We start from the raw sequence: 72,089 nt of genomic DNA on the forward strand, positions 1-72,089 counted from the left end.
AGATAGAGGCGGATGATGGAAACAGGGGTTTAAAGCAAGGACTTGGTTCTTGCTGTTGCTCTTGTGCCCTACATGGCCACTTTAGGTTTGTCTGTTATTAGAGGATGGATGATGGGGTGAGGCTCCCCCATCCATCACTCCAATGTCTTTTGCAAAATCTAACTGTCAGGGTCTCAGAACCTTCTATAAGCAGCCTTAGACATGCCTCCCTTGTCCCTTTGTGCTTTGGGACCCGGCGTGGCCTGGGGGAACTATATCTACAGACAGGACAGTGCTGTGATTGATGGTTATACTGCATCAACCAAACTACTAGAGCCAAATCCTACAGCAGGCAGCACAAGTTGCATGTCTCCAGCTGAGCAGCAGCAGCAACAGCAACAGCAACAGCAACAACATGGCGAGTGCAAGAAGGTGGTCAAGGCTGTTTGCCATCTCGGCCTTTGTCTGCCTCCTGGTGGTACACCCTGCTGCCATGGTGAGCGGCCTCAGGAGAGAGGACATGGTCCTCGGCCGTGATCGGGCGCCGACGCCGGCGGAGGCGCCCGCCGCATCGACAGGGAAGCGGTTCTCGACGGCGACGGCCGTCGGCGCGGCGCAGATGAGCAAGTGGAGGGTCCGGCGGGGCTCCGACCCGATACACAACAGGAGCTGACGTGACGCCCTGGAGTCTTGAAGCTGAGAAGGGTGGCGGCAAGCACTTGCCTGAAGCAGTGTCTGCTGCTCAAGCAGGACGCTGAACAAGGCATATGGTGTGTGTCTCTCTTTTTTGTTTAGCGATTAGCGACTGGCGAGAGAGCTAATCTCGCTTGTTGCCAGAGAGGAGGAATACAGTTGAGGAGTCTGCAGGAGATTTGTGGGCAATGAAAGGATGAATGAACAGGGTGTTTAGCTTCTTGGCTTAGCTGTAGCCTGTAGGAGGATAGCAGGCAGGGCAGGTGGATGTAATGTACTAGGTGGTGATTCAGTTGGACTGTGATATAGGAGTAATTTCTCGTCAGATTTTAAGATGTGATGCTGTCTTTGTTTGCATTGGTTCAGAGGTGGATGTACATGTCGCTGAACTCCTGTGAGGAATGTGCAGGCGTAGTTGGTGCATGAGGATACATACATTCAGGAAGACGCTGGTTGCAGGTTGGATTGGAAGGAACGTCTGTATGGCTTTGATTGATGAATTGCAGAGTGCGATTTGCACACTACTCACTCGTACAGCGATGGCACTGGTCCCTCCACTCACTCGGATCGGTCGTACTCACAGCGTCGTGATGGCTGGTGGCGCGCTCTCTGCTGCTTTTGCCCATGACGCAAATAAAACAGTTTGGTTTAGAACAAATTCAGAAATTGATTTAGTTTATTTAGGACAGATACTTGTTTAATGTAGGCCGGTTGCATACTTGCATTGGTCATCAGTTGTCAATGATCACCTCGCGCGGCGGCACAGCGACACGTGGATGTGGTGGAGGCAAGAAAAGCACCGTCTGAGAGCTACTATAGCAGCGGCTACAGAAATTGTAGATTGGCAGCCGGTGAGCATCATCAATGGATTGGACACTCGTCAGACGTCAGCTGCTCAAGAACACGCAAGAGAGCTTTGCTTCAAGGGAGCCGTACTCGTTACGTACATCACGCACGTGGTAGGGGCACGGCACCACGGCCACTGGCAGCGCCACCGCCACCAATCACAGCTACTGCGTACGAAGCGTCTGGACGCATGTGACCGGACGCTTCCTCATCCGCTAATTTTTTTCTCGCTCGGCAAGTGTATCACGCCCCTCGCAGCGTCCACGCGGGTCCGGGCGACTCGCCTCGCATGCGCTACCCGTCCTATATGCCTGGATTCGAGGCCGTTCGGTCCACACCACACGTGGACCTTGCCCCATCGCGCCCCAACCGTCGGCCCCGAGCGCGCCCCGACCGTAGAACACTGGCGTGCTACGCGCCCTGTCTGCCGGCCCCCCGCTCACCGCGTCCTATTCCTCGACGCCCGTGTACGCCACCATCACTGCCCGCGCCCCTTATTCTCCGAACACCATGAAACACGTACAACATGAAACACTTAAATGCAACCTACGTACGAAACAGATGAAACATCTGAAACATACAGTTACAACATATTTGTGAAATATATGCAACATCCAGATAAAACACATGCAACTTGTAACATGAAAACACCTACTGCAACATAAGACCGAAACAACTAAAATATTTGGAACATATAGTTGCAACATATGTGCAAAACATATGTAATATCTAGATCATAACGCTTGCAACATATGTCTAGAATAGATGAAATATTTTGAATAAACCTATAAAACACTTACAACGTGTCTTTGAAACACTTGCAACATCCCTGATCTACATTTACAACGTCCATATAAAACAATGAAACATACCTCTGAAATGTTTAAAACACTTAAAATATGCACTTGCAATATGCGCTTTCATTGCAACGTCTACTTGCCAAGGCGCGCGTTGCGTCGGGCGACCTTCTGGTGGGGAATGGCAGCGTCGGCCGCACCTCGGCAACACCCTAGCAACACCTTGACGCACAGGGGGACGGGGCACAACGCACAGTAGCGGTGGCGCGGTGCACAGCGAGTTGGAGTGGGCGCGGTGGGGAAGGAGTGCGGCGCGACGACAGAGGAGGCGCGGTGTGAGATGGGGTGCGCGGCAGGGAAGACAACAGCAGCGAGTTAGCCGTAGTAGCACGTGATGGGCAAGCACGAGAGCGAAAATATTTCTGAGAAAGACGAGGAGACGGAGCGAGGAAGCAGGCATGTTACACCGGTAGCGCGCAGGTCAAAAAGCGGCGTGCGTCCGTCCGTTCCGTCCGCACCGCAGACACCCGCTCCTAGGCATTACCGATACACTATATTAGCTCCCTTCCCTACCGTATATGTATATATGTACAGTGCTGGGCCCACTGGGGGTAGGGCATGGTGTCGGCCCAATCAATTTTCAGTTCTGGGCGTCTGGATGACAAACCAAACCAATGGGTTACGACCATTCTTCCTTGTACGGTGGGACTGGCTTGTCTAGGAATCAAACCCTAGCGGTTATAATGACATATCGAATACAGATAGTTGTTTTTTCCCCTGATATTTAGAATCAGATATAAATAGTGCCGGATGCCTCGGGGTACTGATAACTATTCCATCTACGTATTAGAAATTCAACTTTGAATATTCAGATTATACCCGGTTTTTAAGTCTTTAAACCAGTTCGGGACAGATAAATATCAAGAAAATATCAATACCGTTTTCATGCTACCTACTGTACTACCTCGCACTCGCCTGTTCGTAGTCGTCGCTCTAATCATTCTTGTCACCCACGTATCTCCGCCTTGCCTCACGCCGGTGTGTCGAGCCGTGCCTCTAGGAGACTCCACCTCGCCTCCGCCGTGCTTACCACCCTTTGGGGCCACTTTCGGCCTCAGCCGTTGCTAGGGCATACCCTGATGTGGGCGAAAAAAGAGGTGGCCAAAAAAATCCCTCGTCGCACTAAATGGACCTAGTGATGAACGCACTGGCAAAAAAGAACCAAGGCTCAATATATGAGGCGCTCAACCTTCATCCACTGCTTGATTGGATCTTGGTCAACAATCCTCATTGATCTTGTGGATATAAGTTGGTCTACACCTGCCTGCTCCTGAAGATACAGGCGGTGCATAAGGAGCCTATGGTATTTACTTTCCTTACCTGGACATCTCGGGGACCGCGTCGGCAAGATTTCGCTCGCTCACATGAGAGAGCTAAATTTTTTTAAAACCAATCAAACAAAAGAACGGTCGATTATATTAAAAATAAGGATAGGCCTAGACTAAGCAGTACAATAGAGCAACAACAACAATAAAAGATGGACAACTGTAAATAACAAAAGCAACAAATAACAACAACGACGACCACACAAAGCCAACACACACTAGCAAGAACAACAGGAAGACACAATTGCACAACCAACTAACACTCTAGAAGCTCCACCCCACCCCACCTCTCACTGAGCGACTCACTTCACCATCATCACCGAAGGACGCTGCCATCGAGTCAACAAACTATCGTCACTGGCTCGCCGGCCCGATCAAGCTCCTTGTCACTTGCGCCGACGCAGCGAGGCAAGGTCAGGCAACACGTGCTAGGAAACTAAGCAGGCCTTGTGTTCCGTGATGCGGATAATAACGAGGTAGAAGAATTATTCCTTTCTCTCTTCCACGTCAGCAAAAATATTGATTAGCTTAGCTATTATATGTAAATGTAAGGAGGAGTAGGGAAGAGAATATAAGACATGGTGCCACAGTAATAATAAAAAAGGTTTTTATAGATAAATAAAAACAACTATGGTATAGTTTGACTTTTATAACTTAATTTTTAGGTAAACACTTGGCTCTATTATTGATCTTGCTCTTATCTAAGAAACTATTTACTCCTCTCTTCTTTAATTGTAGTGTCACATTATATTCTTTTTCCTTAGTTGACACATTAATTAATGAACATGAAAACCATCTAGTTCTTGGTTCGGAGAGCCCTAAGCACCATGAATTATTTGTATATTTTTTTGTTTGACCCGAGTTTAACAACGTAATATCCTGAATTCACAAATTCCATTTAGTTCCGCCTATATATGAACGCTAAAAATGAGGAAACGGATCGAGTTACATTTCATTTTCACTTTCATAGCATCACGATCACCCACTTGCTTATATATTGCTTCATGCAGTGACACAAATCGTCATCGGCGTACGTACCGTACGTCTTGTACGGATGACAAGTAGAACAGCGACTGGTACTACCTAGTACCTATACTAAGCTAAATTTAGTTGGGCAGAAAAGGACTAGATTAATTAGTATAGCTAGTAGTACGACTAGCATAATCAACCACACTCGATTTGTAGTAAAACATTTTGACATTTAGAAACCGAAATTATGCAGGACGGCGTCGAGCAGGAGGCCTTCGTGCGCCAGCTTCTGCTCGCCGCCGGCGTCCTCCAGCAGCCACGACTCGATCGCCGACAGTGGCACCTCCCCTTGCCCGGCCGATGTCGTATTCTCCTCGCGCACGAGCAGCAGCTGGTGGCCGGCAGCCACCGGCGCGGCGCGTTTATTGGAGGCGCTGGAGATGGAGCCAGAACACTCCGTCGTTAGCTCGGACGACGACCCCGACACGCTGTCGGCCGCGCCGGGCGTTGCCGGGGCCGGGATGACGGTGCCACCGACGACGACGCAGCTCCTCCCTCTCCCTGCCGCTGGAGCCGCCGCCCACCCGTCCAGCATCATCCTGTCGACGCTGCCCGCGGTGAGCGCGCACGCCTGAGCCCCTGCTGGCCCGGCGGACGCCGCCGACGGCGCCGAACCCGCGGCGGCCATCCCCGGCGGGCCGGCGGCGGCGTCGACGGAGAGGGCGTCGCTGAGGGCGCGCCTGGCGAGGTCGATGTCGGTCTGCAGCTTGAGCTCCCACTGCCCCTTGGGCGGCGGCAGCGACGAGGCGGCGGCAGTGGAGGCGCGCTGCTGCTGCTGGAGGAGGAGCTTCTTCTTGAGGTGTGTGTTCCAGTAGTTTTTGACGTCGTTGTCGGTGCGGTCGGGCAGGTAGGAGGCGATGGCGGCCCAGCGGTTGCCGAGGAGCGCCTGGAGGTGGACGATGAGCCTGTCCTCCTGGTCGGAGAAGCTGCCCCGGCGGATGCCCGGGCGGAGGTAGTTGGTCCACCGGAGGCGGCAGCTCTTGCTGCACCGCAGCAGCCCTGCATGCACGCAGCAGAGTGAGAACATCGATCAGTCATCAGTGGCTGTGAATTCCCATGCGAGCGTACGACGTCGCGCGAAACGGCCAGTGTGGCAGTGTACCCACCTGTGTTGGCGGGGACTGCGCGCCAGTTGCCGGGGCCGTGCTCCTGGACGTAGGAGACGAGGACGAGGTCCTCCTCGGGCGTCCACGGCCCCTTCTTCACGCCCTCCTTGTCGCAGCACGGCGGCCGCCCCATGGATCGAGATCGATCGGAATCGCCGCCGCGCCGTCTGTCGTCGTCGTCGATGCAATGCCGCCGGCCAACAGCGCCGCCCCCGGTGGATCGATGGTGTAGAGAAAAGGAATCAAGACCAAGGTCCCCAGAGGCGTGTGTGTGTCTATGTGTATTTATATCCACGGCCGGGGATCCAACGTGTACACTGCACTGCACGTCTGCCTGCTGTCTGCACAGAGGCAGCACAGAGTAGCACTGTAGCTAGCAATGTACTCCGTACTACGTACAGTAGGTGTAGCTGAGCTTTCTTTTTTCTTTTATTTAATCGGGGCGCTGGCCGGGCCAGCCAGTCCTCGACACCTTGACGCTACAGTACCACACGCGGCAGTGGCACAGTAAAGTCAAAGGGTGGAGTGATCACTGCATCTGCATGTGGGGATTGACAGTGAATTGATCAAGTCAGAAAAGGAGTCAAAGCTCAGACAAATAGCCACTATGGTATCTTAGATTGATATCCAATCTTAAACTAGGCCCAACCGTCCGGTTGGACTTTTGATCCGTGTCTCGATCGGGGGCGCTCAGCCCAATATGGCTGGAGGATCCCTGTCATATTGCGCAATAAATAGAGGTAGAGCCGACGGCTAAGTCACGAGTTTCACTTAAGCTGAGCTCCCCACCGATACCTAAACCTAAATCCGATCTAGAGGGCGCGTAGCCAGTGACGGGAAGCACCTCTGCTACCAGTCGCGCCACCACCGAACAGCGTCACCGGCGACCACTGCACTACGCCGCCACCCGTCTTCCCTGACCGTCGCTGCCCTAGCGCAGACACCGACTCCATGACAGACGCGAGCGGATCCTCCTCTACTGCGGTGTTAGGTTTGACACGTCCAGCTTCTACCCCTCCCTTTCTCCCATTCTACTTACTGTTACTGCATTAGTAGATGTTCTAGGGTTCATAATTCTATTCAACAAGTACCCAACTAGATCTATGCTCCTAGTGATCCTATCGGTTCAACAATGGTATCAGAGCCAGGTTTAGCTATAGACCTAGCTTATCAGTTTAGATCCGCTCAGATCTGAGAAAAGAACGGAGGGTTCGATCCGTTTTCGGATTGAAACCCTAACCCTAATCGAGAAATAAACCCTAACCTCACAGGGAACAAGAACAGTGAAACCCTAACCCTAACCAAACCCTAATCTTGATCCTAACCCCATCCCCAACCCTAAATCGAATAGATCCGAGAAAAGAAGAAAGGAAAATCAAAGAAAAGAAAAGGGGAAGGGGAAGAGGCCTACCTCGTCGCCGTACCATGCTATCGCCTCGTCGGCGCGTGGGCGGGTGCTCGAGAAATGGGCGCCGCGGCCAGGCCACTCGACGGCGGCGTGTTCACCTGCTGGGGAGCGCGTGCACCGGCGAGAGGGCCGGCGACGGCGCCATCATCGTCTCCGAGACAAAGAAGGAGGAGATGGAGGCCGGGTCAGATATAGGGTTTTGGAGGGGATCAGGGCACCGCCCCCAGACCGCTCGACGGCGGTGTGCTCACCCGCTGGGGAGCGCGCACGCCGACGAGGGGACCGGCGACGGCGCCATCACCGTTTGCTCTTGCTTCTGCTCGGTTGCTGTTGTTGCTGCGCTGGCGAAGAGAAAGGAGAGCGGCGAATAGAGAGAGAGCAACGAATAGAAATGAAGCTAGGGTTACCGGGGAGGCAGCCGTGCGCCGATTTTGATCCTGCGACATCGATGCTCGGCCGTCGGATGAAAATGGACGGCTCAGATTGTTTGGGCCAGAGGCCAGCCCAGGCGGGCGCGCGCAGCCGCGCGGCTTTGCCGGCCTAGGCCTAGGTTACGGCCTGGGTGTGGGCAGCGCGAGCGCAAGCAGAGTGGGCCGGGCCGTTTTGCCGGCTGGGCTGAAGGAACAGTGCAGATTTGAGTCAAATTTTGTTTTTGTTTTTCCAGTAAAAGTTTTATTTCCTAGAAAATGGATAAATGGCTTAAAGAAAATAGAAAAGAGAATTTTCTTGTGGGTAAAATTTATCAAATTGAATTATTTTTCGCTGCGTATTTAAAGTTGTAATTTTCATTATTAAATTCGAACCAACAGGAGAATTTAATTTTGAAAACATGGATATGTTTTTACCTTATTATAATATTGTTATTATTCTAACCAACGTTGATGGGTTGTATCAAAGAGATCCCCACTCTCAAAGGTGATAACTATATGAAGTGGAAGAAAAAGATTGACCTGTTCTTTATCTTGGCTGAGGTGGACTAGGTAGTCACCTCACCGTGTCCCACTGAGCCTGTGGCACCGGTGAGGGAGACAAACGAGGCTGATGCTGCTTGGGCAACAAGAGAGGGATTTTGCATCCAAAAGATGTCCTATGACCTTGAGCATAGGAAGTGGGTCACTGCCAATAAGAAATATATGGCTGTGATAAAGAACACGATTGGGCCTGTAATTGTGGGCTCAATCCCAGAGTGTGACACTGTCACCGAGTACCTCGAAAGAATAAAGAGTCAGTTCACTGGCTCTTCAAAGACATATGCTACCCAACTGATAAAGCAGCTGGTGACAGAGAGGTACTCTGGTAATGGTGGGATAAGAGAGCATATACTAAGGATAAGCAATTTGGCATCCAAGCTAAAACCAATGGATCTGGCTCTCAAAGAAGAGTTCCTTATCCATCTAATTTTTGCTTTCTTGCTAAAAGAGTTTGACATTTTTATTGTCAACTACAATATACAGCTCGAGAAATGGGACATAGAGAGACTCATGGCTATGTGTGTGCAAGAGGTGGAGAGAATGAAAGCTGCCAATGGTGGCACTATCAATTATCTTAAAGACAACAAGAAAAATAATAATAATGCTAACTCCTTCTTAAAGTCAAAGGGAAAGGGTCCCATGCTGCATCAGCCTTAGCAGAACAAGTTCATAGTAGAGAAAGACCAGTGTCTTTATTGCAAGAAGATGGGACATTATAAGAAAGATTGTCCCGATTACTTAAAGATGATCATGGCAAAGAAAGATGAGAACATTATTATATTTATAAATGAATTCCTGTATATACAGTATTCAAAATCTACTTGGTGGATTGACTCAGGTGCAACTGTTCATGTTGCTAATTCTTTACAGGGATTTCGTTTGACGAGGACTACGCAAAGAAGCGAAAGATACGTTATAGTTGTAAATGGAGTCTGAGCAGATGTTGAAGTCGTTGATGATCTTTCTCTAGAGCTTGCTGATGGTTTCACACTTTTACTTAGAGATATACTATATGTTCCCTCTCTACAGAGAAACTTGATTAATGTTTCATGCTTGGACAATGATGGATACGATTGCCATTTTGGAAATGACAAATGTAAGATAACATTTAATAATGCATGTGTTGGTCTTGCAATCTTACAAAATAAGCTTTATTTATTATCACTACGTGATGATGTGAATGTTGTATGCGATGATGGGAACGTTGCGTGCGACAATGAGAATGTATCCTCGTCTGTGGATGTAAACAGAAAACGAAAGACAGCTTACGATGCATTGTCGAAATTATGACACTATCGTTTAGGCCATATTTCGAGGGGGTGAATAGAAAGATTAGTTAAAAATGATATTCTTCCTTCATTAGAGCTCTCAGATTTAGAACAGTGCAGAGAATGCATAAAAGGAAAGTATGTAAAGAAAATTTAAAAAGATGCCAAACGAAGCGTAGGAATTTTACAAATTATTCACACAGACATCTGTTGTCCATTTCCTGTAAAGAGTGTGGATGGTTATGATTCGTTCATAACATTCACAGATGATTACTCCCGTTATGGCTACATTTATCCAATCAAAGAAAGAACAGAAGCATTAGATAAATTTAAGATATTTAAGGCAGAAGTTGAAAACCAATATAATTTAAAAATTAAGATAGTCAGGTCCGACCGTGGGGGGGGGTACTATGGTCGGCATACCCCATATGGCCAAGTTCTTGGACCTTTTGCAAGGTTCTTATAGGAGAATGGTATAGTAGCCCAGTATTCTACACTGGGTGAACCTCAGCAGAATGGAGTAGCTGAAAGGCGTAATCGTACCCTGATGGATATGGTGCGCAGTATGATAAGTTACTTCACCTTACCGTTGAGCCTGTGGATGGAGGCATTAAAAACCACCATTCATATTCTCAATAGAATACCAAGTAAGTCGGTACCCAAAACACCATATGAGTTATGGACAGGAAGAGTACCCTCACTAAACCACTTACGTGTGGGGGGGATTCCTGCTGAGGCTAAAGTATTTAACCCAAACATTGAGAAACTAGATCCCAAAATAGTTAGTTGTCATTTCATTGGCTACCCATAAAAGTCAAAAGGTTTTCATTTCTACTATCTAGACAGACATACAAAGTTTGTGGAAACAAGACACGCTATCTTCCTAAAGGATGAAATGAGGAGGAGCATGGTAGCTCGAGAAATTGACCTTGAAGAGAAGTGGGTGTATGCGCCTACTCTAATAATTCATGAGCCATTTTTCTCACTACCTACTGTCGCTGCACCGATAGTGCAAGACACTGTGGTGCTAGCACCTATTGTTATTCCGCCTGTGGCAACAATGAATGACGATGAGGAACATGTTCTTCAGGATCCTATAGAACCTATTGCCACACATGAGGGAGAACAACAACAGCCTCAAACAGAAGATGTGCCAAATGTGGAGGCCCCTAAAAGGTCTCAAAGAGTTAGAAAATCAGTTATTCCCATTAACTTTGAAGTACTGAGAAATTTCAAATGGATGATGATCCCACCTTATTTGAAGAAGCCATGAGAAGTGATCATTCATCAAAGTGGCTTGAGGTCATGGAAGATGAAATGAAATCAATGAATGCCAATAAAGTTTGGGACTTGGACATAATTCCTAAAGGAGCCAAAATAGTAAGCTGTAAATGGGTCTACAAAATCAAACTTGACTCTCAAGGAAATATAGAGAGATATAAAACGCGACTTGTGGCAAAAGGCTTTACGCAAAGAGAAGGGATTGATTACAATGAGACCTTTTCTCCAGTCTCATATAAAGATTCCTTTAGAATCATAATGGCATTAGTGGCACATTACGATTTAGAATTACATCAGATGGATATAAAGACGACATTTCTCAACGGAGACTTGAAGGAAAATATTTACATGGCACAACCGAAAGATTTTGTCATGAAAGGAAAAGAACGAATGGGATGCCACCTAAGGAAATTCATTTATGGATTAAAATAAGCTTTAAGACAGTGATACTTGAAGTTTGATCAAACAATAAGAAATTTTGGGTTTAAAGAGAATATTGAGGACAATTGTGTCTATGCAAAGTTTAAGAATATAAATTTTATCTTCCTTGTCCTGTATGTGGACGACATCTTACTTGCTAGTAGTGATGTCAGTCTACCACTGGAGACAAAGAAGTTTTTGTCCTTAAAATTTGATATAAAAGATCTTGGTGAAGCCTCGTTCGTTCTAGGGATCGAGATTCACCGAGATAGAAGTAAAGGGGTATTAGAACTGTCACAAAAGGCATACATAGAAAGAATCTTAAAGAAATTCAGTATGCACAAATGTAGTCCCTCACCTGCTCCTATAGTCAAGGGCGACAGATATGAGGATTTTCAATGCCCTAGAAACCAATATGAGATCAATCAAATGAAAGCGGTTTCATATGCTTCAGCTATCGAAAGCTTGCAATATGCTCAAGTATGTACGCGCCCTGACTTGGCATTTATTACCGGGTTACTTGGCAGATTTCAGAGCAATCCTGAAACAAAACACTGAAAATTAGTAAAGAAAGTCTTACGTTATTTGCAAGGAACGAAAGACCTCAGATGACGTATAGAAGATCTGATTCACTCATATAGTGGGATATTCATATTCTGATTATGCGGGAGATGATAGAAAATCCACGTCTGGATATGTATTCACTCTCGCAGAGGGAGCTATTTCATGGAAAAGCTCAAAGCAAATCGTCACTACATCATCCACAATGTATGCCGAGTGTGTAGCATGTTATGAGGCAACAGGGCAGGTGAACTGACTAAAGAAGTTCATACCTGGTTTGAAGGTGGTTGACGACATCTATAGACCACTTAAGTTACACTATGATAATAATCCGGCAGTACAGTATGCTCACAACAATGACCCCATTCAGCTTACCTTAAAACCGGCTTGTTCGGCTTCTTTTTTTAGCCGGAACAGTGTTTTTCTCTCACAACAATTCAGCCAGAACAATATTTTTCAGCCAGTTTCAGCCAAGTTTCAGCAAGCCGAACAGGGCCAATAAGTCAAGTGGTGTTGCTAAACACATTGATATAAAGTATTATATTGTGAAAGATAAAGTCTAGGATCACGTCATAAGTCTTGAGCATATAAGTACCGAAAAGATACTCGCGGATCCACTTACAAAAGGCTTATTACCCAATGTGTTCAGAGAACATGTAGCCGACATGGGTTTAAGGGAAAGCCTATAATTTCTGGACGAAAGAAGGCCCAAAGTTAAGTATCTATTTCAGAACAGAGTGGTGTGTTGTAGCTGCTAAATCTATCGGCAATTGACCGTGACGATAAAATATGCTCTATACGCTAATTTGTAATGGAATGAATAAAAGTAAATGATATGAAATTGAAAGATGGTATGAGATGAAGGGGGAGATTGTTAGATTGATTTCCAATCTCAAACTAGGCCCAACGGTCTAGTTGGGACTTTGATCCGCGCCCTGATCGGGGGCGCCCAGCCCACTATGGCTGGAGGATCTCTGTCACACTGCGCAATAAATAGAGGTGGGGGCCGGCGGCTCAAGTCACGAGTTTCGCCTGAGCCGAGCTCCCCACCTACACCTAAACCCTAATCCGATCTAGAGGGCGTGCAGCTAGTGACGGGAAGCACCTCCGCTACCGGTCGCGCCGCCACCGGACAACGTCACCGGCGACCACTGCATTGCGCCGCCACCCGTCTTCCCCGACTGTCGCTGCCCTAGCGCAGACACCGACTCTATGGCAGACGCGAGCGGATCCTCCTCCACTGCGGTGTCAGGTTTGACACGTCCATCTTCTACCCCTCCCTTTCCCTCGTTCCTGCATTAATAGACATTCTAAGGTTTATGATTTTATTTAACAGTAAGTAACCGACTATATCTATGTTTCTAATGATCCTATCGGTTCAACATGGTCTAGATTGGCTGGTGAACATCATCGTCCGATACACACTAGCAGTACGTAGCAGCATTACTCTTTCTGTCATCTTTATTTCATCCAATATTACTTGTAGTTGACTACTACTCGCGGCTCAAATGCAAATCGGTCGCCCTCGTCCCCGAAATAGTTAGCGTGCACCGATCGATTACGTTGAGCAAGTCGTATATTACTCTAAGCTTGCTTGCAACTGATGATAGATAGCAATGGAACCACACATGTTGGTTTCCTCAAAGATTGCTTGCACGCATAAAAAATGACGCGCGCTCGGCTGTGCATGGAAGGGTCATCACAGATACGACATTATATAATACTATATATGATATGTATATACTCCCTGCATCCACTTTTAGTACGCGTTCTAGGGTTCGAAAATGTCAAACAATATAAGTTTGTTCAATAATTAGTCAAATAATATACATGTTTGATGTATCTTGTACATGTACTAAAAACAAAAGGAGGTCGTAGCACTATGACTGACTTATTAGAGCGTTCGTAGTGTGCTCATTTACCCCGGTTCTGTAGCCCGGTCCTATACATTGCGCATGTCACTCCTAGGCCATGTTTAGTTCATCAAAATTTAAACTTTGGCACTATAAAAAAAGAAGATTCTCCGTCATATCAAACTTGTGGTACATGCATGGAGTACTAAGTGTTGACGAAATCAAAAACTAATTGCACAGTTTGGTTATACTTTGTGAGACAAACATTTTGAGCCTAATTAGTCAACGATTGAACAATTATTATCAAATACAAACGAAATGCTACAGTGCGCTATAGTAGCACAGGCTTTCTAAACACGGCCCTATACTCCAAAACAAAGAACCAGCTCCTATAGATGGAAACTGCTCCCATCAAATAAAATATATTATTCTCTCTCCCGATCTTGTCTACTCCCTTTGAGACATTGCAACTATAATAGGGAATGTAGCATTCTTTTTTCTTGTTGTGGGCCCACACCTCAATGATGATGCCGTTCCTATACACTGATATTTTGAACAAAGTAAGCATGCTTCTATGGCTCCTGTCGCTTCATTGATAAGTCATGATCGAAAGTACTGTTGACTGATTTATTGTGAGAGAAAAATAATATTTGTTGATTAAAAAAAAATATGGCTTATAAGCCAAAGACGTATATAGAACCAAGTGTGCTCCTATACGCTGCTGGTGCCACACAAGGCGTAACATTATGGCCCTGTTTGGTTGGGCTTTTGGCTTTGGCTTTTGGCCCCAAAAGCCAAAAGCCCAACCAAAGGGGCTGCTTTTGGAGGGCGCTTTTTCAGAAGCAGCTGCTTTTCCGTAGTTCATTTTTGAAAGCTGGGTTGACCCTGCTTTTGGCTTTTGGCTTTCTGCTTTTCGAAATTGGTGGAATAAAAAGCTCTTCCATAGTTGTTTCAAGAGAGATAAAGATAAAAGGTATATTTTATACTTGTTTAACCAAACAGCTTTCAGCTTTTCTACAGCTCACAGCCCACAGCAGCTTTTCCACAGCTCACAGCTCACAGCAACTTTTTTCCATAGCCACAGCTCAACCAAACAGGGCCTATATCAGTTGGCCGATGAAATACTAGGTAGCTCTCGTTGGCATTGGCAATTGACGATTGCTCCATCTCCATCGCGTGATCCCGAAACGTCACTCACCGCACCATTCCATGCATGAAAGCTCAGATTTTTCAGGGGCTGCCGGTTAATACCATGCATTTCGACCCGTCGCGGGCGTCCCATTTTGACTTGGCGCCCGGCGTCTGCACGCAAACGCAAATTTGATGCGTCCGAGTCGTCAAGTCTCCAGCTCCAGGACTGGATCATCCAGCTCTCTCCTTGTCTCTCACTCCACCACCACACACAAGCAAGCGTGGTTGTTACTATACTTATCAGTACTGCCATTTGATCACCTCTTAATGTGGCCTCATAGATCTCGATCGCAAAGATGCAATTAGCCAGGGGATCTGATTGTGGAGGGATCGGAGTAGGCAGGGAGTACTACTCGTATACGTAACGATTATGCGTACACATGCCTGATGGCTGATGCACATTGGTTCAACAGAGAGAGAGAAGAAGAAGCAATCAACTTAAAGGCTCGTATACGAGCAACCAACCAGCGCTGCAGATCGGAGAAGGCTGACCGGTCAGCCGGCGACGGGTCCAGGCGACTGGTGACCTAGCTAGCTAGCTCTCGCGATCGACGCTAATTAATGTGGGTGCCACCGGACCGGAGCGGAGGATGGCATGGCACGTCAACTTGGCCCGCGCAACGCCACCGACGACGGCAGGGATGGCCCGATGGGCACGCACGCCGATCCCCCACCGGCCACCGGCCGTGGGCGCGTGGCGCAGCAGTTCCCGGCGAAACTCGAGATCATATTAATGGTCACGATGCACGACCAAAATGATGAACCTTGCTTGTACGTCGTACCCGCCATGTCCTTTTGTGCAATCCGTTAGCTGTTGCTACCACTACTACTATCACGGTTTCTTAACTACCAGCACTAAAGCAGCGAGCTAAAGAGGCACAGACCATGCACGTGGCAGCAGCGGCAACGAGCATGTGCCATTTTCTCCTCCGTCGAAAGGACTGCTGAGAGTTGGTGTCGATCGTCGTCGTCTCAGGGCTCCGAGGCTCAGGGACGAGATGACGAAGCAAAGCAAAGTACGGTCGCAGTTGCAAGCGGAGCACGGTACTGTACAATCTGCATTCTGCACTGTGCCTGCTACGGATTAAGCAGTGCTCAGATGTCGCGTGCTTGGAAGGAAGATGAACGACGAAACGGCATGCGAGAAGAGGGCCGAATGCGCACGCCCCCCTCCAGCTGCGACTCACCTAGGGCCAGTGGGATACGTCAGGTCAATAGGACGATAGGTCACCTGCATCACGGAATTCATCACAAAGTCCTCTTGCAACTTAATGCAACAGCGACCTCGCCATCAAAGCCGTCCTTCCGGTCAGCCTGGCACACAGGCAACATGGCCTAATGAACATGGCAGACGTCCCAGAGAGGCATCCAATGCAAAAACGGCCCCTGATGTTTCGGTTAAACAACCTTGCGACGTCCCGTAGACACACTCAAGCCACATTTTTTTTTTCCAAGGCAAAATCTAGAATTGCATTTTTTTTTGAACCGAGTGAGTGCATCCGTGCGCTCTTTGTGTCTTTACGGATATAACCATTAACCAGTGGTTTCCATGAGAATTTACTATATATCATGTCATAAATGTTGTGCTCAAATTCTTAATATGTCATCTGCAGAAAGCCAGAAAGTAACATTCAAGTACAGCACTGCTTTCCTGACCCCACTTTTCATCTGTGACAAGTTGGTAACTGTAGCAGTACTATGAACCTATGGTACTTCAAGCCATATATTCTGACTGAGACCGTATCTTCAATTGGTCAACAAATCTACGGTGGGTGTGTTTGTCGTCTTTAGGTCAAAAGTAAATAGCGGTATTAATTAATACCAGCAGACACGTTGTACCATGAAATGAAGGAAAATAGAAAGTTTCTGATGAGGCACAAAGAAGCTTGAACACTTCTCTTGGAAATGATTTTGTGAAGTGAACAAGTCAGAAAGAAGTCAGATCTAGAGTATAGGCAGAGTTAATGACTGGATCAATTAATTAGGGCCTTGTATAGATTGCCTCAAAATTCAAGTTTTTCACTCTCTCTTCATCAAATCAATTTTTGGACGTATGCATGGAGCATTAAATGTAGGTAAAAAAAAACTAATTACACAGTTTGGTTGTAAATCACGAGACGAATCTTTTGAGCCTAGTTAGTCCATGATCGGACAAAGTTTGTCAAATACAAACGAAACGTGCTACAGTGTCGGCCTAGGACAGCAATTTGGCCTCTTTCCCTAAGAAAATCATAATATATTTCAAGCAAGCTAGCTACTAGCTTGCTGACAAGTTAATGAATGCATACATCATATCAGATGGTAGCTTACAATTCACCAGAATTTCATTCTAACACCACAAAAATGGGCAAGGCCAGTAACCATGCATAAAGTAAATGTGTACACTGACAGAATCATGAAGGCAGTGAAGGAAGAGGCAGAGAGCGTGTTAACTGAGAGATTAACCAGACCAGTAAGGATATTTGCCTGAAAGAAGAAGATATACTCAAGTTTCAGTTCAATTAACCTGGCAAATCGAACAACTCTCAAATAAATGCACAGCGAAGTTTAATTACTTGACAATGTCCATTTTATAGTAATAAAGAAAGCAAGCAATGATCTTACCAGAAGGAATGAACCAAGCATATTTTGATTGAATGCATCTTCAAGAACCAAGTTCTTTTTATATGAGGCGAACCCAGCTAATGTGAGGATAGATAAAACCTGCATTGGATATTCAGTCAGCATGAACAGTGAAGCTAATGTGAAGCATGAACAGAAATACTAGACCAAACAACTAAAGAAAAAAACCAGACAAACCCATTGTTGGTAAACTCTTAGGAAAGCAGGTTCGTTTACTTGGGTAAGTAGTAAATTTTGTGTCTTTGCAAACCCCCATGCTACTATTCAAGGGTCTGATGATATGGCAAAGTTGCTCCCAAATCATAAAACAGTAACATTAGCAGGCAAAGCAATAAATAGAATGGAATTTTGAACCATTCCGTGCACATTATATCAAGTGGAAACATGTAAGACATACTGACTGAAAGATTACAAAATATTTAAAGCATATAAGACTGCATCTAATAATTTGCCCCTAACGCCTTGGCTTACTTTGGCCTCATTACAGGTTAATTTGTAGGCATTGTCAGATAAAGTGCATATTGTTAAAGAAAAGTCCAATATTTGTCCGCTGCTTAACAAATACAAACACTACCAAGATGTTAAAGAAAAGACCAACCTGGTGTGCTAATTAATGTATACTATAATTGCACGAAAGAACATAGAAAAGAACAATACCTGAAAATTCTGGCCAAAAACAAGCATAACATAAGCGAAGTTGCACTGCAAAATGAATGTTTTGATCAAGTTTCAAGCTATATGTATTGATTTCCAATTCAATCTAAAGACTGAGCAGAAAAAAGGTTAAGCATTAAAATTTATTTACTGCAAATTTAAATGCTATAACTCATTTTACACTGTATCCAGCCTAATAATAAGCATTAAAGTTTCCTGACTAAAATAATTGTCATTCAATGTTAAGACCACAATATTCAGCTCCACGAACCATAAAATTGGTATAGCAACTTTTAAAAACATTCTCCAAGCATTATTGATTTCATGCTAGAGTAAAAAGTTAATCAAAATTAGTATCTTACCATTCGCCGAGAAACTCTCTCAATATAGCTATCAAAGATGATTGCCAAAATCCTATAAACATGACGTTTGAGCAAATCTTAATAATCAGAAAATATTCAAAACAACAATCAAGCATGTCGGCGTTGTTTCAATGTTTCTTACCAAAAAGATGCGGCAAGAACCCAGATTTGCATGACTTGAGTGTTCCTGTTCTTGCCCTTTGAACTAGTGTCAACGAACAGATAGAAACCCAAAGAAACACCAATTAGAAACATACCCCAGTATCCTGCCATGTGAGGGTATCCATTAGTGGAATGCATATTTTTACAGCAATCTTAAAATACAATGCACGCAAATTTATGGCATGCAGCTACTAAAAGGGAGCTATAGCTAACGGTAATTAGTGTGTGTACTTAGGACCTCTTTGGCAGGGCTTCGGCGGGCTCCGGCTCCTGCACTGTAGCAGGGTGTCGGCCGCCCAACGGCCGACAGGTGCCTACAGGAGCCGGAGCCGTGGAGCCAGAAAAACGAGCTTCTCCGGCTCCGGTTGTGTCAGTGAGAGAGCAAAGGAGGGGAGAGAAAAACGGCTCCGGTAAATAGTAACCAGGTGTCGGCCCCTGGGCGGCCGACAGGCCGGAGCCGCCGAAGCCCTGCCAAAGAGGCCCTTAAGCTTAGTAAGATAAAAAGAAACTATGTGTAGCATACATAAATAGGGTAAAAGAAATAGAAAAAAGATTAGTAAGATGCATGTGCAAGACCTGCATTTATGCCTGCATCTTCATGCTAAGAAGGTTGAACGGCTGTATGTTTCTCAGTAGCAGCAGCAGCAGCAACAACAACAACATAGCCTTTCAGTCCCAAGCAAATTGGGATAGGCTAGAGTTGAAACCCACCAAAAGCCCCAAGTCACGGTTCAGGTACTTCAATAGCTGCTTTCCAAGTACCCATATTCAAACATAGATCACTAGGTATATCCCAAGCTTTCAAATATCTTTTTATTGCCTCTCCAATGTCAATTTCGGTCTACCTCTACCTCTCCTCATATTATTAGCTTGGCTTAGGACTCCACAATGCACTGGTGCCTCTAGAGGTCTCCTTTGGACATGGCCAAACCACCTCAACCGATGTTTGACAAGCTTTTCTTCAACTGGTGCTACCTCTAGGCGATCACGTATATCATCGTCCCGAACTCGGTCCATTCTTGTGTGACCGCAAATCCATCGCTAACATACACATTTCTGCAACACTCAGTTGTTGAACATGTCGAATTTTTGTAGGCCAACATTCTGCTCCATATAACATAGCCGGTCTAATCGTCGGTCTATAGAACTTGCCTTTTAGCTTTTGTGGTACCCTCTTGTCACAGAGAATGCCAGAAGCTTGTCGCCACTTGATCCACCCTGCTTTGATTCTATGGCTAACGTCCGCATCAATATCTCCATCCCTCTGTAGCATCGATCCCAGATACCGAAAGGTATCCTTCTTAGGCACTACTTGACCTTCCAAACTCACATCTCCCTCCTCCTGTACAACTCCGCCAAAGCCGCATCTCATGTATTCGGTTTTAGTTCTGCTCAATCTAAAACCTTTAGACTCAAGGGTCTGTCGCCATAACTCTAGTTTCCTATTTACTCCCGCCTAACTTTCGTCCACTAACACTACATCATCAGCGAACAACATACACCAAGAGGTATCCCCTTGTATGTTCCTGGTAACCTCATCCATTACCAAGACAAAGAGATACGGACTTAAGACTGACCCTTGATGAAGTCCAATTTTAATCGGGAAGTAATCTATGTTACCATCGTTTGTTCGAACACTAGTCACAATATTGTTGTATATGTCCTTGATGAGGATCACGTACTTTGATGGGACTTTATGTTTGTCCAAAGACCACATAACATTTCTTGGTATCTTGTCATAAGCCTTCTCCAAGTCAATGAAAACCAAGTGGAGGTCCTTCTTCTGCTCTCTAAACCACTCCATAACATGTCTTATTAAGAAGATTGCTTTTGTGGTTGACCTTCCGGGTATGAAACCAAATTGGTTTGTTGATATCTACGTCGTTCCTCGCAGGCGCTGCTCGATGATTCTCCCATAACTTCATAGTGTGGCTCATCAACTTAATTTCCCGATAATTAGTACAACTTTGGATATCTTCCTTGTTCTTGTAGATTGGTACCAATATGCTTCTTCTCCACTCCTCAGGCATCTTGTTTGATCGAAAGATATTGTTAAACATCTTGGTTAGCCATACTATAGCTATATCCCCGAGACATCTCCACACCTTGATTAGAATACCATCAGGGCCCATCGCTTTGCCCCTTTTCATCCTTTTCAAGGCTTCTCTGACCTCCGATTCTTGAATCCTCCGCACAAAGCGTCTGTTAGTGTCATCAAACGAGTCGTCTAGCTAAACGGTGGTGTTCTCGTTCTCACCATTGAACAATTTATCAAAATACTCTTGCCATCTATGTCTGATCTCATGCTCCTTCACCAAGAGCTGCTCCCTCTCATCCTTTATGCACTTGATTTGGTTGAAGTCCCTTGTCTTCCTATCGCGAGCCCTAACCATCCTATAAATGTCCTTCTCTCCTTCCTTCGTACTCAAACGTCGGTAAAGGTCCTCATAGACCCGCCCCTTTGCTTCACTCACCGCTCGTTTTGCAGTCTTCTTAAAAAAAACGAGCGGTGAGTGAGGCAAAGGGGCGGGCCTATGCATCTTGTATGTTTCTCAGCATTTCAGAAAATAAATGACAAACTACGTAGAACTGTATTTTTTTACCAAGGATGCTATAAATGCCCTCCTTATTCTGGCTGATTATATCAGCACTTCTTTTATCAGAAATGAGGTACTCGTTCAATCCAGAAGATAGCCAAATCTGATATCCTGAAACCAAAAACAGAGACAAATCTTTAATAAAAATATTTTAGCAATGTAAAGTCCATCTAAGCAAACTGGAGAAATCTGTACCAGCAAGGATAAGCAGACCAACTAATCCACAATGTTTTGGATGAATCCTGACAATGGATGTAAGGATAGAAACAGCTGCGAGGGTGAAAAAGAAGTTCCAATGAACACCATACTCTCCTACATGGACCTACAAGATAAAAAAACAGTAGTGTCTTCAAATATGGAATTACTATTAGTAACTTCTCTACCACGCCAGGAAAATTGATATCCAATCACACCACTCAGTATTACTGAAAAGCAAATATGTTGTGGACTTTGTGGTACATAGGGCTTCAGTGTCCAGAAAAGAGGAAATGGAGCATCGTAAATCATATCATAATATAGATCATTGAGGAAAATCAAACTAAACAATTGCATGAATGGCATGCCTAAACAAAGAAGTTGCACACCAGTGTATGTGTCAGTTATAATAAATCACCGAAATAAGTAAATAGTAATGTAGGTAATTGGTGCAAAGAAACAAGAAAAGCACCTGATAATCAACACCCCATGTGGAGATAATGCGAGCAAAACCGAGAAATACCAGTGGACTTATGGAACTCAGCGCTGCCTTGAAACTCCTAAGGAACCCAAGTAGGAACACTGTAAGATACATCATATTAATCTTGTAGACTGATGCTGATTGGCACCTATGGTACAGAAACTAATGTATCCGCACAGTTAAATTAAAGAATTCAAATCAAACATTGAAACACATGAAAGAAGTTCTAGTTATTAGTGACTACACCAGATAAATGGAGCACCAAGTGTCAGTACTAAATGAGAATCAGCGGGACATATGCCATGCAGCGCACCACACTTTTTCCAAGTGTCTATTCAGTATCCCTAAAGATATTTTGTTATGATAAATGACATCAAATCATAGTTAAGGACTTACATGGAGGCTATGTTTCGTGCTTGTCTAGATACCAGTGCGTTAGCCACTACAAAAGATCCTACTCCAAGATCCATCTGTTAGACCATGTGTCAAATTCTTAATATCATTAAAATGGGAAGATGATTTCAGATTGTACATTGCAACTTCTGAACTTTCAAAATTAGTAGTTATACATTCCAAATTGTACATGGCAGCATAGGTTCAACACTGAAAACAATACGCAAAGAATTTCTAGACAAAAGGTAAAAAATAATTCAAATAAAAACTGTGAAGAATAAAAAGTCATTTCATAGATGTTTCTTGCTTGCCATTTCTAGTAAAAAAAAATAAAAGCAATTGTGTATGCAAAACACAGGAATAAAAGATACTAAAGGTGATTATTAGTTCATGTTTCCTGGCCAAAGTTCTATTCACTGAACCAAGCTAATAAAATCATATACTCATATATCTTTCAAGTGGCAGGGCAAGGAATCTCAGAGCCTGGATAAGCCTAAGCATGGTAACATACTCATAACATAGACCATGTACACAACTCCACAAGCAGAGTTGTTTTACCTGCAGTCTAGGGTCTGCAACTGCAATGTTCGACGGCAGCGAGGCCAGGCAAATGCCCTGTGTTACCAGGCCTAAATCCGCCACTGTATCGTTAGCAATTTAAACATTTTTATGACTGTATGAACAGTTTTGTGGAAGGTGGTCTGTATGCACAGTGTGTGTGTGTGTGTGTGTGGGGGGGGGGGGGGGGGGGGGGGGATAAGGCACAGCTGGTTCTTGAATAGCACTTGTATTTATCATGAGGGTTAGGCCCAAACATGTACAGGTGTGGACAAAACAATGGGGAGATACAAATAAGATACGAAAAAAAACGAAAGGAAAAAAACAGGGCTGGATGTATGACTTACGATGCCACTACCATATGTTTCAGCCTTGGCATAGCGTCTTGGAAAAATTTTGAAGTCCACAGCTAATATGCACAAACATGTCACCAGAACCTACAGATTACGTAATCATTTTTTATACTTCAGTGGTGCTGCTACATCTCCAGTACTAAAGGACACAAGTTTTCCAATAAATAAAATTTTACACACCACTGAGACTCGATAAGAAGATATGTCTGCCCTGAGCGAAGGCAGCTGACTTCCATCTTTAAGATGAAGCTGAGACCTGGGAGAACAGGATTACATCAATTCCACAATAGACAGGCTGTGTTGCTAGAAGGAAATATAAAATGGACTTTAGAATGGCAGAATCTAAAATAACTTTCCACAGTTCATGTAACAACTCATACAAAATACCTTTTAAACATGATGTAGATGGATATCAGGATTACAAGAGAAATAGCACACGTAAAGGCCCATTCAGATAAGACCTGCAAAATCAAGGAATAACCCAAGGATCCTCATTTTCCTTTTCTTCCAACTAAAAAGTGTTTAATTATGCCCTGTACTGCAAAGTTTGTTTCTCTGTGTGCTCTTTGATCCTTTTTAATTCAAAAACACTAGCGACTAAGCACAATCAAAATATAGAGAAGGGTTACTTACTGTGAAAACCAAAATAATTGGCAATACAACAGTGAGATAATCTACACCTAGTGTAGAGAAGTACTGCATCCAATCTTTACGAACAGGGTGAACTTGATCATCATTTTTCTTTGCTGAATCCTTCCTAGAATTATCTAAAATATGACGAAACAAGGGAAGTATTGCGCTTTGTCAGATCAAATCTATACATGGAAAATAAAATAAGAGAGCGTTTATTTGTTAATGTGAAAATTTAGAAGGTCATACTTAAAATACAGATTGTACTTGAAATGGACGGCCCCTAATCTATGGCATCAACCATCAGATTTATCAACAAGCTAGAAATGGAGGGTGACACACAGAATTGTTAATACAGAAAGTTAAAAGTAATACATTTTCTATGCTGACACAGTGACACTGTAGAATAACTTGGACTATATTGTTGAATTCTCGGTTTACATAAAACAGATCCACAGTTAAATCTGCAAAAGTTGCAGCCTACTAGTAATCGGATTTCCCAATCATATTAGTGGATCTCACTTGCAGATTTGTTGTGGGAATTGATTCAGTGACGCCTTATGCTACAATATAAGAGAAGAATCCGCAGCATTTCAGATGAACTGACCTCTGCTGCTCCACTTTCTGAGAACTACCAATGCCTATGCACCAAAAGAGAAATCAAGTCAAATCCCTCACTCAGCGTGCTTGCGCATACAGAAAAATTGGCAGGAGATTTGAATGGGTTACCGGCACGACGGTGGAGAGCGCCGCGATCTCCAGCAGGGAAGACCCCGTCAGGTTGCTAACGAATCTGCAACACCAAGGCAGGGGAGGGCTAATTAGAGTCGTATAAGGGCGAGAAGGGGAGCGACTGGAACCGCAGCCTCTATTCGTGGGCTAGGGACCCTGGACTTACTGCTCCTTGAGGAGCTTATTCGGGTTCAGGGGCTTGTCGAAGAGGCGGCCCTCCATCGAGATTGGAGAGGCGCGGGAGCGGAGGCGTGAGGGACCAGGAGAAGTGCCGGTAAGGCCTCAGATATGGCCGACGGCACCGCAGCAACGGTGGCCGGCGGACGACGGCGAGGCGAGTACTTCGCTGGCAGCGGCGAGCCGGCAAGCTGCGACGACGCCTTGGCTCCTGGCCCAGTTTGGGTAGAGCTCCCGCTCCCGCTCTCAGCAACTTCCGCTCCGGCCGCTCTCCAGTCAGAATCCCATGGCCCAGATCTGGTCGAAGAGGCTCTAAGGCCCTAATTTTTTTTAAAACGAACTTTAAGGCCTAAATTAGGGTCCGCATGATATCAGGCTTCTGTGGCCCATAAGTCTGAATGTGTTTAGTTTAAAATAGGGAAATTTTGCTACAGAACACGATTAAAATGCATAATATGTTGATGATACCGTCAACACTAAAATTTGCTCGGTACCGTTACAAAATCATGTCCATTTATCGTAACACATCGTACTAAATATTTTATTTATTTTTCAGATTTACAGAGAAGATTAGAAAAATGACTCTTCTTCCCTTGTCTTCAACCTCCGGCTATTCACTATTTTTTCCGAAACACACTGCCGCCGACACTGATCCTCGCGAGAGTCGCAAACAGGTCCTTCTTCCTCCTCACTCCATGGCCATGGAAGCCATGGAGGAGCTTCTGCTGGTCACGCGCGTGGGAGGGAGGGGCCCCAGCTGGGGCTCTCCGGCTAGTCGTCCGGCAGGGTAGAGCGGCGGCACTAGGCCGCACGCGGCTTGCGGGGCCCGCGCGGGCTCGCTGGCAGGACAGCGACGGGGTCGACCGGTGGCAGCTCATGCTGCGCGCAAGAGCGGGAGGGCCTCGGTTGCAGGGGGAGCAGCAGCCGGCCGGCATCCTGTGGGCGGCTCGCGGCGCTAGGCCGCGGCTTCGGGTCGCAGTCTCCGTGGCAAGCTGGGCGGAGCCTGAGCGGACAGCGTTGGGTCAATCCGACTGAGCGTGGATGGCAACCGGGATGGTGTGGGAGGGAGTGCCAGGCGGCTTGACAACGGACGAAGAAAGGCCGGAGATGGCTGGAGCAGAGAGGAAGGCGATGCCGTTCATGGAGTCCTCGCCGGATTTTTGGAAATAGAAAAAAGAGATACTGGAAGAAAGATGAAACTGTGATGGATTTGACAAATGAACAGCATGACGACGCAGAGAGGATCGAGATGAAACTGTGATGGATTTGACAAATGAACAGCATGACAAATGAACAGCATTGTTAAGGCGTTCGGCTATACTCCTTCCCACTTTCAGCTGGTTCTCTCACAAAATACTATTTAACCATCCGAAATAATCCAAAATTCACTATTCCACCTACCAGCCGAACGCCCTCTGGTGGAGACGGAATTCACTGTAACACGACGAACTCGCAGGCGAGATGGCGGTGCCATCGCTGAACCTGAGACGATGTGTTGAAGATAGAGACTTTTCCCTGTGTGCCATTATAAAAGATCGCAATCCCCTGTGTGCCCCTAGAAAAATTCAGCGGTCTTCAGCGCCACTACTCTAACTTTTTCGGGTCCTCCGTGCCACTTTCATCAGTTTAGGCTCTAACGTCGTCAAACTGCAGGTGTGAAAAGACGAAAATGCCCTTAAGTTCAAATATGTTATTAATTTTTTTTGAGCATCTTAACGACTTCAAATGAAAAAACTCAAAACTAGAAAGTTGTAGATCTCGTCGAGATCTATAATTTTCATATAAAAATTATTTTCATTTAATTTCGCAAAAAAAACTATGATGATTTTTCTAAGATATATTAATCATATCAAATCATATTTTTTTGCGGAAATAAATGAAAATAATTTTTATATGAAAATTATAGATCTCGACGAGATCTACAACTTTCTAGTTTTGAGTTTTTTCATTTGAAGTCGTTAAGATGCTAAAAAAAATTAATAACATATTTGAACTTAAGGGCATTTTCGTCTTTTCGCACCTGTAGTTTGACGGCGTTAGAGCCTGAACTAACGGAAGTGGCATGGAGGACCCGAAAAAGTTGGAGTAGTGGCGCTGAAGACCGCTGAATTTTTCCAGGGGCACAGAGGGGATTACGATTTTTTATAAGGGCACACAGGGAAAAGTCTCTTGAAGATAAGGGCGACCAGCCAAAGGTCGAAGATAAACGGCATGTTCGCTAGGTCGTAAAGGATTCTAAATTTGCAGATCTTTCACACCAAGCAGTCCAACAGTAATAATCCACGAGCGTATACGATCGTTTCAGCATCAGCCGAACAGGCTGAAAGGCGACCGGCCAATGGTTGAAGATAAGGGCAAAACAAAGTCATTTGATCCACCTTCTGTCTCCACTAATGCGAGAAATAAATAAAATAATACGCGCAGCAAATGGATATGATTTTGTAATGGTACTAGACAAATTTTCGTTTCTAGCGATGTCCATCAGCATATTATATATTTTAACAGTGTCCTGAAGCAAAACCTCCCTTTAAAATGTCACTATGGAGCATATGCATCTGCATAGTAGTATTTTGAAAAAAATAAAGTACGAAGCTATAAAGACCAGTACAATTTTAGTATAGTAGTTATATTTCGTTACTTTAGTAAATCTATATAATCATGTGTGTGACTTTGGATGACTAGTGCTCGAAGATGTAAGGATCTATATTGATTTAGACAACGTGCCCTAAGTCTAATCCTAGTGGTGTTCGATCATGTTTCTAAGCACAATGGCTCGATGTTGCGGTAGGAGTTACAATGAAGGAGTGGAAGAGAGCGTTATGCGTCTAGATACTAAGGCGTATCCAGAGAACTTGAGAGAGAAATCTTGACCTCTCCTTACATAGATTCAGGGGCCATGTTACAAAGAAAGGGAGAGGAAAAAAAGAGGTGGGCATGCTTTTCGGTGTGTTCGGCTGGGCTTAATTGGCTGGCTGGGCTGAACAGCCCAGCCGTTCGGCGGCCCAGCACTAGCCGAACAGCTGATGTACAAGCCGACTCTCAGCTTCGCTTCGCATTCCCTCACGTCATCCCGTTCCCCTGATAGCGCTATGGTTCCGCTCGCGCGCCGCTCAGCCTCTCACCTCTACGACAGTCGCGACGGCCATGACCTCCGCTTCGCCGTGCCTTCCCAGGCCGCCGTAAGCGGATCTATCCTTGCTCGCCTCGCAACGCCGTGAGGGCGCACTGTCACCGTCGATAGCCTTCCGCGCTGACCGTCTGCTCTGCATCCCTCCCCGAACTCGCCGCCATCGACGCCCATCCACCGACGACAGGTAAACCCGGTTACGCGTTCGGCGTCGTCCCTCCCCCTCCGGATCCGACCCACACGTTCTCATTTTGCTGGTGAGTTCGGAACGCCGCCCACGGATCTCCATCTCAACAGCCCGGAATCACCTTCCGCCCGTAAGTGCTGCATCTCAGCTCGCCCGAATCGCCTGTCGCCTCGCTAGATCCGGTTAACCTAGGTTCGTTCTCGTTAACCTACGTCCCAACTCTCCCTACTCATTGCCTCTGTACCGCGCCCCGCCGCCACTTTCCCAACGCCCCTTTCATACTTCCCCTCCACCGCCGCCTCCTAGGATTAGAACCCCTAGCCGTACATCGGTCCATACGTTTTGTGGACCTATGTTCTCTCACGCCCCTTTTGTTCTTATTCATTGTTTGTTTTGTGTGGTGGTCTACTTTTGGTTTGATCTGAATGTGGTTTTGCCATCTCAAATTTGTAACTCATGTTCCTATTGTAGGTTCAATTGTAGTTTGGTTTCATTTTGTTTTCTAGGGTTTGTCTGTGGGGGGAGGGTACGTGGGGGATCTGAGCTCCCATGTTCGTCTCACCTCCCTAGAGCTACATGCATAGACTCGTGGTTGACCCTTTTCTTTAAGTGTACAATTTCTCAATTTGGTTGTGGTAGTATGAGCAGTGCCTATATAATCTTGTATTGCCTGACACTTGCCATTTGCTACTGTAACAGATCAATTGATGGGGAGTACACCTTGCTTTAGTTGATCCTTTGATATTAGTGATGATTATATACCCTTCAAAGTCAAACAAAATACTCTTGTTTCTTTGAAAAAGGTAAAAAGAACAGAAGTAGTGCTTCTTGCTTAAGTTGATCGTTTGATATTATTATGATTATTACTGATGATTATACACCCTTCAATGCTTAAGGGCCTATTCGGTGCACCCCTCCTAAAGTTTACATACGACGCAATGCTTGCTAATTGCCAGCAATAGTGCATGTCATCATTACATACTCTGATTACTTTCTGCACTGATGAAAACCTTCATATTTTTCTGTTCAATTCATGATTTGTCAACCTTAAAATCTTATGACCTGCTTTTTGCTATTTCGTACTGCCTCACCTTGTCACCACCACTTCACATCATTTCAACGATGAGAGCAACTACTACTGCTTTCTTCTTGCTGCTTTTGTATCTATGGTCTCGGATGCAAATTTGATATGACAATTACTTATGTCGAAACACGAAATGGGTTGCCGATTTTTTGGGCCTGCTTTCTTATCTATGATTCCCCATTATGCACATATATTTTTATTGACAAGGTGTTTTTTGTTTGTTTCTTTCAGTGCACTACTCGCAAGATCTTCTCAATGCTGCCCACACTGGTAGCGTCCTCCACTTCATCGTGCTCTTCACCTCAAGCCAGGCACTACAACCATCAATCGAAATGCGCCAAGCGTTCTGCTAAGGTACGTCCGGATTTCTTTCGCCCTAACTCTCTTGTTTGTGACGACAAGAACTGCTATTTGTTGGTGTTTGTACTGCATTCATCAAACCCTATAATGTAAATATAGCAACAGATGTCCACGGAACGTGCTAACTGGGATGACACCACCGTGAGAACCTTTCTGGAACTTGTGATAGAATAGAAAGACCTATTGCACTAGAACGAAAGAGGCCTCACAACCTTAAGGTGGGCAAATTTGTATCCAGCATTTGCAACGCCAATGGGGTTGACGTACGACAAGAAACAGCTGCAGAACAAGCTGAACGAGCTGAAACGAGCATATTTTACTTGGCGCGACCTTCAATCCCACACTGGCCTTGGCCATGACCCACATACAGGCGACGTCACAGTTGACCCCTCATTCTTTGAGGGTGGCAATGGGGTACTAATTCCACCTATTTGTTTTATAACCCCCCTACTAACCTCTTATAGTAATGTTCCCATTCTATTTAATTCTAACCCTTGGATCCATGGCACACGTACAGGAAAATAGCTAGTCTATTGCAGAACGGACCAAAATGCCTAAATGCCTTGACCTACTGATAATTATGTGGGGACACACTCCCCGTGACAAGGGTGCGTTGATCTCGACTGGTGGCCATCATCGCGAGACGACACCCAATAATGACAACCATGATAGTCCACACGAGATATCACCGGACCCGTTCGTTGTTAAGAGTGGTGGTCAGTCCTCCAAGAGAACCACTTGAGATTACTCTGTCAATAGCCCTCGCAGTAAAAAGAGTGCTTCCATTGATGAGTGCCTGAACGACATCACCAACCTCATTAAAAACCATAAGCTCCAAAAGGCCCGTAAAAACAAGTAGGAAGAGGAGATGGACAACGTGGTGAAGATTATGAAAGAAGATGGTGTGGAAGAGACTGATGATGTTTATACTCAGGCTTTAATAATTTGCAAAGGCACACTGGACCGTAGAAACTTCCTCAGCATGGAAACCAAAGAGGGTCGCCTCTGCTGGGATGATAGGAGATCCAGATCCAAGTAGATGTTAACCGAAACAACCCTCCTACTATGGCAGTCTATGTTGTTTATATTCCTACTACATCGATGATTAGTTTTATTTGGTCGCTTAGAACATTTGTTAAAGTTCCCTCGTTTTAATGCGCCATGTGGCCTGAACATTGTTTGCTGTTTTTTTCCTAGTACCCAAATAAATTTGTTGTGTGTGGTTATTTGGTTTGTCCAACAAACATTTTGGTTTTTCATGTCCAGGAAGAAGTAGCTATTACAGCCACCACGAAGTCGCAAGGTACGAAGCATTCTATACATTTGTTAACACATATGCAGCACATGTCCCTCCTTTTCTTTTCCAGGCTATCATGTGTAGTCAGCTCAAGCAGTAGAGGAGAAAAACAGATGATGCCACTGTCTTCAGCTATTTTAGATTGATATGTGTCTCAAATGTGAATAACTTTGCCATATGTATGATATGAGTTCTGAATCATTAACATTCTAGTTTGAAGTTGCATTAATATTCACTGCCTGCTAATTTTGGACTTAATCTTGGTTTTGTAGATGAACAGCAGTGACGAATCCGCTACCAACGACAACTCAAGCGAATGATCGTTCATTTTGCCCTTGGCAGCTGCTGCTCTACTGCTTGCAAAGTACAAAGACGTAATAGGCAATGAGGCTTCTGTGGTGAACCCGGACCTCCCCTTCTAGAAGATGACCGAGCGGCAGTGGATGGAAGTTAATATGCGAAACAGAAGGAAGTGCTTGGACAACTTGCGTATGTCTCCTGATAACTTGCTGTATTTGCATAACATTTTACTTGGGTTTGGCTTGAAGGGTACACGAGAGACAGGATCCCTAGAATATTTAGGTATTTATTTGTGGACTTGTGCGCACAACCTGGCAACTAGAAGGATCAGCGATAGAATCAAACGGTCTTTGGATACAGTTAGTAGGAAGATTAGTCATGTCACCGAGGTTATGTGTAGGTAGGCACACTCTGTTCTTGTTCCAGCAGACAACAGTTATGCTGGAGTGAATTAGCAACTTGGCTCATATCTACCATTCTTCGATGGATGCATCGGGGCTTTGGATGGCACACATGTCAAAGTTAGGGTGAACAAGGAGGCCAAAATTGACCATATAAATAGGAAAGGAGATGCAACTATGAATGTATGTGCCATTGTCGACATGGATGGGCGCTTCACATATGTCAGTGTGGGGATGGTGGGTTCGGTGCATGACATGTCGGTTCTCAAAGAATGTTGGGAGGAACCAAACTTCCCGCATCCATCAACCGGTGAGTGAGTACTGCCAATGAATCATGTTTTACATTGTTTCTGTAGCTTGTGTAGTCCATAAAACCTAATTATGCAATTGGTTCACGTGTTGCAGGCCGCTACTATCTGGTGGACGTTGGTTACGCATTGAAGTTAGGATACATGGGTCCTTTTAGAAATACAAAGTACCATCTGGATGATTTTAGGGGTGTACCTGTAGAGACTATGTCTCGACAGGAGAAATTTAATTTGACTCATTCTAGGCTACGCAATGTTGTAGAACGATCATTTGGGGTTCTAAAAAACTAGTGGCAGATTCTTGATGGGGTACCATACTACCATATGACCAAACAAAAGATGATTATAATTTCTTGCTTTGCACTCCACAATTACTTATTCATTAGGGAGCATGGATTAGGATCCACAACCTACCCACCGTCTCCCTAGGTTCAGCTCAATGCTAGTAACAATATGTCTGCGGTTAGGGAGTTCATATCTTTGGGACTGTGTGGACAATGATTGTAGATAGGTGATGTACCCATTGATGGTTGGGTAAGTGGCTTTTGCATGGGAACTGCCTTCATGCTCATTCTTAGGTGCCTAGAAAAGGGTACAAATTTTGTACAGATGCCACTTAGGTCATTTGGTACTGGAGGAGATTGGGTCTAAGGGGAGCAGCCGATGGCATGAAGGAGAGGGTTCAAGTTTGTATGCGCATTTTCACCATTTGAGCTTCATCTGCTCACTGTATGAGGTGCCTTAAAGGAGGTACAACTTGTGTATTGTTGTTCCACGTAAGCACCCAATTAGATGTAGATGACTGTTGTGATTTGAAAACAATTGTTTATGGCCTGCTGTAATGGGCAAATGCGTAGGAGAAGTCTGATTTTTTGACACTTCTTCTACCAGTTAATTAAGTGGCTTCTAGGGGCTGCAAGTTTTGTAAACGTGCCCACCACTAATTCTCGGTCAAAGAGGTAAGGGCTGTAGTTGTTTCATATGTATGGTGGAAACTGCTACTAGTTTTGTAAAGGCTCCACTAATCCTCAAGTACTAGTGTTATGGACGAAACAACTGCAATTTGAGATGCCTTATAAGCACGAGGTGGTTGTAATGCATTGTTGTAATGGGTTCTTAGGAGTTGGAATGACCTGTTAGTAAGAACTGCTGTAATGGGTTCTTGGGACAACTGTTGTTTTGTATGAAATAGAAGCCTTGTAATGTTGGGATCAGCATATGTCTGATCGGCGCCACTTTTGAATGGATGTTGGTGTGTTGGCGCTGGTGAACTGTTGTACTGTAGTGTTGTTATGGGTCCTATGGAATGCCAATGCACTGTTGTAATGACTGGTAATTGCTTGAAGAGATAGATGTGGCATGTACTGTGGCGGCAATGAACTGTTATTTGTACGGCCACCGGTGGATTGAAGTGGCAATGGCATGCCTTGTTGATTTGGCACCAGAATTTGAATTGTTTAAGTTACAACACTTTCAAATTTGAATGTCATTCAATGCTTAGTCTGGGCCGGCTGCTTGGTCTGCTGGAGCTGGCTGATTGCCCTGTGTTGACTGATGCAGTGCTACCAGCCCAACCAGTCAAACGTACCCTTAGTCCATCCCTTCTTGGATTCTTGACACCCGTCCTTATCCTTTCGAGACTGGTGGAAATCGTTTTTGTACTTGTAGCGAACGATATAGATGTCATGATGTTTCACATCGTGGGCGCGTTTAGATCGGCAAAGTTTGTATATGTAAATTTTGTATAGTGCATAATTTTTTATTGTAGTATTTTGTTTGTATTTATGAATTATTGTCCAAACATTGATTAATTAGGCTCAAAAGATTCGTCTCGTAAAGTTAAAGCAAACTGTGCAATTAGTTTTTAATTTCATCTATATTTAATACTTCATGTACCACAAATTTAACGTAACGAGAAATCTTTTTTTTTTTAAGTAGTGCACTTTTAAAGAACTAAACATGGACCACACGCCCATTGAAACGTCATGGACTCATGGTAGCAACAATGTTATAGGGGCTAGCATGGCCTGTCCCTATCACTTGTTCAATACCGGAATGTACTAATAGGGCCATGCCTTCTCCTGTTCCCGCATGGGGCATGCACCATGTTGTTGACGTGACTTTGATGCGTTGCTTTTTTACCCTTCGGTGGAAGGAAATGCTCTGGTGCCCTTCCCCGTGAGGGAAAGCTGAGTCCTGCAAGGGCGTCCCCTTTTGGTAGGCTCCACCTCCGACGAGGACCCTTGGTGCATGCTTGGCCGAGTTCTCCACTATTGAGTTTTGCATCGGAACTCGGTACCGTGAGCCCTCGTTTAGGGGGTGTTTGGTTCCTGCAGTAAAATTTTAGTTCCTGTCCTATCGAATGTTTGAATACATGCATGAAGTATTAAATATAGACGAAAAAAATAACTAATTGCACAGATTGTGGCTAATTTACGAGACGAATTTTTTAAGCCTAATTAGTCCATGATTTGACAATGGTGTGCTACAGTAAATATATGCTAATGACGGATTAATTAGGCTTAATAAATTCGTCTCGGAAATTAGTCTCCATCTGTGTAATTAGTTTTATAATTAACTCATATTTAATTCTCCTAAATTGCATCCGAACGTCCGATGTGACATGGACTAAAATTTAGTCCAGAAAACCAAACACCCCCTTAGTTTCTCTTGTAAAACTTTACATTCTATCTCATCAAATATTTACACATATATATAAAATATTAAATATAGATTAAAAAAACAACTAATTACCAAAGATTACCTCGATGGGGTATAAGCCCGAATAACGAGGGAGAGGGGGAGTACCCCTTGTCCAGACATTTGTCATTTGTTGAAAAAGGAAAAACACAGAAAAGGTGTTGATTAAAATGTTTAGCACACATTATTAGGAAAAAAAGTTTAGCACAAAAAATAAAAAATATTGTCGGTGTTTCGAGTTACCACCAACGAATAAATTTCTAATATTACGTGTCTGGCTCGAATGGTGTGCTAAGAGAACACGTGGTTTATACTAGTTCGGGCAGAATACCCATACGTTCAGTTCGTTACTGTTTCTCGTGTTACTAGCACTAAAAAGTTCGTAGTAGGGGTTACAAACGGGCGAGAGAGGGACATGTCCCAAGTCTCTGGTGAAAGGAGTAAACGGGTGCTGAGGGAGCTCGGTTGCTGCTCAACTGTGTGTTCGGCGTTTGATGGGTTTGTTCGGATCTGGCTTGAATTGATCCGATGCCCCCTAATGGGGCGTCCTGCTTTTCTTTTTATAGGCCAAGGGAAAGCACGTGTTACAACGGAAGGAAAGAGAAGAACGAGAGAGAGCAAAGTCGCCGAGTCCTTCCTCTCCTTCATACGGATCCCGCCGACACTGTAAATGTTAACAGGGATGGCGCCACGTCGCAGTCTTGTCCGTCACTGGCGCCATGCGCAGGTGTCGTCTGCCGGTTACAGCGCTCCACTTCCGTCCTGGCGGACGTCGTGGTGAACCGACGTGCCTATCAGTGTTCGTACGATGGTTAGGCAGAACAGTACCGATACGCTCGACGCTGTTCTTGATGTGAATCTTCCGGTTTGGCCCATCATGACCACGGGTTACATCGGGGCGTGCCGGTCTCTTTTCTGGTGTCAGAGCTTTGACCTAGGCCCATACGCTTGGATCTGGAGTGGTTGGTGGTGGTATGGGCCTCCGTCGGGCGAGGCGGAGCGCCAACCCTAGGGTCGGGCGAGGCGGAGCCTGCGGTCCCGGGGTCGGGCGAGGCGGAGCGCGAACCCAAGGGTTGGGCAAGGCGGAGCCCGTGGCCTTGGTGCCGGGCGAGGCGGAGCCCGTCCCCAGAGGTCAAGCGCGACGGAACCCACGTCCTTGGGGTCGGGCGAGGCGAAGCCCTCCCCCAGGGGTCGGGCGAGACGAAGCTTGTGCGCCTGGGGTCGGTTGGAGCTGTAGTCGCGCTCTTGACTGCTTGGATGAGTCAATGTTGATGGTCATTAGCTCATCATCTTCGGTTATCCTAGTATCGGCCCCCGACAAATATTAAGGCCTAAATTAGGGTATGCATGATATTATGGGCTTATGTGGCCTGGATGTGTTAAAGCATCTCCAAGAGTCCCTAAGAATTTGTTCCGAAAACCAAAGAATTTTTCAGTTCAAAAAAAGTACCGGGAGCACTAAATAAGATCATCTTCAACAGTTCCATTAAATCACTCCTAAAATATCAAAAATTTGGTCCCACATAAAATTTTCTTTTGTCTCCATACATGCACACACAGAGCCCTGTTCGGCTTACCCCATATTCAACTTGTTTGGCTTTTTTTCAGCGGGAACAGTGTTTTTCTCTCACAACAATTCAGCGGGAACAGTGCTTTTCAGCCAGTTTCAGCCAAGTTTCAGACCAGCGAACGGGGCCAGAACTCGTCCGATCGTGCCACCACCGTCGCCTTGTTCACCAAAGGGTGGTTGTAGACAGCGGCGAATCTAGACTAAACTGCTGTCGGGGTCGCACAGATTCATGAACTCAATTTGATGGGGTCGTAGCTGGCAGGAATACGCGGGGTTCCACTGATTCGTACAAAGTTATCGGGGTCGCATGACCCCGACACATATGCACTGGCTTCGCCGCTGGTTGTAGAGCACGGTCTCCACCTCCACGCTGATGATGTTCTCCCAGATGCTGATGATCACATCCTTGGACCGGTCCCAGATCTCCATGTACCCATCCGGGTGCATCACACCGACATCTCCCGTGTAAAATGTCGCGGGGCTCTCCTCTTTGGCGCGCGAAGGAGAAGACGCCCGGGATACGCAGGATCGTGAGTCCGCGGATTTTTCCGTGCGTGGGGGTGATTTTTTTGTAAGTGCTAAAAGATTGGGAGGTGGGATTGAAAATTATTGGAGATGAGTTTTTTTTCAATTTTGCTACAAATCTTAGATTGAGAGATAGTTTTGGATACTCTTGGAGATGCTCTTAAGGTTCTGCAGAGTATATGTATCTGCATAGTATTATTTGAAAAAATACGTATATAAAGCTATAAAGGCCAGTACGGTTTTTTACTAGTTACATTTTTGTTACTGTTGTGTTGAAAACGGCTAGAACTCTGCTTCATTCAGAAAAGGAAAACACAGAGGTTTAGCACAAAAAACAAAAAGAACTCTACTTTAAATTACTAAGGTCCATTTGGGAAAGAGCAAAAAACAGATGTTTAGCATAAAAGACAAAAGGAACTCTGAAAGTAGCCAAGTACAGAGGTTCACTTAGGAGCAAAACACAGAAGTTGAGCACAAAAACAAAAATAATCTGTCAAGAATGGGATTCGAACCCATGCCCTTTCGGACCAGTACCTGAAACTGGCGCCTTAGACCAACTCGGCCATCTTGACACAGTAGTTGTAGCTTAATAATAATCTTATATGAACCGTCGGAAATCCGAGACAAAAGGGCAACAACAACTTCCAGTCCAGCTTGCATGATTGCATTTGCATCCCGGTATGAATGTATCAGTGTGTGAACCAAGAATCTAGTTTCCATAATTCCATGAACTCCACCAGTCACCACAAACTTTGCCTACAACTACAGTATCTCCATATATGTGTATCTGAGAAATTCCAGGCTCATAACGTGAACAAAAATAACTATACTTACTTATTCACCAAAAGAATTTAATTAACACATGACAAATTGTTGTGTGAGACATATCGAGCTCATTAGATGAAACAAAACAACTATATTTATTCACCAAAATAATTCAATTAACACATGACAAATTGTTCTACACATTCTTCTATACGCACAAATGCGCTATCTTCCATGCTCCACCCACCCAGCTCTGCTACCTAAGATAAAACACAAAGAATTGAACTCGTACATTGTTGTACAACACAACAACATCTATTCCTGTCGTATAAATATAGTTCTTCTGCACAAGGTTCAGCGTCAGCTGATGCGTGTTATGATGTATCGACCTTTTTCTAAGTCGTATATGATTTTCGTCTTGGGCTTCCTCCATCTTGATACAAAAAGTACTCCACATAAAAGAAACATTCCCAGCACAGCAAACAATGGTCTATTGCTATGGGTTGATTCTGCAGCGGTGTGTAATGGCTTTAAACTTGTATTTTGCATCAGTGTGATGAAAGCTCCTAGAGCCCATTCAACCTGAATGTCTCCAACCTGGTTTGAATACTCAATCCTAATCAGGAGAAAATTAAATTAGATGAGCATATGGGATCACTTGGGAGTAAATTTCACTATGGCGTACTCAATATGCTTGCCTCTTATCATCCAGTGGTACACCAAGACTGTCATGCAGTAGAGCCACAATATATGCCATCGAGAAGCAATACCGTGAAAAATGTTCATCTGACCTATTAGGATACTTTTTTCTAAGGGTGGACAAATCCTGATTGCAAAATTGTTCTCCAGCAAACATAAAATCAGATAGTGATGAAGACTTCTTAAGTCCAAAGAACTGACAGAGAATGTACAGGAGTTAGAAGTGTCAGAAGAAAAGGTTGACATGCAAAAGGAGAAAAGAAACATGTAATGGACCTTTGAAGTAAAATAGAAATTTTCAGTTGCCAAGAAGTATCCACGCAGCTCAGGTACGAAAGTAGATCCCAGGTGACAATGTTGATACTGGCACTTTTCTGCATTTATATGAGATACACGTGGCACTAATCTGTCAGACATCATGCTAAATTGAGCTTGTTCAGGTATACTAATTCAGAAACAGTTAGGCAAAATATTTGAAGCGCATGAGATTTGCAAAAGGTATTGACTTGGTGCATCAGTGAAAAACATCTATCTTCAAGTGATTTTTATGTCAGTGTATGTGAACAACTGAACAAAGATTTGTAGTTTTGCATATATTTCTTACCCTTTCCTTTTTGCAGTAAAAGCAGCGAAGAAGATATGCACTCCGTAAAGTTTCCAGTCCCATTATCAACATATTGGTTCTCTAATGTCGACCTTGAAGCACCGCTCATCCTCACCATCACTTCTTCATTGCGTGAATATCCTCTGGGAGCACAAGGATCAGCAAGTGTACCATTTTTGGAAGAGCCTGCAAATGCGGGTGGTGAACTTGAAGAGCTACTTCGAATGGTAATTAGTACTTAGTAGCTCCATAGACTATAATGAAACTGTAGAAAACACAACATATTAATCCCTTCCTGGTTCCCACACATCTTACACTCTGTTTAGTTACCAAGTATACAATAAACCAATGGAATGAGTAACTGCTTCAGAAAATTTTCAGTCAAGCGCTCACTTCATCAAACTGCTAAAATGACTCCTATTCTATAACTATGGTCCAGGTACATTTGTACTTACATAGCATACCAAAATAATTGTAATAAGAATTACTTATAGGCACTGTGTTCATGAAGTAGTGTCTAGTCGTGTGACAGTGTGAATGAACTCTTCATTCAGAGTATATATTTTGTGAGACTTAGTTCCCTTGTACATCAGGTGTTGAATTCCTAATTATAGTTGCAAGCATTGTTTTTTGAGGCACCAGGAGTGTCCTCAATGCCATGGGACATCATAAGGTCTTAGTTATGCGGTTACGCCTAGTCGCCTAGGTCTAGTGCATGTTCCCAATGACACAGGAACAGGACACCACAGGTCTCAGAAACAAAGCTTTCAATAGTGCTAAAGTTTAGGCTGACCATATTGATAGAGTAAGGAAAATTTAAATCCAAACAAATACCTCTTGACCTCAGCATTTCATGGAACGAGTCTTGAGCTGCATTCTGCGGAAGTAAATGATTCATCAGCCGGTTAATCTATTGTAGGATTCACAAGGTTATACAAAGTAGAAGAGTCAGTGGATATAAATAACTCACTTGACCAAAGTTTAAAAAGCTGTTGGTATAGAGAGTGTATGTTCTTTCACCAAAAGTATAATTATATGACAGTTCGGGTGGAAGTACTTCATCAGAAACAAAGGTAAGCTGAAACAAAACAGCAACAGTTACTTTGTAAAAAAAACATATTTTTGGAATATGACCAGAAAAATAAAAACTATTATATGTATTGACATCAAGAAACCATAAGTGGAATTTGACCATCCTATATTACTGAAGGCATTTATAAATCTTACAGAAATCATAATTTCAGGTAAGTGAGTCCTTTTGAATTTTAGTACACTATCAGGGACTCATTAGCATGAACTGTATTTAAACAAGATCCAAGATCCCAGAGGAAAGGATCACAAACTGTGTATGCACTCATCGCTGAACCTGAGCTGAAGCGCCCCCAAGTTCAATTATTCCAACGGTTTTGTTAGGATCCCCTCCAAGTCTGCCAAGAGCATAATTTGCCGCAACCCAAGCATAGATACCTTCATCCGAGCCTGTAAAAGAGGTACCAACAAGTGTAAGCAAACAAGTTGAAAGTATTTCAAAAGGGCACTTTTACACACCATACCCCCAATGAAACTTTATGCTTCGTTTTGATTCAAGTTTTTGGTCTGTTACTCAACCAACAGAAATGCCATATAGTAATGCCCAGAGCTGCATAGCCATTCATATTTCTGCTAGTCATTTCCAAATCCATCAGCTCACATCTATTGCAAGTTTGCAACAACGAACCAGCAGCAATTGGCGCTCTCTTTACATACACACCTGGAATCAGTTAGCATTTCCAATTCATTGCATTATTGATCATTTCATTTAAACACCCAATTCTGTATCCACAATGCAATCAGCCACTGAGCATGAGAGCTAAAGTACAATCACTTCCCCAGGTGGCAGAGAACGGCAAGAGGAAAGCAGTACCTGGGATCACCTTGGCCCACGCGTCCTCGAACCGGAACCCAGAGGCTCGTAGTACGTCCCTGCAAGACGCCAAGATCGCCTCCTGGGCGCGCTCCTCGAGCAGGCGCAGCCCTGCGGTGGCCATGAGCCGCACCTCCGCCTCCCCAGCGGCGCCGCCCGCGCCGCCAATCTCATCCCTCGCGAAATCTATCAGCGGCTTCAGAGACTCCCCGGCCCGCGCCGGGTCGGCGGCGAAGGACGAGAGGCCCGGGGAGACGCGCATCACGGTGGAGCGGGTCAGATCCGGGCGGCCGTCGCGCCCCGTGGCGAAGACGTGGGCACGGGTGCCCGTGCTGCCTCCGTCTATGAAGACGGAGAAGAGCGCGGAGGCGGAGGCGGGGGCGGGACGCGGCGGCGGGGCGACGACGTGGACGAGCGCGGAGACGAGGAGCGCGAGGAGCGCGGTGCCGAGGCAGAGGCCGCAGAGCCTGCGGCGGCGGCGGGGCCGTGGCGAGGGGGGTTTGGTGGTGGGGTCAGGCATGGTGGTGAGCGGCCGGGACCCCCGGCCGCCGCTGACGGCCGACGCCGCCGCCCGCCGTGACTCGTGGACGGCGAGAGAGGTGACGACGACGTCGAGGCGTCGAGCCTTTATTTTATTTTTTATTATAGTTATATGGTTTTTAAAATTGTGGGGGAGGAGCGCTTTTATAGTACGGGCAGGGGCCGGGTGGAAGGCGCTGTGCGAAGTTTACGTCAACGCATCATTAAGACGACTTTTTGTTTTTTATTACACTAAAGAATGAACTTTATATTAAATTTATTTGTTTATTTATACTAGGCATTCCTGTTTAACCAAACTGCTCTATACAATGGGAATCTACGTACGCGTACGGCACGCTTGAAGTGTGTACTTAGTTACAATGAATTTTGACGGCTTCTATGCAAATAAAGAATTGAACACATTGTTGGATCATCAACAACCTAACATTTTGACAGCAAATCTAATTCGTTCTATAGTTTGAGCTCTAAGTCCAGCTCCTCGACGTCGCCGCCGGCAGTGTCGTCGTCTGAATCGACGAGGTCCAAGAATGCGACCTGGGGCAGCGCCAACGGCGTCGCCTGGCCAGGCTTGGCATGCGCTCGCCGAGGACCCTGCCGCTGGCTCGCCGTTGATGAGCTCTGCACGTCAGACCAGGTAAACAACACTTGCCACTGTAAACTAAATCAACCAAACATTCATAGCCTATGGGGACATTGTTAAGTAAAAATCTATGTTTTAAATTATAAGTCGGTTGTACGTAGCTTTTATTACGTATCTAGATATATATTATATCTACGTACATTATACGTACATTATAAAGGATGTACGTAGAAAAGAAAAAAAGGTTAGAGTTCGAGGGAGGAAGTACTGGTAGATACTATATATATAGATAGATACCTCAGACGACGCAGCCTGTCCCATGACAGGAAGTGAAGTGACGGCGCTCTGAACCTGATCGGCCTGACGATTATGGTTCTGATGAGACGAATGATGGTTCTGATGGGACGAAGTGTGGCCGCCGTTCGTTGTAAACAGCCTGCTGCGTGATGCACACAACCAACCAAGCATGATCGTGACGAGTCTAAAGCAAGTCAAGTCACAGGCCATTATATTTTGCTTATATATATACGCCTTTCTCGTCTTCAAGCAACACAATGATGGGTAAAAAAATGCAAATTGTGTAGTACTAATACTTGCCTGGTCAAAGAATCATTGCCGTAATAATGCTGGGCGAGGCAATACGGAGCCAAATACCCTCTTGTCATTTGCAGGTGATGAACAGCTCCATTTCCGACCTGTAAATTCTTGTACTGCTGAAATTAAAAATACTTTCTTTATTTTCTGACAGTGCCTGAGAACAGGGAGAGAGTGGGCTGCATCGGAATCGGCAGGCGCACGTACGTGTTGATTCTGTGCCGGCGCTGCTGCCACGCCGGCCGCATGCACGACCAGAGGCAGCGCCGGCGGCGGGTGATGCTGAGGCGCCGACGACAGGGACGACGCGGCGGCGTAGCAGCGATCGGCCATCTCGAGCGCCACCCTGATCCGCTCCAGCTCCGCCACGCCCAGCCCTCGCCGCGGCTCCCGCCTCGCCGCCGGCGACGTGGTGTCCTCGGCGGCGGAGGCCTTCCGCTTCTTTCCGCTGGCCTCTCCGCTCACCATGGTCGCCGCCGCGATCGATGATCTTCAATCAATATTATCTCTCTAGCTGAGCCGGCGCCGGCGCTCATCCATCTCCGTCTTCCATCCACGCACGCACGCGCTTGGCTATATAAGCGGGCGGGCGGGCGGCGACGCCATGCATATCCTCGATCGGGCAATTGAGCTGTATCTCAGCATTGACGGCGGGGCGCGATCTGCCGCGCATGAATTTCAGATATGCTCCGTGTAAATCCCTTCTCCTTGTGCGCCGGATCCCGGATTCCTGATGCGATAAGTGTGTTGGATGCGGCTAAGATTTGAACCATCCAGCGCGTCCAAGTTACTGCCGCGATCGCCATGCATGGAAACAAATCCCTGCCGCGATCGATCTTGCTTTTACTCCCCTCCTGCTCCTCCGCGCGCGTTCTCAACACTTCCAGCTAGCGCTAGCTACGATATACACGAAGAAATCCGGATTTGCAGCCTCGTTTCGGATACACCAAACGTACAAAATCTTATATACAAATGCAAAAGGATGAGCCCACGCAGTCATGCTTCTGTATGTATATATCTCATTGAATGACCGATTCAGACATTCAGTGAAGCCGCACCCAGTACACGTGCAAAAACTGAACTTGTTTCAGCAATATTGTTGGCTGTTGTTTACGGGACGGAACTGGGCGCCGGTGAATGTCTGGCCGAACGCCCACCCGGCCGGCGCGGCGTTGTAGGACACGACGGAGCGGCGGTCGCTGGTGGTGACCCTGAACGAGAGCGGCTGGCCGTCGAGGCGCACGTCGCCGGCGCCGCCCACGTTGGCGACCAGCACGAGGTTGAAGTAGGGGTGGCCGTTGACGGTGAACCGGATGCCGCCCCACCTCCGGCACGGCACCCTGCGGTAGGCGACGGGCACGATGCCCGCGCGGTACGTGGCGATGCGGAGGAACGCCGGCTGCGATAGGTCGAAGTGCCGCAGCGGCGGGTTGCACCACCCGCCGGCGTCGTTGGGGAGCGCGTAGTTGGGCGGGCACAGGTTGGTGGCCGTCACCACGACGGATGATGACGAGCCGCCCGGACCCGGCGCGCACGAGCCACGGTCGCCGCCGGCGCACCGCAGCTCGAAGCACGCGCCGCAGCTCTGCCCGCCGCTGAACAGCGCCGTGCTCAGCGCCGTCGTCGCCGTGCCGTAGCCCTGGCTGTACGTACAGGTCGCCGTACCCGCACGCGCCACCTGTGCATTGCTCCTTATTAGTTTATAGGTATTGGAGGCAGCAGCAATTGAATTGATGATCAACCACGCTCATTAGGCAGCAACAGCATCGATCGGTAAAAGAAGCTCGCCGGGGGGCCAACTGATCAAGGTACGTACCCATCGTGCCGGAAGCGTCGGCGCCGCCATAGAAGGTGGCGTGCGCATTGATCCAGCGCCCGACGCCATAGCCTTGAGCTGAAGAGGAGAACGTCATGGAGAGCAGGGCGAGCAAGAGTAGCACCGCTAGCGTTGCCATCTTCTGTCAGTCTATGCAATGCAATGCAGTGCAGCAGGTGTGCAAACGCCTCTGAACTTGGAGGGGGTGCAGAGATCGAAGAGCAGCGACGCGTGCGGGTAAGTAGCTAGAGAGATGCACATGCTTGGACCTAGTGACCGACACGCTACTCGATCGTACTGTAACTGATTCATAGGCTAGCTCAGTAGGTACAAAAGCGAAGGCGGTTGTACTTGTACACCCTCACGTGTCAATATAAATGCAAGTAGAGCACTTTTAGGTTAGGGTTTGTCATTCAGGCCTATTTTCTTCTTCGCGCTTTTACACTCAGTAAATTAAGTCTGAACAAAAAAAGGGGGAAAAACAGATATGAAATGAGTCGAGGACCTGCAAATTTGTCTCAAGTGTATGAGCGATCTTAACTGCAAAAGATCTCTGAACTACTTATTTACTAGATATGCAACGGTAGCAATTGTGAGTTGTGACAGCATAAAACTGCTGTTCATTTGCCTGTAACTCTATCCTAGTACAGCAGAAACGCGCATGCGTTGTCCCTGTGGCCTGTGCTCAATTCAAGGTTCATAAGGAGATGTGTGACCATGCACTGTTAACTCAGTTAATGCAATAAATCTATATCTATATCTATATCTATGCCTACTAATAAAGAGGCAAAATTTCAGCCTATTTTTTTTTTGTCCATCCATTTTTTGGTTCATCTCCCTATAATTACCGGACAATGAAGAGTTTCTTCCGTCCGGACTTATATATATCCGTGCTCATACGAGTTATAATAGCTCTTGTCTAGCGCGATACAATGTCCAATTCGAAAATGTATTGGGTCGTGTATGTGACCCGGACTCATAAGCCATGCTCATATCACTACCGGACTCCTTGAGTTTGCCGAGTGCCCGAAACACTCGGCAAAAGACATAAAACACTCGGCAAATTATTCGCCGAGTGTAACACTCGGCGAAGAGCACACGCCATAAACAGTACCGGCAAAGCCAACTTTGCCGAGTGCCATTTATCGGGCACTCGGCAAAGTGTTTGCCGTGTGCAGTTTGGCTCTCGGCGAAAAAAACCGGTCATAACGCCAGACCCGCCGTTAACAGCGACTTCGCCGAGTGTCAAACGGCAAGGCACTCGGCAAATCATTTCTTTTTAAATATTTTTTGTTTTTAGAATTCTTTTTCGCCGAGTGCTGCTCTCGGTAAATGATAATAATATGCCGAGTGCCGCGCAGGTAGACACTCGGCAAATATTTTTGAAACAGTATTTGGTTTTTTTAAAAATAGCTTTTCGCCGAGTGTGATAATACCTACACTCGGCAAATATTTCATATTTGCCGAGTGTCTTGGTCATAACACTCGGCAAAGCCTCAGAAATCTGAATTTTTTTTTGTTTTTGCATTACATTTCACAGCATATATATATATATCACAGCATAGATATGTTTCACAGCACAGATATATTACACAGCACATATATATACCATCTCCACACACCACATATCACATACATCACAATAATCCACAATGGTACACAAATGTCATACCACAATACCAACATAAAGTTCGAGTTTAAAGTATCCACCACAAGTGCATTACAAGCATAAGTGCAACACAAGAAATAAGTTCAACACATGAAAAGAAGCAAATCACCAATTAGACCACGGCGACTGCTGCGGTGGGTCATGAGGTACATCGTTTGATGCCGCCGATTGACCCTGCACAAAGAATAGATAAGATTACTTGATAGCTGCAAAAGAAATTGTTGAGACATATATAGCTAGTAGCATTGCAATTCAAAAGGCAATACAACAAATACAACTGTGTGTGTGAGTGTGTGTGTGTGCTGGTGTGTGTGTGTGAGTATGTGTGTGTGCTGGTGTGTGTGTGTGAGTGAGTGTGTGTGCTGGTGTGTGTGTGAGTGTGAGTGTGTGCTGGTGTGTGTGTGTGAGTGAGTGTGTGTGCTGGTGTGTGTGTGTGTGTGAGTGTGTGTGTGCTGGTGTGTGTGTGAGTGAGTGGACATGGGGATAGATGTACTCACAGGAGTGTCTTCAGGAGGACGAGGAGGAAGGAATAGCGCTTGTGGCAGAGGTTCACCCATCTTCGCGCCGAGATTTTGCATCCACTGAAGCATCTGCTCCTGCCTCTGCCGATCAGCGTCAATCTTCGCCTCCAACGCTATTCTCTGCCTCCTCTCTTCTTCTAGCTCGGCCTACAAAATTTCACCCTAATGTTATAATGGAAATCAAAGGTATGTAAGAAACAATGAACGACGAATAAAAGAGTAATAACCTACAAAGTCTGCATGGCGTGCTGTGTACTGGTCGGCCGTGGGCGTATGGGCGGCCTCTGGCCCGTGTCGCTTGCTCGGATCTAGGAGAGAGTGGAAGTAGTGGTCGTGTCGATGACACTGTCGCCAAGCCAGTACCTGTCATGCTTCTTGCCTCCTCCCACCCTCATGACAAGGTCTCCTTCGAAATCCTGGGTGCTCGGATCATACTCCGGCCCATGGACCGCCTTGGCCGCCGTTGTGTACTCGGTGAGACGGCTGTAGATGGAGGGATTGCTGTACGCCGAGGGGGGTCCTCTGGGTTGAAGTCGACGGCGGACGTCGCCTTGCCCTTGTGGGCCATAGCCCATGCCTTCACCTGGGAGCAAGGTGCGCCACCATGTGACGCCGACTGTGAAACAAACATTAAGATCATTAGAAACTATGCAGAAGCAAGCGTTAGAATACATAAATGAAGTCACGTACCCATCTCTCCGCGTACTTGGCAAGGGTAAGGTTCCCCTGATGGTGTGGTGCACCTATCATCATCAAACGCCGCTCCCGGCAAGCGGCGTGTGTCTCCAACCACTCCGGGGAGCACCACTTGTCCACCATCCTCCTCTAGCATTCGCCTTTACCGGCCACCCAATTTGGAGGCACCTACACGTCAACAAGCATTTGTCATATAAGAAGATCACAATAAGTGTACTTAATCTCAGGAAGAAATAGTATTTACCAGCATGTATTGCTCTTTGGCCAGCGTCAAGGTTCTTGCGAGGTCTTTGTCGATCTTCACTTCCTCAAAGATAGCTTTGTATTGCTGTACAGCCAGGACACGCGCCTCGTAGTGCATGTCCTTCATGAGCTTATAGCAGGCTTTGTGAGCATGCCTCTCGGCCCTCTCCTCGTATCCCTCGTCACATCTGTAGAAATCCTGCATATAAACATTATGTATGTAGTCATTATTTCAAGGATGTGATAGGAATGCGATGTATTGAGCAAGATAGTGCGGGGAAGGCTTACCCACAGCTCTTTCACAACCCGCTGCGCCTTGTTGTCGAATTTCCTGCCTTCCCGATCTCGTGCATCGGGGGCAGACACGTAGTGCTCGAACGTGTAGGCCGGCTCCACCCCTCCTGCCCAGTCCACTAGGCCGGGGAAGTGTTCCCTACACAGAAGACCCAGGATTCCACCGGGAAGGCGTTTGTGATCACCTGCAGCCACAACCTTCCATCCCCTGTCCAAGTGATTAACGAAAAAATATTAGTTTGTATTTTGCCATGTTAAACATACAAATGAAGTAGCGATAACATCTTAAGATACTTACCTTGGCCCATTGGGGCAAATCACCGGCCGTTTCGTGAAAGGTATAGGCTATTCCAGGAGGCATGAAGGGCCTCGCAACTAGATCTTCGAAGCAGAGGAAGAGGAACCCCCCGTCGAGGGCTCCTCATGCTCGCCCTCCTCCTGCTCGGCCTGCTCCTCCTCGTGCTCCTCGTGCTCGTGCTGCTCCTCCTCCGCCTCCTCCTGAGACGAGGGAGGTACAGGCGACGGCGGCCAAGTCGCTGCACGCGCCTGCCGACCCTGGCCTCTCGGCCGACCCCTACGCCTCCGCGGCGGCTCCTTAGCTGCAGGAGCCTCCTCAGCTGGAGCGGACGCCGAGCTCCGGTAAAACGACCCGACAGACCTCATACCACCCACCATCTTTTGTCAATCACCTGCAATTAAAAAGAGTAAACCAATAAGCACATATAAACAGGACAACCTGAAAAAGAAATGCAAAATAAACGAAACATAATTAGAAAATGATAGTATTACTTGTATTAGAAATAGGCATCATGATCGGGATCAGCCGGATCATAACTCTCATCATCACTATCACACATGTTGAAATAATCAACACTATCCGAAGGACCAATGTTGTCATCATCGGCATTGCCTATACACACTCGCTCAAGTAATTCTAAGTCTTGCACATTTTACACCTCATCTCCATCGTCCTCTTCATCAACCCTTTCATTATCTACTTCCATTTCGATCACACCGGTTAAGTCTATCTCAAAACTCCCTTCTAGCCCCTCCTCTTGATAGAACTCCCCATCATATGTGTTTGGGTCTAAGTTGTAATCTTGATCATTTGGGAGAGGTAGTCTACCATGTGGCGATGTCTTCTGCACAATATACCAACCCTTAAGACGGTCGTCGTTTGGGCACGCGTATGGTAGATAATAAACTTGCGTCGCTTATTGAGCAACAACATAGACATCTTCCCCTGGATAGATGGAATCCTAACGAATTTCGACCAGCCCAAGATTAGGGGTCCGTCTCGTTACTGCAGGATCAAACCAATGGCATTTGAATATGACAGGCTTAAGGGGTTTGGAACCATGAAATTTGACTTCGTAGATTTCTTCGATTCTCCCATAATAATCGGCCCCATCAGTGCCGGGCATAAGAACTCCGGTATTTGTGGTTCTTCGATTGGGCCGACTTTCCTCATGTGCTGTCGTGTGAAAGCGATATCCATTCACGTCATAAGCGGCAAATGACCTGACCCTATACAGAAAGCCACTGGACACCTGTGCTAACTTGGGATCCATAGACTCATCGGTTTGGCCCTGCAAGCTCAAGCAGGATATATCGTTAAACTAAGTACGAGCAACTTATAATGTCAAACTAAGTACGAGCAAAGTTGGACAATACCTTCTGTGTGAACCAAGAAATGAAATCGGGCATTCCATTTCCCGCACCCTATTTAAGAAGGGTATCACATTCCTGTGGGGTAGGTTCCCTTGATAGATGCCAGTAGTGATCAAGAAATTCCCTATAACAATAGAAACAGGAGAGTTGGATACCGAATAGTGACAGCATATTTAACAAGTTCGTTGTGAACTTACTGCATGTACGGCTCCACTTTGGGAAGGTTGGTCAACACATAGTGCATGATAGTGCGCCACTCTTCATGTCTCAATGTCATGGGTTTCCAATCACTTGCACTTCCGAGCTACCCTCGGAAAAGGCTGAGGTTCGATTCATTTTCGCCCACATTGTAGCGAGGGGGTGGATTATGCACGCTGGGAAGGTTGTCACTATAGTAACTTGTTGTGAAGTTTGACACCTCCTCCAGAATGTATGCCTCTGCAACGGAAGCCTCAATTTTGCCTTTATTCTTACATTTACTTCGAACAACCTTTAGACATCTCTTGATTGGATAGCACCAACGGCCCTGCACGGGCCCCCCCATTCGTGCCTGATACGGGAGGTGCAAGATCAAATGCTGTATCGGAACAAAGAAGCCAGGTGGAAATATCTTCTCCAACTTATAGAGAAGCACCGGCGCCATTCTTTCCAAGTCCTCAACCACTTTTTGAGACAACTCCTTGGCACAAAGCTGGCGGAAGAAATAACTCAACTCTGCCAGCACTAGCCAGAATCTTGCCCACGGCAAAGGTGGGGACACTCGGCAACTTAGGTGTTTCCGGTAGTGTATGTTCGTCCATCACCTCATTCTACTACTTTTTAGGATCCAGATACATAGTTAATTACTATCAACGAGTTCAAATAGGAGTGCATCTGCGGTGCTATTTATTTTCCTATTTTTCTTTCCCAATGAGTTTAATCTAACTTCTAAACTTCAGACAAAAAAGGACAAAAACTTTAGACAAAACAAACAAAACAATCTACCGAGGCAAAAGAAAAAGATCGAAGTCCAAGAAAAAAAACAAAAGAAGAAAAAAGAGGGAAAAAACAACGGACAAAAACTATAGAAGAAGGAAAGCCGAAAAGAAAAAACATTGAAAAAAACTACGGAAGAAGAAAAATCTTAAAAAACATCAGACAAACAATCTAGCGAGGAAAAAGCCGAACGTAGTCCGGGTAGAAATAGGAAAGTGAAGGTGAAATAAAAAACAAAAAAACTAAAACCAAAGAATTTTTGTTTAATATTACCATAAGAAAGGTAGAAGCTACAGATACATCTCTATTTGGATTAGAATTCCTATTTAGATTTAAGATAGGAGAGATATATTTGATTAGGATTTCTAGCTGTCTATATATAAAACAGGAGGGCTGCAAACAAATAAAGACAGTTTGGGCCAGCAACTCACCCCGTTCGGCTCTTCAACAGTGGGTACTGATCTGTTTTCTTTACTTTTTCTTTTTGTTTGTGCAGTGATACAACATGTCAAGTCGTGGAGCGGTGGAGGTAGTAGTAATGATTTGTGATGTAAAATATGAACTTTTGAGTTGTGTTCGGCTCTTCAACAGATGTGGGTACTGATCTGTTTTCTTTACGTTTCCTTTTTGTTTGTGTAGCGATACAGCATGCCAAGTCGTGTAGCGGTGGATGTGTAATGGTTTGTAATGCAAAATATGAACTTTTGAGTTGTGATTTGTGACTAAGCAACGTGGTTTCACAGATTTATATATACTAAATTGTTACTTTCCAAATTCATAATAATGTATTATTGTTCTATTGTGGCAGACCCGATGGGCGCCCGAAACCCAACGGGTGACCCGTGGGTGCGGGTGTAATTTCTTACCCACGGGTCTCATCACATGCGGATGTAGCTGTATGTTGCAGGTCTTATTGCGGACGGGTTTTTGCTCCACCCGCATCTCACCCGACCCGTTGCCATCCCTACCCGTGACGGCGAGTTAGCGGACTCAGGGTGTTCGTGCTCCTGGAATGACGTTTTGCAAGGAGGACGCTCGTGGAGGCGCTTCTATATGACTCGGGGTGGTGTGTACTGTTGTCGCCACGGAAGAAGGATTGGAGACTACGGAAGTGTGAGCGCTGTGAAATTCATGTAAGTCATTGCCTTTTGCACAACGAATCGCTTGATCTTATTTCGACTATGGACTCCGTCGTGGTTGGTAAAAGGAAAATATCTCATACGGATGAACCGTAATTTTAGGCTTGTAGCCAAACGGAGGGAGTATATTTTTTATGGGTTCTCAAAGAAAGCAATGAAACTCGATATTTTACCGTTGCAACACATAGATAGTTTAAAAATAAAAGTTATAGTATATTTATGTCAAACTATCATGATTGTATTTTAATTCTGTAAGGAAAATAGACCCTAGGCCCATTTACTTTGGATTTCGATGTTTGATGACCAACACAACCAAGTTGTACTAATGAATTTGTAAGTGATTGTTTTGTAGTTCAATAGGGTGCAAGACGTGACTTGGACAAAGGCGACATGATGATCCGATGATCAACACCATAAGCAAGACCCTAGGAGCACAAGAGAAGACCCAAGATATCAAGCAAAGTCCAAGCACGAAGATAGAAACCAAGCCATACGCAAGATCACGAAGAAATGAGCTCACAGAGGTGACCGGACGCTGGAGGAAAGTGATCGGACGCTCCGATCAAGAGGCTCGGCAACAACAGGCGTCAGCAGCAGCGACCAGACGCTGTGTACTGAAATCGACCGGACGCACCGATGGTATTGTTCATCATCACCGACAATATATTAAGTACTGACCGGACGCTGGTGGCAAATGACCGGACGCAGAACTGCAGCGTCCGATTGAGTACAGAAGGTTCCTGAGCGACGAAATTACGACCGGACGTGTCCGGTGGCATGTGACTGAACGCTAGCAGCATCCGATCAGTTGATCACGGCTCTAACAGTCGGGACGACCGGACACGTTCGGTCATGACATGATCAGCGTCCGGTCAGTAGCAGAAAAGCGGGATTTCATCCCCAACGGTTACTTTCTCAGTGGGCTTATAAATAGACCCCCAACCGGCCATTTAAAGGGGTTGGAGCTAAGGAAACATATCTAGGGTGTTGATACACCATTTGAGTGATCTCCACATGCATAGTGCTTAGTGTTTCATTAGGTGATTAGCGTAGGTGCTTTTGCGAAGTGCTTAGGTTGATTAGACCACCGCTTATGCGCTTGCTCTAGGTTTAGGCTTAGTGTTTAGTGAGGTTTGCATACCTCTTACTATCCGGTGCTTGCGCGCACCATTGTTATACATTAGAGGGGCTTGTAGTATTGCGAGATTACACCAACCGCATTTGTGGTGTGGCCGCCACCGTGTACCAAAGGAAACAAGGCCCATGGCGGTTCGGCCAAAAACTTGATAGTGAAGATGACGGGGAGCATCCGGGAGAGGCTTGCCGGAAAGCACGTCGGAGATCCACTTGCGCGTGGGGAAGGCCCGAGGCTATCTACAGAGTTACCCGACCGGGAGCTTGGCCCTTGCGAGGAGCTCCAACGAGGACTAGGGGGAAGCTTGCACGCTTCTTGATACCTTGGTAAAAATACCGGAGTCATCGATGGAAGTTTGCATATCTCTACCTTGCTATTTAGCTTCCGTATTTACATTGATTGTATTACTCCTTTTGCGGTAGAGATAGCAACACACTAGCAAAACCGTAGTTGCACATTTAGATAGTTTAACTTTTGAATATGTTTTGCTAAGGTTAGAAAAAGAGGTCATAGTTTAGAGTTAGAATTTTAAATTGCCTAATTCACCCCCCCTCTTAGGCGTCACGGTCCCCTTCAAGTGGTATCAGAGCCGGTTGGTTCAATTTGGACCTTTGGCTTAACCACCGTTGAGCCGACGCTATTTAGAGTGGTTGTGATGGATACCTCTAGGCCTCCGCACTTTGACGGCACTAACTTCCCTTACTATAAAGCTAGAATAGCTTGTCATCTTGAGGCGGTTGATTTTGGTGTTTGGAGAGTCACTCGTGACGGGATGAAACCCATCAAGAATCCCGATAAACCCACAAAGAGTGAAGAGAAAGAAATGCATTTCAATGCTAAAGCTAAAAATTACTTGTTTGGATCTTTTAGCATGGATGTGTTTAACCAAGTGTTCACTTTAAATACAGCACATGAAATTTGGTTAAAACTTCAAGAGCTCCATGACGGCACAAGTGATGTCCGTGAGCAAAAACATTGTCTAGCTAAACAAAATTATGATTCCTTTGAAATGAATGATGATGAGCTTGTTTGTGATATGTATTCTCGTTTGAATCTAATTATCAATGAGCTCCATTCTATAGGATTAACAAAGCTAGATGACGTGGACATCGTGAGGAAGATCATCTCCGTGCTACCACAAAAGAAATATATAAACATTATCACCATCCTTCACAACATGGAGGACTTGAGCACCATGACCCCAGCCATAGTCATTGACAAGATAGTGGCATTTGAAATGTCACGCAAGATGGGTCAAGAAGAAGCCTCTTCATCAAGGAAAGGCAAAACTCTCACATGTAGTGAGAAAAAGAAGATGAAGGGAAAGTAAGTTGAGATAAGTTCAAGCTCAAGCTCCTCAAGTGAAGATGAAGAAGAAGAAGAAGAAGAAGAAGAAGAAGATGATGATGATCAATCTTCCTCCTCCACCTCCGACCTTGATGAAGAATCAATCAAACTTATCAACAAGGTGGAGAAGATGATCCAAATGCTCAATGTCAAGGGTGTGCCCATCCAAATTCAAGATCTCATTTTCACCAATCAAAGAAATGAGCAAAGAAAGAGAGGATGCTATGGATGTGGCGAGTTGGGTTACTTTGTGGAAGTTTGTTCAAACAAGCCCACACCCAAGACAAAGAAGAAGGCGTGCAAGAACCAAGCCCTCACATCAATAAGGTCATGGGATGATTCTTCAAGTGAAGAAGAACACCATCACAAGAGGCGAGGCCACAAGCACTCATCATCAAGCTCTTCTCATATGTGCCTTATGGCATGAGGTAACAAAAGCTCATCCTCTAGTGAGAGTGATAGTGATGATGAAATGCCTTCTTATGATAAAATTGTGCAACAAAATCTTAATTATGCTAAAGTTTACACTAGTCAACAAAAGAAGGTTGAAAAATTAAAAGAAAAGCTAGATAGTTCACGAGAAGCATATAAAACTTTGCTTGAATAATATGAGAACTTTGCTAATCTCAATATTGAACTATCTACTAAAATTAAGCAACTTGAGGCTAGTGCAATAACAAATGCATGCACAATCAATGATGTGCAACTTGTAAAGAAAAATTAAAAATTAAAAGAAAAGTTAGTTAGATCACAAGATGCTTATAAAAGTTTGCTTGCTAAAATGGAAACCATGTGCAAACATTGTGATGATCTAACTAATAAAGTTGCTAATCTTGAAGCCATCGGTACAACCCCCACCAAGGCATCTAAAAAGAAAAGTTCTATCTTGAACATGCCTAAAAAGGATGCTTCTACTTCTTATAATGATTTATGTTTGGACTCACCCTTGTGCAACTAAGTTTGTGTTGAGAAAGTTGTTGTAGATACATACACACAAGAGGTTGCAAAGGAGAATGATCAACTCAAGCAAAAAGTAGCTCGCCTCACCAAGGACTTGACTCAAGAGAAATGCAAGGCGAAGCAAGCTCAACTTCATCAAGATAACACCAACAAGGGAGTGAAGAAGCTTGATGAAGGATAAATCGTGGTTTGCTACGTGTGCCACAAGGAAGGTCATAAGTCCTATGAGTGCAAGGTGAAGAATGGAGGAGGAGCGAAGAAGAAAGAGAAAAAGCAAACAAGCAAGCTCTCCAACACCTACACCAACAAGGTGAAAAAAGGTCTCCACACCTTATCTCTTGAAGAAGAAGAATGACAAGGTGGTGGCCATTAAGATGAACAAGCAAGCCAATAATGGGGTCAAACGCTTTTGGGTGCCAAAGGAAATTATTTCCAACATGAAGAGCACCAAGAAGGTTTGGATCTCGAAAGGGAAGTGAGAAGTCTATTGGATATCGGAGAATTTGGAGATTTGGTAAAGTATGGGTGCATTTCATGGGGTGCATCATGATTTACAAGATCATTGTCAAGTGGGTTAGTGAATACTATGGACCCAAATTCCCATTCCCATGTTAGGTAACTAGATTCAATTTTCTTCAAGTGGTACTAGATTTAATTTCCTACAAGTAGCATCTTTAAGCATCTAGCCACTTTTCATGCCTAGGTTTGCATTTGCATGCTTATATCTTTCGTTATACATACACTAGGTATATCTTATGGTAGGCTTGCTTGGTTTCATTCTTAACCCTTGGAGCAAATCTACATGGTTTAAAATTATTTAGGAGCATGACACATAGCTTGTCTTTCGATTGCTCATCTAATATGTGCCAAAGTCCAAATTGTAGATAATTTCTCCCGAATATCGCCTTCGAAAATGACTCTCACATTCATGTGATGTCATCTTTCAAGTGGTATTTTTTATTCTAAAATCAATGTGAATGTTTTCTACAAGTATTCCATACTTGTGTGCACAAATTTAGGGGGAGGTTACTCTACAAGTTTGATGCTTTGAGACTAACACCCTTCCGAGCTTATCATGTGTGTAGTGGTCTCAATGCAAGGAAAATGGAGTCCCCGGAGCTAAGCATCATACTTCAAATATCCACCACCTATTGCGAGTGGTAGAAATCAAATTGGTTTCCACATGTGGTATTTCTAAACTGATATCATCATGTTGACTTTATTTTGATATTTATATGCTTTCTCCATGCATTATATAGATTAAATTCCCTTGTGCAATAGTTTGCCAACTATGCATAAGATTGGCTATCTACCATATATTTAGGGGGAGCTTAGTCTATATAATGTAAAAGTCAAATTTTGTGACATATTCCACTCTACATACAAAGGATCACAAAGTTTGACCCTCTCTTGTGCTACTAATGTCTTCCTTTTCGGTGTTTGATTCCAAAGGGGGAGAATTTAGAGGACTAAAAGCAAGCATTAATTTGTAGGACCAAAAGCTAGATAATAATAAATTATAAGTGGTAATGGTCTGAGAAATGAAGGATAGTGGATTATGGATTAGTCTATGTAATGGGGAGAATTTATAGGAAGCAAGGCTTAAATCCATAATGCCACATGGGGACATTTACAAGGGCAAGATACGTTTTTGTGTGGTATATTTTAGTTTTACAAGTAGTATCTTTTAGCATCATATAACCTTGCCTCTTGCATTGCATCCTAGCAAGTAGGTAGTATTCAAATTTCAAAATTCTATTATTTGCTTGCTTTGGTCGTGTTGTCATCAATCACCAAAAATAAGGAGATTGTAAGGAAAATAGATCCTAGGCCCATTTACTTTGGATTTTGGTGTTTGATGATCAACACTACCAAGTTGGACTAATGAATTTGCAAGTGATTATTTTGTAGTTCAATAGGATGCAAGACGTGACTTGGACAAAGACGACATGATGATCCGATGATCAATACCATAAGCAAGACCCTAGGAGCACAAGAGAAGACCCAAGATATCAAGCAAAGTCCAAGCACGAAGATAGGAACCAAGCCATACGCAAGATCGCGAAGAAACGAGCTCATAGAGGTGACCGGACGCTGGAGGAAAGTGACCAGACGCTCCGATCAAGAGGCTCGGCAACAACAGGCGTCAGCAGCAGCGACCGGACGCTGAGTACTGAAATCGACCAGACACACTGATGGTACTGTTCACCATCACCGGCAACATATTCAGTACTGACCGGACGCTGGCGGCCAATCTATCGGACGCAGAACTGCAGCCTCCGATCGAGTACAGAAAGGTTCCAGAGCGACGAAATTGTGACCGGACGTGTCCAGTGACATGTGAACGGACGCTGGCAGTGTCTGATCAGTTGATCGCGTCTCTAACGGTCGGGACGACCGGTCAGGACGTGATCAGCGTCCGGTTAGTAGTAGAAAAGCGGAATTTTATCCCCAACGACTACTTTCTCAGTGGGGTTTATAAATAGACCCGCAACCAGCCATTTAAAGAGGGTGGAGCTGAGAAAACATATCTAGGGTGTTGATACACCATTTGAGTGGTCTCCATATGCACAGTGCTTAGTGTTTCATTAGGTGATTAGCGTAGGTGCTTTGCGAAGTGTTTAGGTTGATTAGACCACCGCTTATGCGCTTGCTCTAGGTTTAGGCCTAGTGTTTAGTGAGGTTTGCATACCTCTTACTACCCGGTGCTTGCGCGCACCATTGTTATACATTGGAGGGGCTTGTAGTCTTGCGAGATCACACCAACCACGTTTCTGTTGTGGCTGCCACCGTGTACCGAAAGGGAACAAGGCCCGCGGCGGTTCGGCCAGAAACTTGATAGTGAAAACGACGGAGAGCATCCGGGAGAGGCTTGCTGGAAGGCACGTCGGAGACCCACTTGCGCGTGGGGAAGGCCCGAGGCTATCCACGGAGTTCACCGACCGGGAGATTGGCCCTTGAGAGAGATTCCTTGCGAGGGGCTCCAACGAGGACTAGGGGGAAGCTTGCGCGCTTCTTGATACATCGATAAAAATACCAGAGTCATCGATGGGAGTTTGCATATCTCTACCTTGCTTAGCTTCCGCATTACATTGATTATATTACTCCTTCTGCGGTAGAGATAGCAACACACTAGCAAAATCGTAGTTGCACATTTAGATAGTTTATCTTTTGCATATGTTTTGCTAAGGTTAGAAAAAGAGGTCATAATTTAGAGTTAGAATTTTAAGTTGCCTAATTCACCCTCTCTTTTTAGGCGTCACGGTCCCTTCAAATTCAATTACATTTAGTTTTTTTTCGTTGAACTGCGCGGGCATATTTGCCGGTAACCAACCTATATAAGCTTTTTCCCCTTAAATTCCATCAAGTTTACAGATTTCATTTGACTTGATGCAGTGCTCTTCTTTGTGCAGGACAATGAACATGAGGACCCATCAGTTAATGTGCTAACGTGCCTGACAGCCAGTTAGCATGTTGAATGTTGCATAGTCACAAAGACTGGATCTCAGAAGCTCCCCCGTGTTCGCACGCGTGAGACTGATGAGCAGATTTATGAATGCTGCATAGTCAGTCACAAAGACGTACAGAACCAGCAGCAGCATCACATATGTAACCCATGACATGGTGCCGAGATCTCTAGACCACTCCACTCCACTCCACCAACAAGTTCGCCGCAGGACCCTCTTCACAAGAAGGAAAAGACGTATTGCAGGTGAGGCTGCATGTGGGGGCACTAAATGTGCAGGCAAGATCTGCAGAATCACAACTCTGCCCGTGTTCAGTTGCCAGGCCGAAATCCAAAAAAGTGCTACAGTACCCATCACATCGAATCTTGCGATACGTGTATGGAGCATTAAATATAGACGAAAAAAATTAATTGCACACTTTGGTTGGAAATCGCGAGACGAACGTTTTGAGCCTAATTAGACCATGATTGAACACTAATTGTCAAATAAAAACGAAAATGTTACAGTAGCCCAAAATCTAAAATTCACCCAACTAAACACCCTCTCTGATGAGTGGTCTCTTCATGGCAACAACTTGAGCTGCCTGGTTATGAACCTGCAACCTTCCTCTGTTTGCCATTTCAACAGCCCGTTCAACTGGAACTAGTAGGGCTACTAGCTGAGCTCCCTTGCCATCTTCCATGCCATTTCTGCACTATATATTTGTTTTGAAGGAAAATGCCCTTGCTGTTCTGCATTTGGTTGTCGGTTGCAACCGGTAACCAACAATTTGGTGGGTGAGAGATGAATCCAAGATCTGTAGGCATATTTATGGGAAGGCATACGTAGTCCATGGGCTGATGGAGGATCCGGACTCAGATTGGGTACAGCTTGTTGGCACCTAGTAGTAGAGAGACACAGGACTGACTCTACATATCTATGTGCACAGGCTACAGAGTACAGGCACACTCAATCAAGAGCGTGTTTAGTTGCTCAAATTTGAGAATTTGGGCTACTATAGCATTTTCGTTTTTATTTGATAAATAGTGTTCAATCGTGGACTAATTAGGCTCAAAACGTTCGTCTCGCAATTTCCAACCAAACTGTGCAATTAGTTTTTTTTCGTCTACATTTAATGCTCCATGCATGTATCGTAAGATTCGATGTATTGGGTACTATAGCACCTTTTTAGATTTTGGGGTGGGAACTAAACACGCTGCAAAGAACAGAACCTCGATGTTCATGTACTGGATCTTTCAGTCTTCATCAATGGAAACGCTGTGGACTGGATCTCAGAAGCATCCATGCAGACTTTTAAAACTGTGCCATCGTAATTGGCGCAGAAACCGCTGTTTAGGAGTTCACAATTTTGCTTACTCTTATTTAAAAAATCGTGCTTAGACATAGTCGCGAAACAAAAAAAAACTTGCAATTTTGCTGTCTGGTCAGTTTTTTATTTTTTTTTGCGATTAGAACAAACAGTAATTGGCCCCCTTCTTACCTTTATGTGCATTTTCATGTACATATATAAGCTCAGAAACTTGGACAATTTAGCTGGTAAACATTTGGTCCTTTTGTTTTACTTATATTTATTACCCGAGCAACCGTGTGCGACCGATTTTTATCACTTTATTTTAGCTTTCGATGCCAATGCTTAACCACCTCCGCTTTCTATCTCGTCCTGCTCATTTCCTTATCTTTTGATTTTCCTTCATCCACTCACCACTGCTCACTAAAGAATTCTGCCATTCTCAGTGATCATCATTTCGACGACTATCTGACAGCATAAAGATTGGCTAATTTCTCATATGACATGCTCCAGAAAAGGACGAACACTACAACCCCTTTTCCATTTGCATGATGCATTGCTGAGAAATATTTCTCCTGAAGAAAAAGACATTTTTCAGAAAGTAGGAAAAGAGATAAGCTTCTAAACTTTTTCTAGCGCTTATGCAGTTATGCTGAGACCTCTTCACTGTCTACCATGATGCCTGTGGGGGTATAACATCAGATACCCACGAAAATGGACATAAGTCGTAGCATCAGGGATGGTCCAACCCATAAGAAGAAGGCGTATGATGTAAGACACTGATCGGCATGCATCACACAGTTTTAGAAATGAATCTTGAAGATAGAGAATGATTTGTTCGGATATGATAGATATCATACTCCTTGTAAATACTTACCATATACCCGAACAGATCTAGATCTAACCGACTTGTAACTCTGCCCCCAGACTATATAAGGCGGGCAGGGATCCCCTCGAAATCATCTCATATTCAATACAATCCAACAAAGACACATGACGTAGGGTATTACGTCGATCAGACGGCCCGAACCTGTCTAAATCGCTGTCTCTGCGCCTTGTGTCACCATCCGGTTCCTATTACGCGCACCTCCACCGATCATCTACTACCGTAGGTATATCCCTCGGTAGACTGCCGACCAGATTTCGTCGACAGTGGCACGCCAGGTAGAGGGTGTGCGTGCTGATCCTCTGGCGAACCAGATGGCTTACCTCAAGATCTAGCTACGTCGTTCGTGGCAACTCGGCTGATCCAGGCAACATCACGACGCAACTCGCGGCGGCGTGTCATGGCGTGGAGAGTCTAGCGGCGGCCCTGTGCTTTCTCGACAGCCTGGGACAGCCATATAGATCGGACTTGGCCGCGACACGCTTCGAGTCCGTCACCCAGGAGGAGGCGTATACACATCCAGCAATACGTCCGTGAAGGCCACGCGAGCCGGATATTGATGTATCCGCATCTGCATGTACGCATGCATGTAGAATTCATCTACGTTTTGATCTCAATTCCGACACAAACGTCGATCTCGTCGCCGTCACACGTGATCAACTCACCGTCGCCAACCTACTCATCGCCATCGGCGCGCTGCGGCCCTCGCTGGTAGCATCGACGTCGTCGCCGTCATCCCGCGGCAACCCGGCGTTGAGGACCCCGTCGTCTACTCGTCGCTTGCCGATGCCATCGGCAACGACACTGCGCAGCACCAGGCTAATCAAGATTGAAAGCACGCCACGCACCTTCCATGCAGGCTAATCAACAAGAGCCGTGAAATATCAAGAACCAACGTTGCTTTTGACTAGCAAGCAAACAAAGGAAGGCGTATCAAGCTACAGCTCCATGCAAGATATGACGTCAAGTACTCGGTCTCACATCCATCTAAGGAGCATGCAACAATGCAAGCTGAGACCGTATAGCCATATACAAGCTAATTATGGACATGCATCAAAGAAGAAGCTAATTATGGAAGCTACGCGAAGATTGCCATGGTATGAATGCACTCGTGTGTGTGTGTGCACTCGTTCGTTGGGTCATCAGCTGCAGGATCCCGCGAACGGCGGCTCATCTTCTCGCCGAGATGCATCAAGCGACAACACCTGTTCGGCTAAGTCTCCGTGCTCTCGTCCGATTACGTCTCTACGACACGCCAACTACTCCAATCGGCCGTCAAATCGAACGCGGCTACGATCTCTCCGAATCTGATCTGTATAAGGCCGACCAACGGCATAAGGACGACGACGCTGAAAGGTCCTAATGACTAAAGGGGGTAAATAGCTTATTAAAAATTTCTACAACAACACTTAGCAAACCGGTTAGACAATTATGAGGCAAAGCAAGTGTTGCGCTAGCCTACTAAAATTACAAGCCACCTACCACAATTCTAGCCTATATAGTTTCTATCCACACAATAGCTATGTCACTACACTAAGTGCGCTCTCAAATGCTAACTAAAGAGCCACACTAACCAAACCAACAAGCTCTCACAACTAGCTACACTAAAGAGCTTGACAACTAGTTTGCGGTAATGTAAAGAGAGTGAGCAAGATGGTTATACCGCCGTATCGAGTAATGAACCAATCAATCACAAGGATGAATACCAATGAAGACCAATCACCTCAGAATCAAATGATGACACAATGATTTTTTATCGAGGTTCACTTGCTTGCCGGCAAGCTAGTCCTCGTTGTGGCGATTCACTCACTTGGAGGTTCACGCGCTAATTGGCATCACACGCCAAATCATCAATAGGGTGCTGCACAACCAACACAAGATGAGGATCACACAAGCCACGAGCAATCCACTAAAGTACGTTTTGGCTCTCCGCCAGGAAAAGGTCAAGAACTCCTCACAATCACCACGATCGGAGCCGGATACAATCACCGACCTCCGCTCGACGATCCTCGCTACTCCAAGCCGTCTAGATGGTGGCAACCACCAAGAGTAACAAGTGAATCTCGTAGCGAAACATGAACACCAAGTGACTCTAGATGCAAACACTCAAGCAATGCACTTGGATTCTCTCTCAATCTCACAAAGATATTGAATCTATGATGGAGATGAGTGGGAGGGATTTGGCTAAGCTCACAAGGTTGCTATGTCAATGCAAATGGCCAAGAGAGTGAGCTAGAGCCGGCCATGAGGCTTAAATAGAGAGCTCCCACGAATAGAGCCGTTGGGCTCCTCACTGCACTGAACACGGGGCGATCGGACGCGCAGGTCAGATCGATGGGACGGTGGACCCTAGCGTCCGGTCACACGATGTGTGCCACGTGTTCCCTGCTTCAAACGCTGATTGCCCGATCTGAACGGTCATCAGCACATTTAAGTTGTGACCGGACGCAGGACCTCAGCGTTCGGTCGTTTCCAGTAAGCATCTAGAAGCGAAAAATCACGACCGGACGCGTTCGGTCATGACCGACCGGACTCACCCAACGTCCGGTCACTCAACGTCTCCTCCGAGCACTGTCACGTCAGTGGGACCGGATGCACCCACCCAGCATCCGGTCGAAGACCGACGCCAGCGTCTTCACTGCTTCTACTGATCGGACGAGCTGGTCCAGTTGAGGCCAGCATCCGGTCGACTATGTGAGGCCATGTCTTTTCTGTATAGGGCGCCGGTGGCACCGTCGAACTGTCCGCACTCTATGAGCGAATACTCCATCAGTGAAGTTCCTAACCCTTGCTCAAATGTGCCAACCACCAAGTGTATCACCTTGTGCACATGTGTTAGCATATTTTCACAAACATTTTCAAGGGTGTTGGTACTCCACTAGATCCTAAATGCATATGCAATGAGTTAGAGCATCTAGTGGCACTTTGACAACCGCATTTCGATACGAGTTTCACCCCTCTTAATAGTACGGCTATCAATCCTAAATGTGATCACACTCGCTAAGTGTCTTGATCACCGAAATAAAATAGCCCCTACCATTTATACCTTTGCCTTAAGCTTTTTGTTTCTCTTTCTTCTTTTCTAAGTCCAACCACTTGATCATCACCATGGCATCACCATCATCATGTCATGATCTTCATTTGCTTCACCACTTGAAATGTGTTACCTATCTCATGATCACTTTAATAAGCTAGGTTAACACTTAGAGTTTCATCAATTCACCAAAACCAAACTAGAGCTTTCAATCTCCCCCTTTTTGGTAATTGATGACAACCCTTACACAAAGATATGAATTGAAATTTAATTGAATCCATGTTGCTTGCCCAAACATATTTACCATGTGTAAAATGATATAGACAAGTTTCATGAATCCCATATGGTAGCAATTGCTCCCCCTACATATGTGCTAAGAGTTTGGATTGTAGCTTGCACATATGCTTAGATAGGAAATATAGGAGACAATGTCTACCAAATGATGCTAAGGTATAAAAGATGGACCTTTGAAGTGTGATACCAATCGGAGTGCACCAATATACCATCCTTAGCACCATGGTTAGCTCAATATCACTTGGAAATGAAATAACTAGATAACCTATGCATGCTAGTTTTTCATTTCATCATTCAAACCTACAACTAGCATACACCACACAAGCATGGATATTGAAATTTAAAACTTGTGCCATGCAAGTAAATATTTGAAATGCACATTCAAATGCACCATACAAGTTCATGAGCTTGCTCCCCCTATTTGTGTGCTCAAAATTTTAATTGATCCCTTTCCTTTGTTATATCTCTCCCCCTATGTCAAGTTATCCCCCTTTGTTGTCTTTTCATTATCTTAGTACACTAATATCTTTGTTTTTCTCCCCATGTACTAATATCTTTGTTTTTCTCCCCCTTTGTCATCAATGACCACAAAGGTTCAAAATGTAGATAGGTTGAGATTATCAATGTCAATCAATGGGGTGAGGATCATTTTTCCAAATTTGGTCCAATCTAGATCATTTGCCAAACATATTTAACTCGGTTTGATCCAAGGACAAGCTTCTTTACACCTCCAAATAAGGGTTATCTTGTGCCATGTTGAGTTAAACACTTAGAGCTCATTTTCTAGATTAAACACTAGGTTTACAAGCCCACAAACATGTCATATGCTACCACTAGATCAAAATAAGCTTAGAAGCAATAGTGGTACCATATAATCATCAAATTCATTTGATTTTCATGAATGAGCCTATTTAATGTGAAAGATGTCTAGATGCACTAAACATGTCCTTAGCAAGGATGTATGCCATGCCAATCAACTTTTACCTTGGATTGCTCGAAGGAGAGGCATGTCATATGAGTGGGGGTGCATCAACACATATTTGAGAAATCCAATATGTTCAACTCATTCCTTAGTTTGCAAAACCTTTTCTCATCCAATGACTTGGTGAATATATCGGCAAGTTGATCTTCGGTACCTACACTCTCAATGCAAATGTCCCCTTTTTGTTGGTGATCTCTTATGAAATGGTGGCAGACATCAATGTGCTTTGTTCTTGCATGTTGAACCGAATTGTTGGTCAACTTGATTGCACTCTCATTGTCACATAGTAATGGCACTTTCTTGAACTTGATTCCAAAGTCACTCAAAGTGGCCTTCATCTAAAGTACTTGTGCACAACAACTACCGACGGATATGTATTCGGCTTTGGCGGTTGATAATGCAACACTATTTTGCTTCTTTGATGACCATGAAATAAGTGATCTTTCCAACAATTGATATGTGCCCAAGGTGCTCTTCCTTTCAACCTTGCCTCCCGCATAATCCGAGTCGGAGTAATCAACTAGCTCAAACTTTGCTCCTTTGGGATACCACAAACCAATATTTTGTGTATGCTTCAAGTACCTCAATATTCTCTTTGTAGCCTTCAAATGACTTTCTCTTGGCGAGGCTTGAAATCTTGCACACATGCATACACTAAACATGACATCCGGCCTTGATGTGGTCACATAGAGTAGGCTTCCAATCATAGACCGATATAATTTTTGATCCACCATGTTACCACTTGCATCATTATCCAAGTTACCATTTGTTCCCATTGGTGTGCTAATGGCTTTACTATCACTCATGCTAAACTTCTTGATCATGTCCTTGATATACTTGCCTTGACTTACAAATATACCATTCTTCAATTACTTGATTTGAAGACCAAGGAAGTAACTTAACTCTTCAATCATGGACATCTCAAACTCATTAGCCATCATCTTTCCAAATTCTTCATAAAAGTCTTGATTGGTTGATCCAAATATGATGTCATCAATATATATTTGCAACATAAACAAATCTTTTCCAATCTTCTTGATGAAAAGAGTGGTGTCAACCTTGCCCATCATGAACCCTTTAGAGAGTAGGAAGTCCCTCAATCTCTCATACCATTCTCTAGGTGCTTGCTTCAAGCCATACAATGCCTTCTTCAACTTGTACACATGGTCGGGCTTCTTGTCATCTTCAAAACCAGGAGGTTGCTCAACATATACTTCTTCATTGATGTAACCATTGAGAAATGCACTCTTGACATCCATTTGATAGAGTTTGATGTTGTGGGCACAAGCATAGGCTAGCAAGATTCTAATTGCTTCCAATCTTGCAACCGGGGCATATGTTTTTCCAAAGTCAAGACCTTCAACTTGTGTATAGCCTTGTGCTACCAATCTTGCTTTGTTGCTTACCACTATCCCATCTTGATCTTGCTTGTTTCTAAAGACCCATTTGGTTCCAATCATATTATGTCCCTTTGGTCTCTCTACTAATTTTCATACTTGATTGTTGTGAAGTTATTCAATTCTTCATGCATAGCATTCACCCAATCAATATCCTTCAATGCTTCATCTATCTTCTTTGGTTCAATGGATGACATAAATGAGAAATGCTCACAAAATGAAGCCAATCTTGATCTTGTTTGCACACCTCTTGAAATATCATCAATCAATATTGATTGGTTGGAGTATTGGAACTTGATTGCTTACACTTGCTTGATCATTGGGTTGAGATGATGTACTAGCCACTTGATCTTGTTCATTTTCATGAGAGCCACTTGTACTAGCTTGATTTGTATCATCTTTCACATTTGAGTTAGAGAGCACTTGCACTTGATCATCTTCATCATCATTCACATGCCTAGGCCTCAATTCACCAACATCCATGTTCTTCATGGCATTTGAAAGTTGAATGCCTCTAACATCTTACAAGTTATCATTCTCTTCTTGTGAACCCTTGGTTTCATCAAATTCAACATCATAAACTTCCTCAAGAGTACCACTATCCAAATTCCAAACTCTATATGCTTTGCTTGTAGTGGAGTATTCAAGTAGGAATCCTTCATCACATTTCTTGTCAAACTTGCCCAATCTAGTGCCTTTCTTCAAGATATAGCATTTGCAACCAAAGACCCAAAAATATGCAATGTTGGGCTTTCTACCATTCAAGAGTTCATATGGTGTCTTCTCTTTCAATGGGTGACAATAGAGGCGGTTGCTACAATAGCAAGCCATGTTGATAGCTTCGGCCCAAAAAGATTGACTCACATTGTACTCACGAAGCATAGACCTTGCCATATCAATGAGTGTTCTATTCTTGCTCTCAACAAGGCAATTTGATTGTGGAGTGTACTTGGCTGAGAATTGATGTCTAATTCTAAATTCATCACACAACTCATCAATTCTAGTGTTCTTAAACTCACTACCATTGTCACTTCTAACTCTCTTGATGGTTGTTTCAAACTTATTGTGAATGCCCTTGACATATAATTTGAATATTGCAAACACATCACTTTTGTCCACTAGAAAGAATACCCATGTTTATCTAGTATAATCATCCACTATCACAAAGCCATATTTGTTACCACCAATGCTAGTGTATTGTGTTGTCCCAAACAAATCCATGTGTAATAACGCAAATGCTTTACTAGTGCTCATCATGCTTTTCTTACGATGGGTGTTTCCAACTTGTTTGCTGGCTTGATAAGAGCTACAAAGCTTATCCTTCTCAAACACAACATCTTTCAAGCCTCTAACCAAGTCATGCTTAACCAATCTATTCAATTGTTTCATTCCAACATGACCAAGCCTTCTATTCCATAACCAACCCATGCTAGACTTAGTGAACAAGCATGTAGATAATTTAGCTTCACTAGCATTGAAATCAACCAAGTATAGATAATTATATCTAAAGCCTTTGAAGATCAAGTTAGAGCCATCTACACTTATGATCTCTATATCATCTACCCCAAATATGCATTTGAATCCAAGATCACACAATTGAGCTACGGATAGCAAATTAAAGTTCAAGCTCTCTACTAGCAACACATTGGATATGCTCATGTCATTGAATATTGCAATCTTACCAAGCCCTTTGACTTTGCCTTTGCCATTGTCACCAAATGTGATACTATCATAACCATCATTGCCATTGGTGTTGATTGAGTTGAACATTCTTGTATCACCGGTTATATGTTGAGTGCACCCACTATCAAGAACCCAATGTATTTCTCCAGCTTTGTAATTGACCTACAAAAGAAGATCAATTCTTTTTAGGCACCCAAAGTTGCTTGGGTCCTTAAAGGTTAGTCACTAAGCTCTTTGGTACCCAAATGACTTTCTTCTTTGAGCCCATCCATGGCGCACTAATGAACTTAGCCTTTACACCATTTGTGTAACACCTCTGGTGTTTTGACCTAATACTAAAATTTGACATGTCATCATGTGCATTGCAAAGCATTCATATAGTATAAAGTTTTGAATGCATTCACTAAATAAGGTTTATTTCATAATGTTGTTATTCATGTGATGTGTTTCAAAAACCCTAAATACAGATCATGACCACAAGGGTTAAATTTCATGTGATCATGTGAGGTCATATGTCCTTTGACTCAAATAATCCTAATGGGCCATGTTGCTGGTCAAAAATCAAAATCTAAGTAAAAGGAAGACAAATCAAATTTGAATTCACATTCAAATTATAAAAGTCCTTTTTGCCCCTTTTAACTAATTCAAAATCCATGAGGAATTTGGGGTTGAGGCAAAAAGCAAAGTTGGAGATTATTTTATAAGGATCAACTTTGGTATTCAAAGTTTTTCAAGTTTATATATAAAATTTGGAGTAATTTTGAAATGATTCAAATGCTCAAATGCACCCCAAATTCAAATTTCACAATGGAGGCAGAATTTGAAAATATTTCTAGAAGCAAAGTTGTAGAGTTTGAAAAATTGAACAACTTTCATTTTTGGAGATTTTCAACTTCTTTAGAAAATTTGGGAGTAATTTGATAAATGGAAGCAGTGGCAGTTCTGTAATTATTTCAAAAAAAATCAACTCCACCTCACTGCTTGCCGCCGGCGCCACACGGAGTTCACCGCCGATCGGATTTCACCGCTTTCACGCGCAGTGACACGCCTAAACCTCCGTGGCGAGTTCGCCCGTGTGCTGTCATCACCGTACGCCCTCAAGCTTGCTATAAATAGGAGTACATCGTCGTCAATCGGAGTTTTCCCGTCGACTGTTCGCCGCCGGTGACATTGCCGCGATCGCCCAATTCATCCTCGTCGGACCACCTCAAGCCAATTACGTTGGCCAGCAGCTCCGCCTTACCCTGCCGCTCATTCCTGACCTGCTCGCCTCGCTTCTAGCCGATCAGCACCACCGCGCGACGTCATCTTCTTCGGAGCCGGTCGAAGCTCCGCCGCAACCCACCTCACCGTGGCTAGGGTGATTCCGTACGTCTCCGCCTGCACCAAGCACATCATCGTGATCACGGTGAGCTCCTGAGCGTGTTGCTCACTCTTCCTTTGACTCTACTGCGCCGTAGCCCTAGATACATCGACCGCCGTCGGGTCCGAGCCGCCATGGCCGGCGTCGAGTTCCATCCGGTGTGCCCTTTTCTGTTCTGAGGCTTGGGATAGATGCGCAACTTGGTGTAGATCATGTAGGAGCAGCCCGTCTCACCGGAGAGTCACCACCGGCGTGTTTTGCTGGCCGGAGCTGGCCGCGCCGCCGTGTCTTGTTCACTGTCGCTGACACGTGGGGTCAGTCTGTCAGTGAGCAGGGAGAAGAAGAACAGTGAAAGTTTTTTATTTTCTAAATTGGTGAAAAGTACTGAATCTTTGGAAAATTTGTAGAAAAATAATCATAGCTCCAAAAATTCTGAAAATTTTTGTGTAGCTTCTGTACATGATCTAGTATGTGTTAAAATTTTGAAACATGAAATTTGAATAAATTTTTAATGTTCAAATATTCAGTCCATTAATTAATAAATGCAATTTCTATGATTTTTGTAAGTCACTATATAACTCCAAAAATTATGAAATTTATTTTGGTACACTAATTTGTCATGAGGAAGCTTACATAAAAATTTGAGCTTAATTGGACAAAGTTTATTTTATACCTAATGTAGACTTAATTATTTAATTAATTATTCATTTAATCAATGTTTAATCAATTAAGATTTGTTTGACTTTAGAATTGATTGTTGACCTTGGGTCATTAACTTATAATGATCCTTAGTACCTTAATTAGTATTTGAACTCATACCTAATTTGTAATTAGTAAATCTTAATGACATTTCATGTGATAACCAAGGTCATTAACAAGTTAACTCGTCGAAACCCTAAGTGTTTGATTAGTGTTGGATCTTGTTTTGGTCATGTTTTGTGACTAGTAGGGTTCCAAGATCCATTTGGTCAAGTCACATGTGTGGTTCTTAATAATAGTGTTGCAGGTTGGTTTTGTTGGCTTGCAACTGTACCGCGAAATAAAATCTATTGCGGGTGTTTTTACATTTCATGTGCCGTGAAAGCATCATGCTTACATTATCATCATGTTAAAGCATATGTTATCATTTCATGTAGAACCCGAGAATGAAACGATTCTAGTTGAGCAAGTTCTAGAAGAATCCCCGGTTGTCACGGGATTTGATAATTGTGGTACTAATCCGGAACCGGAAATCGTCAACGAAGGCAAGCCCCGGTTTATGCATTAAGCCCTTACCTTGTTTACTTTGAAAAGTTTATCACCTATGTTACTTATTGCATTAAGTTGTTTAATTCAAACATTACCTACTTGATGCATTATCTACCTTGTTACTTGTTTACCATCCTTGAAGATGTTTTCATTTACAAAGGCGTAGATTGCTTAGTATGCTTTATGGTAGGCTTTCAAAGTAAAAGTTTTGATACAATCAAAGATGGCATACTGGCCAAAGAAAGAAAGAAGGTTGAATGAACTAGAGACTAGTCGGGTGACTTATCTTGAATTTTGGGTAATGTTGCCGACTATGTCGCTTAAAGGCCACTCATTGTGGATCTTCTGAACGAGACACTTTGTAGTACTGGTCACATACTCCGGTAAGCCTACTTTGGCTAATCCGATACTAAGACGAATGCCCACACACTGGGAGTGGAGAGATGGCGGGAGTAGCGTGTACCCTTGTGGCTGGAATGTGGCCGGATTTGAGGTGTGCTGTGCTCTCGGGTGGCGTGGAGACGGCTTAGTATAGGAGGATTCGGTAGCGAGGTTGATATATGCAAGATTAAGTTCTACATATGTCGTGTGATAAGGAATCCCCAGCTGGGACTTGAATCAATTCGAATTGCCGGTGCTCCGCGGATATGGAGACTCGATTCATTACAAAAGCAATGCAGGACTGGTGAATTACTAAAATATGAGAAAAAGAATGGAATGAGAAGGAATGAAATATGGGAAATGTACATTTAGTTTGAGATAAAGAACTAAAAGGACTTAGGGGTAAAATTTGAGAATAGGATAAATATAGTAAGCTTTTGGCAAAGGACTTGAATTTTGCTACATCCTTACCTTGTCCCAAACCCCTGCATCTCTAAAGTCTTACACCCCGTTACGTCGGGTTAGTCTTGTTGAGTACCTTTGTACTCAGGGTTTGTTAACCCTTGTTGCAGGTGAGTCACATGCGCAGGCTTGTTTTGGTCCCTGCTGCATGTCTGTGTTTGAAGTCAATGATGATGAGGAGTGATGAATGGCCTTTGGACAAGGCACTAGTTTGTATGATAAATAAAGTTAATGTAATATTATCTCGCTACTATGGTTGTATAACACTTATGGTATTGTAAATTTGGAAATAACTGGTTTGTAATTATGTTATCTTAAGACTTTCGCTATCTTTTACTCTGGTATATATTTGAATAAACTGTTGTAATCTGCAATGACTGTGATTGGGATCCTGTTGAAAAGAGAATCGTGGATGATTCGGGTTTCCCGAGGACACCCGACAGACCTGTTGAGTTGTTGGGAACTCGTGTACGCTATCCGAGGTCTGTTAAGACAACGATAGGTGCATGTGGGCCTGATTCCTTAGGAGGTTCTGCCACAGCTGGTATCAGAGCAGTTCCCATCTAAGATCATTGTAGGTTACTTTGGAAAACCTTCAAAATGATTTGGATCAAGGAAAGTAAACATGATATTTTGAAAGTTCAATTTCTTTCTTCTTACCTTTGATCTAGACTCAATCCTGACTTATTTGAAAAGTTTGTGGCGGATAATATGATTAGGTTTGTCCTATGTATTATGAAAATCTAGTACTTATGATTATATTAATCTTTTGTACGTAGATTCGTAAGATCGATTCATGCATCATGCTTGAGCACCTTGCATTATAATTCCCCTTAATAGTGGTTGGGTAAGTAATGTCAATCCCATTCTTGCTAACCTCCATTATCCTC

General features: G+C 44.5%; 3 protein-coding genes, 1 non-coding gene and 1 pseudogene across 4 annotated transcripts; all 5 read right to left on the reverse strand.

Annotated features, from left to right (window-relative positions):
- Positions 1–4,611: 4,611 nt before the first annotated feature.
- On the reverse strand, positions 4,612–6,233 carry LOC136498281 (transcription factor MYB30-like). Its single transcript, XM_066494231.1, has 2 exons — positions 5,836–6,233; positions 4,612–5,728 (listed from the first exon to the last, which is right to left on the reverse strand). Exons 1-2 carry the CDS (start codon positions 5,966–5,968, stop codon positions 4,902–4,904), a joined length of 960 nt encoding a protein of 319 aa, XP_066350328.1. The 5' UTR covers positions 5,969–6,233; the 3' UTR covers positions 4,612–4,901.
- A 10,668-nt stretch (positions 6,234–16,901) lies between these two features.
- Positions 16,902–25,019, reverse strand: LOC136498288 (uncharacterized protein At4g17910-like). Its single transcript, XM_066494238.1, has 16 exons — positions 24,694–25,019; positions 24,525–24,588; positions 24,403–24,436; positions 23,799–23,932; positions 23,553–23,626; positions 23,346–23,421; positions 23,160–23,249; positions 22,258–22,331; positions 21,853–21,940; positions 21,381–21,507; positions 21,192–21,296; positions 18,569–18,692; positions 18,427–18,478; positions 18,068–18,112; positions 17,393–17,491; positions 16,902–17,254 (listed from the first exon to the last, which is right to left on the reverse strand). The coding sequence occupies exons 1-16, from the start codon at positions 24,747–24,749 to the stop codon at positions 17,102–17,104; spliced, it is 1,395 nt and encodes a 464-aa protein (XP_066350335.1). The 5' UTR covers positions 24,750–25,019; the 3' UTR covers positions 16,902–17,101.
- A 12,035-nt stretch (positions 25,020–37,054) lies between these two features.
- Positions 37,055–37,135, reverse strand: TRNAL-CAG (transfer RNA leucine (anticodon CAG)). Its single transcript has one exon. It is a non-coding gene; the product is annotated as a tRNA-Leu (tRNA).
- A 324-nt stretch (positions 37,136–37,459) lies between these two features.
- On the reverse strand, positions 37,460–41,188 carry LOC136498297 (probable apyrase 6). Its single transcript, XM_066494243.1, has 8 exons — positions 40,535–41,188; positions 39,998–40,110; positions 39,602–39,709; positions 39,466–39,508; positions 38,632–38,817; positions 38,304–38,401; positions 38,027–38,223; positions 37,460–37,944 (listed from the first exon to the last, which is right to left on the reverse strand). The coding sequence occupies exons 1-8, from the start codon at positions 41,052–41,054 to the stop codon at positions 37,689–37,691; spliced, it is 1,521 nt and encodes a 506-aa protein (XP_066350340.1). The 5' UTR covers positions 41,055–41,188; the 3' UTR covers positions 37,460–37,688.
- Positions 41,189–43,324: 2,136 nt separating this feature from the next.
- Positions 43,325–44,246, reverse strand: LOC136498306 (expansin-A21-like; annotated as a pseudogene).
- Positions 44,247–72,089: the final 27,843 nt, after the last annotated feature.

This window comes from Miscanthus floridulus, chromosome 1, assembly GCF_019320115.1.
Source record: "Miscanthus floridulus cultivar M001 chromosome 1, ASM1932011v1, whole genome shotgun sequence".
Taxonomy (NCBI): Eukaryota; Viridiplantae; Streptophyta; class Magnoliopsida; order Poales; family Poaceae; genus Miscanthus; species Miscanthus floridulus.

Excerpts from the sequence above, each read along its gene's own strand:
- LOC136498297 (XM_066494243.1), bottom strand. The coding sequence starts at position 41,054 with ATGCCTGACCCCACCACCAAACCCCCCTCGCCACGGCCCCGCCGCCGC. Across the intron at positions 39,509-39,601 it reads GCTTTTTAAACTTTGGTCAA|AATGCAGCTCAAGACTCGTT; the intron begins GTGAGTTATTTA and ends TTACTTCCGCAG. Across the intron at positions 38,402-38,631 it reads TTTACTGCAAAAAGGAAAGG|AAAAGTGCCAGTATCAACAT; the intron begins GTAAGAAATATA and ends ATATAAATGCAG.
- LOC136498288 (XM_066494238.1), bottom strand. The coding sequence starts at position 24,749 with ATGGAGGGCCGCCTCTTCGACAAGCCCCTGAACCCGAATAAGCTCCTC. Across the intron at positions 24,589-24,693 it reads AATAAGCTCCTCAAGGAGCA|ATTCGTTAGCAACCTGACGG; the intron begins GTAAGTCCAGGG and ends TTGGTGTTGCAG. Across the intron at positions 18,479-18,568 it reads GTTCTTGCCGCATCTTTTTG|GATTTTGGCAATCATCTTTG; the intron begins GTAAGAAACATT and ends TCATGTTTATAG.
- LOC136498281 (XM_066494231.1), bottom strand. The coding sequence starts at position 5,968 with ATGGGGCGGCCGCCGTGCTGCGACAAGGAGGGCGTGAAGAAGGGGCCG. Across the intron at positions 5,729-5,835 it reads CGCAGTCCCCGCCAACACAG|GGCTGCTGCGGTGCAGCAAG; the intron begins GTGGGTACACTG and ends GCGTGCATGCAG.